The sequence below is a fragment of the Falco peregrinus genome, chromosome 5, assembly GCF_023634155.1.
Source record: "Falco peregrinus isolate bFalPer1 chromosome 5, bFalPer1.pri, whole genome shotgun sequence".
NCBI classification, from domain to species: domain Eukaryota; kingdom Metazoa; phylum Chordata; class Aves; order Falconiformes; family Falconidae; genus Falco; species Falco peregrinus.
In genome coordinates this window covers 4,720,145-4,792,233 of record NC_073725.1, presented here as the reverse complement: position 1 = coordinate 4,792,233, position 72,089 = coordinate 4,720,145, and positions in this window count along the sequence as shown.

Sequence of the window (72,089 nt, the reverse complement as noted above, 5' to 3'; positions counted from 1 at the left end):
ATTTGACAGAAGGTAAAAGGCTCTGAGATTATCAGCTTCCTACAAAGCTGGGGAAAATCAGCATCTGGATAGAGGAGATAAGGCCAAATGAGTGCCCCCACAGATGGAAAAGCAAACAGATTCATTCAGCCTGACAGCAGCCTACTGGCCACTGAGCAGGGGCTACCCATGTCACTGCCGTCTGCTTGGTGAGTGTCAGAGAGGGTGTGGGATGGAGATGGGGCAATCTTAAACAGTGAAGGAATACTTATCCGGTATGTAGAACATATTCATATATTTCGGATCAGGGAAGCTTTTGCAGAGAAGGAAGCACTGGTATCCGTGAGTTTTTAGGAATACTAAACAAAACTGCAGTTCTTTTGAGCTACAGCTCAAAAGCAAGCACTGATGTTCTGTGGTGGACCACGCTATTCTAAAGTTGACCCTGTTCATGAAGCTCAGATTAGTGTAGGTGAGATGAGGAATCCTAGGACAAAGCGAGGATACAGAGGTGAAGTCTAGTATTTCGAAGTACTTGTAAATGGTTATCTGAACCTATACATTAGCTTCATTTCTCATGGCCTCATTTCTCTGGTTCTGAATATCTGAAGCCCTCGTCATCTTAAAATAGATACTGTATTAGGGAAGTAAACCAGGGTGAAACACAAAGAGACAAACAGTTCAGCTCCTACCACTGCTGTGGCCTTAATTTTGCCACTGCCACCTGTTATTTTGTTAGGACCATGGGACCCACCAAAACTCCTCAGGTTCCTTCCCCCTTCCTTTTGCTGCTCCATGTACCCACCATGGACAGGCTGTAATTAACTGGGACATCGTTATCAGGGTACCACGGCACTTCAGGCTCTTGAATAGACAGTGTTGCAGTGGTGTTAAGAATTATATGAGCTTTTAGGCAGACATTCCCTATCCAGAAGAGCTGGCTGGGGAGCAGTGTAAAGCCACACTCATCTTGACTTCTTTTCAGCAGGTTCAGGTCTGCCATTAGAAGGAGAGAGAAACTCTTTTTCTTTAAGGAGTATTTTGGACTGAGGTTATGTACAGGACCCCACCTTAGGTCTCACAACTCGTATAAAGTTTGAACAAAAAAAAGTAAATTGCTATAAAAGCTGTAAGCTCCTATTATCCACAGAAATAAGAAAGCTGAGTGTTTTTGGCAGAGGACCTGCTAAAAGCATTCCAGAATGATCTGAAAATGAAATGCACTGCACACAAGGCCATTTTTTAACCTAGAAGTGGGCATGTTTAAAGTGTACTTAAAACCAGGAAAGTATTGAAACAGCAACTTTGTTGTTTACCTCAGGGACACTGGCAAAGGAAAAAGATTTGAACCAGTATCAATTTAGTATTAAAAGGACATATAAGATAGTTTTTTTGAGGTCGCCTGCTATAGAAGACTGTCACAGGACTTCTAAGATCCTGACCTGCAAAGGCATTTAAACACCATTTTTATGTTTACTGACTGGCAGTTAGGAACCTGTGCAGGACGTACACCTTTGAGGATCTAGGCCTATGTTTTTATACAATGTGGGTTGGTAAGACAGCTGGAGTCATGGATATATGGTGTCCTTCTACTTTCATGTGTCTCTGTTCACATCCAATCTCATTTCTCATTCACTCTCAAAGCAGAAGGAGGCTTCATCCAAGAGAATCTCTCCATATTTTCAAACTCTGAGATGGACTCTGGGCCCTCAGGGCAGTGAGCAACCTCTTCCATTCTACTAAGAGCAGAAATTCAGATGTACAGCTCGGTAAAGGTCTCCTCTGCTGCTGCTGCTGCACCCCGTGTATGGCTTTGCCTGTTGGTTTTATGTAGCACTGTTCCCGTTGGCCCATGCCACTCTGTTTCACTCTTCTCTGCCATGCTGGTGCAAACAGTCACAAGAAGACTGGGATCTTTGATGTTTCCATAGCTTCTGTGATGCCTTCTGGTGTCCACAAAAATGGTATAATCACAGAAATCGTGTTTGCTGCTTTTCAGCCCTAACAGTGAGTCTACTTTTTGTCAGTGTCTGCTCCAAGTTAGTTAAAAATGTGCATGTTGAAAAACATTGGAGGCTACCTTAACAGATCTGATCTGGAGATCTTCTCACAAAGGATTTACTAGTGCTTCCGACTGCACCAGCACCACCTTCTTGATATGAACATCAGAAAAGCAAACATCATGGGTTTTTTTATATGAACATCATGGCATTTGTCTTACTTGCTGCGAAGAAAAGGGCACAGAGAAGAGGGAAGCCTGAGTGATCATTGCCCCTCTCCCTTTGCATGCTTCTGATGTTAAAATCTGGCAGCTCTGGTTTCCATGGGTTTTTGTGTGTGTGTGCTTGGAGACTGTCTTAATTTGCATGGTTCACTGCCAGGTGAGAAAGAATAATGCCTGAATGTACAGAGCAAACATAGCTGGAGTATCAGACTACAGCTTGCTGGAGGGGCTTGAAATGGTAGCTGCTCAAGACTTGCAGACCTTTGGCAGGGCTGTAAAAATACAAATAATAATAAAAGAAGGGAGACATTCTGACCCTAGCAGCAGCAGGATACCTTTGCATGCAAGTCCATCCAGGATCTGACTAACTGTCTTGTAAGGTCCATGTGGAATGTGTGAAGATTTGCAATAATCCCTTACTGAAACAAGGCAGAGGACTTAACAGCCAGAAATTGCTCATGCAGCAGGGCCTTGGCAGGGGAACAAGCCCGTGCACAATTCCATATGGAGCTGAGCTATTATCCTTTTGTGTAGCTTGGCCTTAATGCTAGTGCCTGTACTAATGCCTGCCTACAATCAACTGACCAAACAACTGACCGACCAGCCAGCCAAGAAAAGGAATAGAAAAAAGCTGTGACCGTTCAGCAGAGTGGGGCAGTCCTGCAGCCATTCCTCAAGACCAGATTTTGCCTGCGATGCCTCAGCCCTGCCCTGGGTGTGGTGTGAGACCCAGAGGCGCCATTCGAGGGCTCTCTCTCATTTCACGCTTTCTTTTTGATGGCACTGATGCTCCCTTGTCAGCAGGCTGGTCTCCCAGCACAGGAGCAGGAGTCAGCCTGCTAAGCTGACCCCTGCAAGTGTGAGGACAGCAGCTGTGAGCATCACACAGAGGGGATGAGTCTCCAGCATCCTGTTTGTGCCAGCACTGCCAGGCAGGACCAGTCCACATCGATTTGCAGGCAGGGATTAGTCACGCAAAATGATTTTAGGTCCCTGGGGTTTTCATCTGAGTGCACACAGTGTGCTGTAAAGTCACAAATTAATTTAGCTTACAGTCAACTGTATGTTATTTCTATTGCTCTTACAGATAAGGACTTGGAGGACCAGAAAGAGTAAAGTTTCCCAGTATTGGTCCTGCCCCACCAGAGCCTACTGGTCCTTGATGGTCTGTGACAGCACAGGGGGGGACAGCCCAAGCAGTGTGTCCTTGACTGCAACATGTCCAGCCCTGCTTATCGACAGATTTCACACTTGCAGCCGGTAGCTTGTTTGTGTTTCGTGCTTAACTTCTCTCCCACTGTCATCAGGATTAATAATTTATTTTTGCAGCACTTTGGCTAGTGAAGGATGCAGCCTCAGCTACTGCACTGGCAATGTAAATATGGCAGCCAGAACCTGGCTTCTATATGTATGCATCTGTGTGTGTGCAGGCACATATATGTGAGTGTAGGAATAACAATCCTATGAAAGCTTTAGTGTTATAGCAAGAGCAGAGAGATTCAAGTGAGACAGGCTTTCAGGGCTAAGGAAAGAGAGAGAGAGAGAGAGAGAGAGGATTATAATTGCTATTTCACTTGGAGTATTTCTTAAAATAAAACCCAGTTTACAATAAGAAATAGCCAAGGGGCTGCGTAACTTTGGCCTGATATATTCCAAGTGGAGCAGGACTGGTTTGAAGCCACACAGTCCTTACCCTTTGGCACGGAGTTAGTTCTGCAAACCCTGCTGTGGAACTGAGACCGTGTTTCCTTTTATAAAGAAATTTTGGTTTAGGGGGCAAAAGGAAAATATGAATAGCGCTCTGGAGCGGTGCTCCTGGACCCCGTTTCCTATAATAGTCCCAGAAAAGCAGGGCAGATGATGTCATGGCAGCTGCTGATTGCCTGACAGACAGTTTCCGCAGCGCAACATGAGGCCCTTTGGTCTCCCTGTCAGGGAGACTGGCAGCTGAATGGCACCAATGAGCGCCGGACTGTATTCCCTCTGGGAATGCTGCCCTCACTGATGGACAGAAAGCAAAGGGAAAGATTGTCTTTGAACCTGAAAAGAATCCCCTTTTTTCTCCCTAAAGCTCCTGCCCCAGCTCTCCGCAGCTCTTTTTTCATCCCCTTTTTTTAAAGGTGTTTTGTTCTACAGCAGTTACTGAGCTTAATGGAACTGAATGACTTTTCCCCTTCGCAATCTGTCAGTCAAAAGCTCAACTCCAGGGCTGTTAAATGAAGTCCTTTCAGAGTCAGACAGAGGAGGAATGTGTCAGTCATCCAACAGACCCTGTTGTGTTTTAATCTGTCAGAGGGATGATAGGGAGAGCAGCCGGGCTTGGCTGGGGCACATTCCCAGCAGCAGCGAAGAGGCCCTGACAAATCCAGGTGCTGGAGCCAAAAAGTCAACCAGTCACAAACACGGGTGAAGCACAGCACCCCGAGCTCCCAGATGCTCTGCTTTGCAATCGGCTGTGAGAAGTTTGGGCAAACTTTCAGTAAAGGTTTCACAGTAAGCATTTCTAGCAGAAAGCCAGCCTTTAAGCACAGGATGGATCTGTGTAAGGCAGGGCGTTCAAATTAATATAACTCTTAAATAAAACACTGGAGACAGTAATCCTCTGGGTGAAATGCATTTAGGTGGACTATGATTCCAAGCCTTTTCTGCCGAATTACCTTAATTTTTTGAGTTTCCCGCATTATATGACATTCCATTAATCTTACCTATTAGGTTAAGACTGATGTGCAATTTGTTCAGGGGCTGAACAGTTGGTCCTATTCACTCAAGCGCCAGTGTTTCACTACACATTATGAGTAGTGCTCACTGTTGCTCTAATGAGAATAATGATCCTCTACTTGCATTTCAAGGGTTTGCTATTTCATTTTTTTTTTTTATTTCCTGCAAGGGAGTAGATTTAAACAAACAGCTCCTGTTCTTATCAGATCTCATCGAGAATGCCTCTTGCCTGTTTTTACAGAGATGGTGAGCTGCAGTTCTGCACACAATGTAGTTCTGTGTTACTGTGGCAGCTGGACTCCTGATGCACTTGAATATGCTGGCTTTCCATCTGTAATAAAGTGGGTGTATATCCCCCACAGCACTGCTGTGGTTCCCCTCTAGTTTTGTGTACCCGTGGTCTGATGCCAGGCCCAGCAGAGCTGGCGAAGGCAGCCCCTTCCCTGGGAAGGATGCTGCATGGCGGTAGCATCTTGTTTCCCATCCTGCCTGTCTGCCTGTCTGCAAAGTCATGGAAAGCCAGTGGTCTCTCACAGTTTGTCATTCCCTAGTTTAGGCAGAGGCTATCATGTCAGCATTTCTTAAATGGTGCAGCAAAATGCATTCCCTCCATCTTCTCCCCTATGCCCCAACAGATTTCCCTTGTATTTGCTCAGAGCAAGGGAGCTCTGTCTGTCTGTGGGACTGTGACCTGCCCTGAGCAAGGACTCTTTTGGAGTTTCAGCTGATTCTAGAAAGGTGTCTTTCGTGGATGCTGACAACTATGGCTATATAAAATGTTATTGACATAGAAAACTACCTGTTCTAGTTATCTAATGGGTTAAACTCTGAAATACAGGGCTTGCTTGGACAAAGTCTGAAGAACAGCACCTGAGTGATATGCTGACAGGAGAGATTCACAGTGTTGGCAGCTTTTACAATAAATTTTCAAGTCAGTGGGTATGTTCTAGGATAAATAGAGTGGTTTCCTTTCACTGAACTAGAACAACACCAGAACTAACAGTCAGCAGGGTACAGAGCCCTGGCAGGAATCTAAAGGTGTGTAAAAAGTCACCTCTACCTGGTCTTGACTTGTTCCCTTTCACAGTCGAAGGAAAAGATCAGAGAAAGATAAAGTTTTAGAAAACTGCCTAGATGCCCCTGTGTAATTTAGTTGAGAATTACTGTAAGTGGAAAATAACCTGAGCTCATCCTGCTAAGACACACAGGACAGTCCTGAAAAGGATGGTGAGTTGAAGTCCTTTGCATTTGGCCCCAGAAAGCTGTCTGCATTTGTTTAGAAGAACCGGAGTTAAGTTCTCTGGGAACCAAGCTGCTTCACAGAGTAACTGAATTAGTAGGGTACCTGCTTTGCCCCAAAAGGAAGATGTTGCAGGGGGGCTGAGGTGGCCAACACAAGTCCATAAGAGGGGAGCCCGTTCCATGTTCCAAGCACAGGCTCTTGCTCCATCCGTCACTCAAGGCTAAGCTGCGGGTGGAGGGAGGTGTGGGAGGGCATGAGTGAATGGAGCCTGTTGTCATGTAGATTATTTATCCTCTATGTGGAGGAGTAATTAGGCCCAGAGGGCAGTCCATCACTGTCCTCAGGCTGGATCAGTGGAGACAGACTGGCTCCTCTTCCAGCGATGCTTAGAAAAAAGAGCTGTGCCGCACACTGGGCCCCGTGTGGAGCACATGGCGATGGTGCATCTTGATGTGGTCAGAAAGGTCATCGTCCCCACTGAAAGGCAAGAGAAGCCTGAGGAGCACTGGCTGACAAAGGCAGTGGCCTCTTGTCTGCGCACGGACAGGAATGTAATTGCTGAACATAAGCTGTCCTTGTTTCACAGAGAAGGATCAGACAGCCCCGTTGGGGTTCAGCTGATCTGAGGGAAGGCTTGGCCCTTTATGCGTATTGAAAACCTTTCTGTAAAGAAAGGTTCCTTTAACAGTGCCTTAGCTGATAGCTGAAACAAAACCCAGCCACACTGCCCGGGTTAGCCTGCATCATGGGCTGCAAAATGTGGGAAACGGTATTTCTGCACTCTCAGAATGCACCGAGATCTTCCCAGGCTGGTTAGTATCCTTGGTCCTTTTATTGGTTTTGTTTTTTTTTTTTTTTTTTTTTTTCCCAGTTCCATAACGTACAATGAACTAAACAGAATTTCCTTTGCATGTAGGTCTGCTATTCTATGTTTTTAAGTATTTATGATACGATCCCCTGCACATGCAGGCAAGAAAAATATCATTCTATTGATAGGAATGAATGATGTATCAGTTTGGATGTCTATCTATCCTGTCTGCATGCTCAGTCATGGAAAATCATTGGACTGTAGCAGCTTGTCACTCACTCAGCTAAATAAGTTTCAAGCCATATCAACATCTGCTTAAAAGTGGCTGGACTGCCACTGAATTGCAAAGGCTCAATTCAACCCATATAAATGGAAATTTTTACTGTTGGCATAAAAGCATTTACAAGCTGAGACATATATTATAATGGGAATGAAAATAAACCCTTAAAAAATCTGCACCCCATTTGTTCAGGCTGTGCCTGAATGTTCCCATGCTGAGAAGCACTTCTTGCCATTTATTAACTGTGACTTTAACTAGAAAGTGAAGCTGTTCATTCAAATAAAGTGCATTCCTGGGGCTCCTACTGGAATAGCTGTCATTTTGCTGAAGGGCTGTGTCTCAGTGACACATGTGCCAGCAGTAACAGCTGTCCAACGGTGCCGGATCCTTACACATCCAATATTCCCCACTCCTTGTTACCAACACTGAATGCAAGCCCTAAAATTTCCCTGTGAGTGTCCTTCCTGTTTCAAGAGACACTACAAAATATTTTTTAACAAGGTATTGCTGCCTGGTTTTAAATGTTTGTGCACTGATGTTTGCTTGACAAAGATCTGTGAACCGGGACAAGCGAATAGTCATAGTCACACGCACGCACTCTTAAACACAGTTGGCCTTGTCTTCACCCAGCACGATCTACTGCTGCGCAACTGATGAGTGATGTATGTGTGGGTGGATACATTTTAGGGAGAAGTTATTCAAAATTTGTACTTTTATGCCCAGAAGGGCTTGTATGTGTGTGTGCCCCTGCTAACCACAGAGGGGAAAAAGAGCAGGTGTTCCTGTTTGCAAAATAATGCCTAGAAAATGAGAGACCAGGACAAGAACCCAATGAACGGGAGATCCTTCTTTCATTCATTTCCTTAAGTTAAGCCCTAACGTGCTACAAACTTTTTCTGGTTATTGTTAAAGGGGAATGGAAAGTTTCAAAAGCCCTTTCTTGTAAAGAATCTTATATTACCCCTAAAAGGGATGGCGGGTGGGGGAGGAAAGACCCTCATCTGCAGTATGGCAATTTCAAGCAGTAAACTTGGAGGTCCTGCTTTTAATCCAGGCATTTAATTTCAAACAGGTGTTGCTGCTTGTCCTCCTGGGGACCTGTGAGGTGAATCCCTGCTGGTGGATGTGGGATCTTGCTTGCTCCAGGGAAGGGATGTGTAGCTTTTCCTGCTGCTTGCAGGTGACAGCTTCAGATCCCCTGTGGGCAAGGGAAGAGGCTGAACCTTGGAGCAATGGTGGGAAGGGGCAGGAGGCTGGGGGCCCAGGGGCCAGGGCTGGGTTTCAGTTTCAGGTAACGTGGGTTGCAAGCCCGGCTGCTGTTGGTAGATGCTTCTAGCTTTTGCTTTTTGCATCTTTTTTGACATTTCCCAATTGGAGGTCTTGCAGACCATGAGGTGGCATCTTCTTCTCCTGAGTGATTTACACTCCCCCCCAGCTGATGTCCTTCCTGGGGCCTCTTGCTGCGCCTGGACCCACATAGCAATCAATATTCTTTCAAGATGTTCAAGCTTTTTTCATTAAGTTTGCCCCAGTTCTTCTGATGCTGCTCTTGACCCTTGCTGTTGAGCATTACAGCAGTATACTAAACTGGCACCTTCTGTCACACGTTAAGAAAACAGCCATGAAAATGGAGAGCTTGGAGGGCACACCTTCTGCAGCCTCAAAGGGCATCCTTTGAACACCAGATCCCCCTCCACCTGCTTGAGCAGAGTTGGATGTGGTGGCCGGACCCTACCGCACCAGCCCCACTGCCTTCCCGCAGGCTGGCAGGCTTCCTTTTGCCTTCGGAATAAGTGGCAGCTGTACCTCTGGGGCATCAGACTTGAGAGGAAAATGGGAATTACGGGGTATCCTAATGCTCTCGGGCTGCCTCTGCAGGTGCCTGGGAGCTGGCCTGGCCCACCAAGGGCTCTTTGTCTGTTCCCACTCTTTTTCAGGCACAAATAATTATAGGTACAATTTAAGTGACCTCAGTGTCTAACTACTTGATTTGAAGGCACAATTAAGTACCTAGACATATAAATAGCCTTAATTGGACCTTTCACTTAATGGTTAGAACAGCAATAGGGGCCAGTGTAGGAAACTCTGACCTTGTACCTGAAAATTAGCTATACTGTACATTTAAACTCCTTAACTGGAGTGACTCCTAACCTTGCACACCTGGCTTCTAGTCAAACCTCTAGATGTCAACTTTTCTGACTAAGAGTACATGTTTTTTTGGGGACTGTTTATTGTGCAACAAAATGCCTTTCTAGAAGAGTTAGTATCAGCACAGTTTTTTACCCGTTCAGTCAAATGTAGCAAAGTGTGGAAGAAACACTCCTTTCCCCTGAGCTTGGTGCTGTGGCATCACTTTGGAGGTGCGAGGCACCCACCCCACCTTGCTGGGTGCACCATCAGTTCCAGTGGTGCACCCCAAAGAAACTTCTTGGAGATGTGGATGAGCCAGTTCTTGCTGAGGGGGTCCTGTTAATATCTGAAGGATAATTTGTGCTAAGTAACTGTGAGCAAGGTGAACAGCTACACCAGAGCGTATCATTGCCTGAATCTGGCGGGAATGGAAAGTCCTCCACTGCTATGGTACATCAGACTTTTCCCATGAAAAACCTTTCTGCAGAGAAAAAAAAAATAAATTTGAGTTGTTTAATAGCATTTAGAGCATATGAAGAAAGATAACAGTCCTGGATTTTGTGGGATCAAAAAGGGCCCTTCATCTGTGCCTGTGAAACAAGCAATTTCTTCTACTGGCACAATCTAAAATGCATTGTGAACCTTTGAACTCAGTAATAATCCACAACAATGTTTCCTGGGAACTGCTATTATTATGAGTTGATGTAGCCATCTGGATACATCTAGCTATTGTTAAACATGATGTTTATATGATGTCATACGTACCTATGCCTCCATAAAGAAAGAAATGCAGTTTTCTGCACCAATGATCTTGTGTTTTGAAAGCTAGCGCAGTAATTTTCCACCCTTTTATGATTCATGTATCCTTCCTTAGCCGTTCTCCAGCAAAATTGTGAACTCTTTAAAAAACATTACATCTGTAGACCGCTATCTAATATTTATGAACTTATTTTCTTTCATTCTCTTCCCCGGACCTGGAATCTCCCAGGGGTCCTCAGATCACAGACTGAAAACCATTGGGTAGGATATACCTTTTGTACCAGCTGGGACAAACAATGGTGTGAGGCTGTTAATATTCCTTTTGAAGGGGCTGTTGGGCTACACCCCACTCCTTTGCTAGGAGCTGGTGGAGCGCAAGAGTAGGGGCAGCATCTGCTCTGTGTTCCCACTGCAGAGCCCTTTCCTTACGATGAAGGACTGGGCATGATGTGGCTCTGTTTTAGACTTGATCTGCCCAGCTCCACTAAGAAACCAAAGCTCAGTAACCATTTTGCAACCAGATGTGACATGGGTTGTGCTTCCTGCTATTTCCATCAGCCCTGAGGGTACCTAGGTGCCAGCTGGGAATCACCTCTGTCGCTGGGCCTAAGCCTACAGTAGGTGACTGCTTTTGTTACGGCACACACACAATACTCCAGGTGCATGGGCCCTTGACTTGGGCATGCAGGTTGCTGGTTGGCAAGATGCAATGCCCAGGCAGGTCTTGACGTCTGCCAGGACTCGGTCGGTGTCCTGGCTTTTCAGAAGAAGGACAGCTTGGGAGTGATCATAGGCTGGGCAGCACAGCAAGGCAGCTTGCACCATCAGCGTGACTTCAAGTCGACTCCCAACATGCAGGAGCAGATTCAGCGGCCTCCTCTGTTCCTTGCAGCTCAGTCCATGAAGTCACTCTTCCTTTGCAAAGACCCATTCTTGCCTCAATAAATAGAGCTTTCCACTGCCGTTGTTTACTTTACTGGGGGGGGGTGTCTCTTTGTGTCACCTTTCCCTTTTTTAATTTTGGCCTCTTATGGACTACATGCTGGTTTGCAAAACCTGCCAATCCGAATGAGTAGCCCAGGGAATACAAGTTCCTATGGGGTAAATGCTCTAACTTATGACTCATGGAGTAGAATAGTAAAAACTGAAGCATAAAGAGCCCTGGGCACTAGCATACCACTGATGTTTTAAATTTATCTTCTGCAAATGAGAAAGATGTTTTTCTTCAAGACATACAAAAATATACCAGCTCAGTGCAATCTAAATGAAGTTACATGGGAACACTGCTCTGCACTGTATTGCCAATCTCCTGTGTTTATGTATAATTTTCCATGGGGCATTCCTGTCTGTAAAACTACTCAGAGTGCTTTCCTGTGGACTCCTTTTGACTGGCAGGAAAACGAGCAGCCCTAAGTGTCGTGTTGTTCATTTGCGCACGGCGGTTTTACAACTGTCAATAGCATCCGTGAGAGCTGAGCCTCGGCTCTGTGGCGTGCGTTGGGCAGGGGTCTCGGGTGAGCAGAGGGAAGGAAGGAGGTCTTGGGGACCAGGGCTGGGGTCTGTGGGAAGAGGCACCCTAGCTGGCAGCGGTGGTCCGAGGGGGAAAGCTGGTGCTGTGGTCAGCCACCTTGCTCTGCTCCATCTGCACGGTGGTTTTGGCCCCAGGGAAGATGTCAAAGTTGGCCTCATAAGTTCCTCCAGGACAAATAAAGTGGAAGGGAGCAGTGGGCCGTAAGATGCCTAATTCTGCCTTGCCAAGAATTGTTTAGAGAGGTGACTTGCTCCCCGAGGAGAGGGTAGGTGACTTCTCAGAGCACAGCGGAGCAAGGACTGCTGCTGTCGGTCACACATGGGTATCTGGTCTCCTCCTGCGTGGCAGGGGCCTCTCCTGCCCATCACTGGTGATGCCTGGGAGGTGAGTCTCACCTGGATCTGCAGACCCGCGCGTCACTTTGCATGGATTTATTTCTAAGGCTTGGGTATTGCCTTCCACACAAGGAGATCTGCCAGGGAGGCAGCACTTTTCAAAGCCATCCCACTGATTTCTGTGCCCCAGCTCAAATACTCGGCTCTTATTCCCTGAGACACACGGCACAACTGAAGGTCCTAGCTGTCCTTTGAGGAAAAGGCTTCCTTGGCGCTAGGCCAGATCCAGCCTGTGTTTCCTGGCAGTGAGGCGCTGCAGGGAAGGAGCAAACCTGGGTTTGGCCGTCAAACACGGAGCTGATCGAAGTGTGAGCATGCAGCCTGCCTGTGGGGCCAAAACCCCTGGAAGATGTGGTGGTGGAGTGCAGCAGGGGTGAGCCAAAGCAGGGAGGACGTGAAGGTGGGATGCAGCCTGCCTCGGCAGCTGCCAGCGGCAGAGATCCCCTGGGCTGGTCACCCTTTAGTGATGAAACTGAGTTAAAATCCGTGACTTTCAATAATGAAGAAAGAGACTGCAGTCTTTTTATTTCCTTTCTGTTCTCTATGTTCTTTATGCTGGAGAAAAAAAGGAAGGGAAAGGGGATATTTACATCTAGTCACGAGGGAGAGAGGGGATCTAGTTCTTGATGTTTAATGTGTGTTTTAAAGTGAAATGAGGGAAAAGCAGAAAAGTGCAACACTGTGTTATGCTAGGCCTCAGTGTTCCTGTAGAAAGGGTGACAAAAAGCACCTTTTTTCCAGAGTTATTTGCATCTAATCCTTGGTCAAAATTGCTCTGCATGACTCACCCATTCCTGTTTTCCTTGTTATACTGCGTCCCATGTCACATGGGCTTCTGAGAATAAACCTTCTATAGATTTTGGGCAATATATAGAAAGGCCAAAGAGGTGAAAAAGAATAAAATGACTTTATTAAAAAAAAAAATAGATTACAGAAAATGTTTTAAAATACTCTAGAACCTCTGGATCATAAAGAATAGTCTACAAATTTCCTAAAGGCCAATGTCTGCTTTCTAAACCAGTCTTTCTTGTGAGAAAAGAAAACTCACGAAAGAGTGGTTTAGAAAGCACTTTTCTCGTTTTGAGCTGCACCAAAAATAATATGACAGCCCAGTTTTACAGAATTGGTATCTGTGACAGATGCAGAGCTGAATGTTGAAAGTGAAAACTTCTTAGATTTGAAGTTCCCATTTTTGTGATCTGTATATATAAGATTAACTGAAGTGTTTTGGTTTTGCAATCAAATTCACTAGAAAAATACTGGACACTTTTCATGTTTAAGACCACAGCTGATGTGGATCCCATATTGATCTTGAAACTGCAGCGAAAAGCTGACAAAGAGAAAAAGGAAATGATGAAATATTCTTATCTTTTCAATTATTTATTCACTGTTTTTCCCCCTTCATTTTCACTCCAGGGATAATAATGAGTTTTACGAATGTAAGGTGTCAGCTATAGGCTTTTCTGTTGAAACCTCTAAATTTATGGCTCCTCTGGGCATTACAGGCACGGATAATGCATAATTTACAAACAGACTTGAAACTTTCATCTTCCTTTTCCCACTCCTTTTCAGAGCTTTTTGTTCAAGGAGTGATTTGTTTTGCTGTAGTGGAAGCCATATGCTCTTCTAAATCTCAGCGGAGTGTAGAAATTCTGCAACATTGCCAGATGTTGTCAAAGAAACTTCACCTGACATAGAATTACACAAACTTCTTAAGTCAAAACTGTCTTTCTAAGGGGATGTTTTTTCCTGCTATCGGGTGGTGGGTGAGAGGAGACCAAATCACAGCCAGCTGGTGTAGGCATAGTCTCGACATCAGACTCCCAAGGTCTGTGCTCTGTTTCTGGTGGGGCAAGAGCTGGAAGCTTTAGTGAGCTACCTCACAAGAACTCGGGTCAATAGCTCTTAAATAGGAATCCTGCTCATGGCATTGACTCTACTTTGTCATTAAGGACTTACTATACCGGATAACACCAGTCTAGTTCAGAGCCGGTGTGACCATGACCACACGCTTGTGTGTCACCAGGTGCTGCAGAGAAGGGTAGAAGAAATGTCACATCTGAATAGATAAAAGAAGACTTACTCTGTTATTTGGCAGTTAGTGTATGACTTCAACTAAAAGCCTTGATGTTCTCCCTAAAAATCTGTGACGGATGATAAAGCCTAAGAAGCTCTTTTTATTCTAAGAATCCCCTCATTCTTATGTGCGTCTCTGTGACTTTTTTCCTTGTGGCAGCAAATCAGAGGGTTTAGGTGCTTTGGGTGCGAGGGCATGGGATGAGCTCTTTCCTTCACTGGAAGTGCCGAGTAGTGAGGACAGCCTCCAAGCCCAGAGATGCTGAAGGGAGGCTGGCAGAGCAGAACTGCGCAAAGACCTGTGGATTCTTATACAACCCACGCACTCCCAAAGAGTGGGGCTTGTGTTTCCTAGGTACCTTTTGCGAACTCCTTAGCGGTGGGCTGTGGGTCCCTAGGAGTCTGCTAAAACCCAGCAGTCTGCTAAATACTTCAGCGACGGCCATTTAGGCTACACCTAAAGTGAGGTGTCAGTAATCTGAGAATCGTGTTAACAACATGGTTTTGCCTCCGGTCCCCAGTGTGATTAAAACGTTATTTCATCCCAGAGTTTAGCTGGGAGCTGTGTCTCGAACATTCACATGACCGTGGGGAGTCATGAATGTCCCAGCTGTGTTACTGATGGAGTCATGCCTGCCTACACCATCTCCAAGACAGCTGGAGGCTGAATCCTGGACATGGATCTTGTCATGGGGTAAAGGATGTCCCCCGTGCCTCCCACAGGTGGCTCATGGCCAGGTTGTGAGACTGTCCATCTGGTGAACCTTCAAGCTGCTTTAAACCCGACCCTGAGGCTGTACTTGCTCCATTTTAGTGCCTTTTCCTGCATTGCTGGGACACTGGCGCTGTGGCTCTTACTTCTACCAGAGCACCTGAAGCAGCTATGAGCAGGTCCCTCTGGTTTACACCACGCCTATAACATAATCATTCCCAGCCCATGTGGTGATACTGCCCACAGTTAGCTTCCTCAGGGCAGACAGGGAAAACGAGTGCAGATTTTGTTCACTACTCAAATATGTCATGGATCTTTCTCAGGATATTTGAGAGAAACAGAGCAGGAAACTTCCTGAAGGCAGTGCCTAGCCTCATTCTTCCTCTGGGGCACTGCCGGTTTCCTTGTGCATCGTTTCCCTTCATTTCCCAGGTGCTGACGGGGAACTCCCTTCCAGATAAACTGCTGAAAATGACTAAAGACTTTGTTTTGCCCCAGCCCTTCAAGAAGTCCAGGCAGACTCACACTGGTGTCTTTGTTCACCTTTCCTTATGCTTCTCCTGCTCCACATGCTCCTCACACCTCCTTGAAAACAAAATGCTTCTCCTGGGTTTCAGGCAGCCCATTGACCCAAGCAGCACCCACTTCAGCACTTCCCACTGAGATTTATGACAGCTGCACTTGTTCTGCAGATGTGGGTCTTGGTGGCCGAGCCTCATGCTTTCACAGCAACAGCTCTCAGCTCCATGTTGACCAGCATCGACTGTCAAAACTGACAAAATTTTCATTTTCTATGTATTTCATTTATACATATCTATCTGTTGAACCCCATCTGCTATGCTGGATGACCCCTTACTGTGTATGATGGTGTGATGGACTCAGAGTTGGGCCACTCTGTTGTTTGATTTGTTCTGCTGTATTGTGTTACACGTCGTTCAAAGCCCAGGCATAAGTGAAATGCAGCGTTCAAGCAATATGCTGTGAGGTTCAATGGTATGGTTGAAGTGCATACAATCACACATTATAAATCGATCCATCAACATTATAGAAAAATGTCATTAATATCGAAGCTGTGTCTTTTTTTACTGTTATACCTAGTTCATGTAAGGAATCTTTCTGACACGTAGGTTTCTTAGTTATTTTTTTAACTTAAAAACAGGATAAAGTTTGATAGCTTTATTCAGCAGGGCACTGTGGAAATACAGCAAATCAGCACAAATACACAGCCTGTCACAGTCGTTCTTGTATAAAATATGACCCACAGTTTTGAAACATATGGTTACACAAGTTTTAATTTAAGTGGCATCTTCTTTAGTCAGCAAAATGAGGTCTGGCTTGCCTGCGGGAAGTGGAGTCAGCACCTCCACCTGCTGAAGTGAAAAGGCTCCCCCAGTGACCAGTGTTGGTTTCCACTGTTGGTGTATGGCTGAACAAAAACGTGAACCTTTTGCACTTGATGCACGCAGGGAAAACCCAAGAGCCTTCCCATACATTATCTGCAAACTGCTAGAAATGCAGCTTAGCGTATACCTTGCAGTCACACACCCTGTGGTCCCACTGCCTGAACCCCCCACGTGGATAAGCACCAGACGCACCCCCCTGCTAGAAGCACTAAACTTTCCCACCGACACTTGTTTTCGATTTTGCCTCTCAACCACAATAGGGAGACTCCCATACTGGTCCATCTTGCCAAATAGATATGTATATATGTATATCTTGTCACAGCTTATTTTACTGATGCGTTTGGATAGATTTAAAAGCCTCCCTTGGTCCTAGAAAGGAAATAATAATTAGCACCTACTCTCACAATAGGGAACTATCGTCTCTTCTGGAGGAGGGGAACAGGGCTTGTCCTCCCCCTCCTGACAGCTGCTGCTGGGAGACATTTCTGGGCTGTCAGAGCCTCTTTATGAGCAGATTCTTTTGTGAGTCTTCATTGCCCACACCAAGAGGTCTACCCTTGACATCTGTTTTTCCCCATGATTTTTTTCATCTTTCTCAATGGTTTCTCTATCTAATTCATTCTCTACTGCCTCTCTCTTCTGATCATTCTTTTTTTTTCTACTTTTACTTGGTCTTTATTTGACAATGAAGAAGATTTCAGGGCAAATGAAAAGTAAATCCAGTCTAGATTTTGTATTGGGCTTTCCTGGAGCTTTGGCAAAGGGTTAGTTTGCTTTGAACTGCGTAGCGAGAGTTAACCAAAGGAAGAAAATTGGACGTCCATGGAAAAGACAGATATTTCACTGTAGAGATCTCATTGCAGAGCACTGCTTGTAAATGTGAGGAGAAACGCATCTATAAAGAGTTGATCCAGGCTTTCCCAGCACACTTGAAATGGAGTCATCTGACTTTGTTTAAATTTTTTTGATCCAAAGAGCAGGAGAACATTTCACTCATAAAGAGTATCTACAACTGTGTTTGAACCTTTGACACGGGAAACTGAGGAAATTAAACCAGCTGCTACCAGTTTCTCCGGAGCCAGAAAGATGTAAAGCATGCAGAAAAACAAAATGTTTTTTTTCCCCTCATATTGTAATTTTCTAAAAAGAAAAAAAGAAGAAGCTATTTTTGGAAGGGGGAAAATATCTGTGTTTGCATTTCTGTCTGTAATACAATGTGTGGCTGATAAGAGGCTTATGTTTTAAATTGTTATCATAGGGAACCTGATGACTTCTGAAGTTGGAGCAGGGCTGGAATGAGGCTGGCTCCTTCTGCTGCCTTTGTCCTGTCCTGCGCTGTGCCCTGCCAGTGAATTGTGCAGTATCTTAAAATGACCTTTTATCCAGGCTCTATAGAGGCACTTTTAGTCAACTGGTAGGAGCAAGTGACCCCCGACCTCCTCATATTCACTGAGGGCATGGAGGCATTTTCTGCTGCTGATGGGTGGTCCCAGTAGACGGTGGCAGCAGATGTCTGCTCCTGATAAATCCAGGGTTCAGCTAATGAGAAGAGACCTGTCACTGGTTTCACTGGAGAGTGAAATACGTAAGCTATAGGCAAGTGTTTTTGCTGGCTTTTAAGCTCCATCACTGGCTGTGAAGACTGAAAACCTTTGATGGTGTCATGTACTGCTTTGGGGTAGGTTTCAGTGCCCCCCCTAAGTCCTTCCACAGCTGTTCTGCTCCTGTGCTGGGCACCCATCTGTACCGCATGCAGACACCTCTGAGCTCCCTTTGCTCTCATAGCTGGGAAATGGGGCCATTTGCTGGGCTCGTGATTTTTCTTTTGGTTCTGGAAGTTACTTTGTGCATCTGGTGGAAAGCAAACTTGACAGTGTCCACCTCATACTGAGTTAGCCTGGTTAATTTGTGTTTAGGACTTTCTTGCACTGGAAACTTTCAGCTGAGAACCCATTCCCAGAGCAATTTCTGCTTCTTTGGTTGTAGCAGCTTTTCAGAGTGGTTAGCCAAACCCACTATCATTGCTGGCTGGAACAGCTTACTCAACTTCACCCATCCCTCTTGCCCATCCCCTTCTTGCTCACCTCCTTTCTTCTGGTGCCAGTAATTTCTATAAATTATCATATGCTGCTCAGTGGCAATAAATATTAATAAAGGTATATCACTTTACTGCTGTAATAGTGGGAGAAGAGGTAAGCAACGTATATTTTACTTCTTCAGAGGCTTGGCTCCCTTTGGCATGCCTTTTCCTCCCAGAAGAATTGCCAAATTATACTCTAGTTTCCCTTCCCAGATGAACTACATCCTCACATCTGTTTGGCTCTGCTCCAAGCCACCCCAAGTCAGTAGGAGCTTGGAGAAAAGTTTAACATGCAAATTGAAAATGTCAAATTTTGGCTTTGTTTATTGCTAGTTTTGTGGAAAGGAGGAAGTAGAAAGACTTTCCATCAGAACAGCTCACTGTTATTGTTTTGCTTTGAGTAAATGAACCTCTGAATTGCAGTAAAGGGAGTGTCTGGGAGGCTGAGGGACCAAAAGGGCAATGCTATAGGAGCAGTCTTAGTCGTGCTGGAAAAATGCAGTGCTGGGAGAAGTGTGGTGTTGGGAGTGCACCTTTAGACAGCTGAACTTTTTGGACACTGGAAACCAGCAGAGACAACTGCAGAATGGGTGTGTTGTTAACACTGAGGCAGGTGTGGTAAATCTAAGCTCAGTGCGGAGTCCTTTCCATATGAGTGCCAATACTGCATTGACTCAGTGTTTCGCTCTTTAATTATGTAATTTCTGTTTGAAAGACATAATTCTATGATCATACAGTCCATTAAAACTGAGAACATTTGTTTATGTAAATTTAATGCATCCTTTGAGAAACACAATTTCCATAGAGGGTTTTTGGGGTACCTGAGGTGCTCTGCTGAGAATACAACGCATTTTAATGATGTGGACTAAGAGCGTTTTATATGGGTGATGTTTTGATCTGGGACAAACCAGAAGAAGACCAGAAATGCTTGGTTGAAGTTAGGTAACAAATACTAGTAATTCTGTATCAGACAGTAATGTACCAGGAAGAGAAACTGACCCAGCAAAGTGTGTGAGCAGCTCATGGTAGGACCAATGCTGTCACCAGTATCTGTGCCTCCTTGGTGCAGAAAGGGATTGATAAAAAGGCTCCCAGCAATGGGAAAGTTGTTCATGTGTGAGCACTGGTATGCAAAGATGTCCAAAGAACACGCCAGACAGACATTAGCTTAATTTGAGAAATGGAGGAGGTAATGAAAAGATCCAGAGTTGAGGTACAGTACTGGTAATTATGAAGATAATTTAAGCAGAGCTTCTTCCACTGCGCGTATTCATTGTTTTCTTCTGGATGTGTTGTAAACCTGGAGATGAGCAACTTCTTTGACACAGTAAAGTAAGAAAACACAGTAGTAAAGACACAGCAGTAAAGAAAAAAATGCCACCTGCCACCTAAAATTGAGTGTTAATATACAGACAGAGAATAAGGCCATGGGCTTAGCTTGGTGGTGTAAAGAAGTTCATATCCTTATTTATGGAAGCTGAAATGTTATCCGAAATGGACCATAAATCACTTGCTAGCATTGCCGAATTGGGTCTGCCCAGCACTCTGCCTGGAACACACTATTTTTAACTGCAGAGATGTGATTTGTATATCTAATGCAAACCCAATGAAGAGGTGTTAATAGCAGGCACATTCCGGAGCATTTAATGAAAGTCCCCCAGTATGTGTCACTTAAAAAATACCTTATAGTTTTAATTGAAATATGGATTATAATATCTGTGGTGATTCCATGATGAAAACCTGTATGAAGTCATTACCACAAGAACATTCTCTTAGCTTACCTCACCCATTCAGAGAAGCAGCTCCTTGTAATAGAAGGGATTTTCTCTAAGACAGCAGCAAAGTGATTCATAAGGAGTTGCAGAAAATTTGTTGAAAATGATAGATGGAGGTTACTTAGGAATGGAACAAGAGACAGGCTAGAGATTCCCAGTGAATAATGATACTGGGAAAGTTGTCTAGGCTTGTTGCATATGTCAAAAATACAGACCACACTGAGTGGAATAGTATCATACTGTTGTTCCAGGGAAAAATAAGCACTTTGCTATTTGTAGCTACTTACTAGACTTGTGAAAATGGTTTGAAAAGGTCATAAAATAAAAGCAGTTTTGCAAAATTGCTTTTTGATTGAAACTTTAAAAAGACTTTCTTTTTAGACACTTTTAGTGTCTTTCATATTTTGCTCAGCTTTTCTTTTTTCTTTTTGTCCTTTCATTAAAGCAGAGCCTGCTTTTAAAGATTGCTTATGAACATACAACTGTAAAATAAGTTCAAACAACTTCAATTGATACAGGTGGGACTAGGACAGATTGCACTGTGGTTGTTGATACTGTTCTTTTAGTTGAGTAGATCCCCCTAGTTACAGAGTGGATCCTGGAAAGCCTCTGCGGGGCAAGGTCTATTGAGTTAATCACTGCAGTTAACTAAATCTGGATTTGAAATAACTGGGGAAGAGTATAATTCTATATTTCTATGATTCTGAAGCCTTTACTCATGCAAGTAGTGTGGGTTAAATCAATGAGACTATTCACATGGATAAGCATTAATCATATGAGTAATGAGTAATGAGAAAGGGTTGAAGGGTCATTCTTAAAGTTGCTAAGAAACTTTGCAGCTGCTTCATATGGCCCAACTATCATTATTCCCTGGTTATTGCTTCTAATGCAGTAGTGATTAATTAAACTAGGGTGATATTGACCCCATGCCGGTTTGTTCCAGGTTTAAGCCCCCTCTAAATGGTGTCTTGAGGACTGCAGTGGGTGTAAGAGGTGTGCAGGCCAAAGCCCACAGCAGTCCCTCTGCGTGAGGTGCGTTCGACCCTCCGCTGGTTTCAGATTTCCTTTCTCAAGAAAATTGTCTTGGTGCCTGAAATGGAGTTTCCAGTCCCCATCCCCCTCTTGACATCCCTTTCTGAGTGTATCAGTTATCATCTCATGCTATGGCACACAGAGCATAGGAGAAGTATTTATAGCTAGCCATGCCTATCGGGAGAGATGTGCAGTGCTATCTTCAGTCGTTCCACATACGCTTGTTTTAATTACTTCCTTTCTCTGCAAAAGTAAGTCCACATCTTCCAAAATAGCAGCAGCCTTGAGGCCAAATATTTTCCCAGGTGTTTCATTCCCTCAGCATCTACAGCCAGCAGGATGTCATTTCAGCTGCCTCTGACTGCCCAGGGACTGTCCCTACTTATCCGTGATGCCATTACAGAAATGTCCATTGGCCTTGGCGCTGAATGAACCGGCAACCCTTCGCTTCCCTTCTGAAATTGCCTTCTGAAAGGACAGTCATGGCCATATCAAAACCATCTGCTTTTCTTGTACTGAGGAGCAGAGCATACTGTATGGTTTGCATTAATGGCGTTTTTTTCAACAGCACAGAAAAATATTTCTAAGCCTCCATTTTTTTTAATTACTGTCATCCTTGCTTCTTACACGGCTGCAGTGCCTAAGAAGGACCTTATTTTATTTCTTCAGCCTTTCAAGAAGAAACAGACTGTTGGTTGTTTTTCTTGACTGCTTCCCTGCTCTGAGATATGTTTATTTTTAATACATTATTGCCTTTGGTCACACTTTAAGAAGAGCCATAATACATATGAGACACTTTGGGTTTGGAGTTTCATACTTTTTTGGAAGCCTGTGGTCATTTCTGGAGACCCGCTACATAGTGGTGTCCTGCATCAAGGTGTCTTGAGTTCTTACATATATTCACCCATCCACTTCACAGGCAGATTTTTGCTCCAAATGATGTGTCCAGTTAATAGAGTTCTGTGAGCTTCAAATGGGCTACCTGAAGAAGGAAGTTATTAAGCAAAAGACAAGATGGTATGATGTAGAAGAAGTAGTTCTCTAGTTCAGCTAAGCTAAAAGAGGTTATAAGTATGAACATTGATGAGAAACTAAAAAAAAAAACAGAAAAAGCAGTCATCAGAGAAGACATGTCTGAATCTAGAAGTAAAAAACGGGTGACAGCTTTCCTCATCTGTCCTCTTGGCAGTGATCCATTGCATGACAGAGCACTTCTGCATAATATCAGCATTGTTTGAAAGCAAACCCCAGGCTACCGAGAGCAGGTTCAGAGATCGTTGGTTTTATAGTGAAAGGTGGGAAAATGTCAGCTCTGTGCTCTTCACATACAAAACCATTTTCCTACACTTCTGGCTAGATTCCTTCAGCTAAATCAATTGTCAAAATGTGCACTAGTTAATTCCACTGTAATAAATATAACACATCAGCAAACATAAGCTTATTCCAAGCCTTGCATGTTTCGTGGAGCCAGATGGACTCTGGACCGTTCACCACTTCTGAGTTCATCACCAAAGGTGTTGCCCACTGCCCCATGCGTGGAGGAGGATAACATCCATTACTTGCCTTTCTTCTACACTCCGCTTCAGGAAAGCACTTCACAAAACGTTTAGCTTTTCTGGGGTACTCTCGTTGTATTCATTTAAGCACGTGCTGATACGTTTTTGGAATTATGAATGCTTTCCTGAAACAAGGTCTGGGAGCACGTAAGTCCTGCCTTGGACCAGAAATGCCAGGCTGAACAGAGCAGGCTAAAATTGTCATAGTTTGCCATTTTGGAAAAAAAAAAAACCAACAGAAAAGCTGTATTTTTTTCCCCACTGTGATTTAACTCAGTGAGGAAAGGTGAAATAGATTTCAGCCCATTGTAGTAAACTTCGGAGACCTGCGCTCAAGTACTCGGTTTGGTGTGTCTGTGTGGTTTTGGACAGGTCAGGCTCCCCAAGCGTGCATGTTATAGCTCTCTAAGCGAATTATCACTGAGCTAATCTGGTACACCAGTGAAGTTAGCAAAACCTAAGAAGCTGGGCAAATTAGTCAGGTTAATCTTCTACGGAGTGATGGTGCTCACCTGGACATTTGTTATCTTGTCTTTTTACAAGCAAGTTTTGTGTCTGGGTTGGAAGAGGGAGTTAGTGATTCTGGTATGTAGTGTTTCCAGTTACACAGGGCACTTGATTTTTCTCTCCCATCTACTTCATAGTGGTTTTTTTGTGCATTTTTGTGGTGTTGGGGTTTTTGGCTTGGTTGTTGGTGGTTTTTTTTTCCTCCCCAACATATTTCCTTGTTATTAATGCAGGGTGACTTGGCAACAAAGCCAGTCAAGAATGTGTTACTAAAGAAACCAGCTGTTCAATGCACAAAAGTGTATGGAAAGACTCTTCCTGAAGTCATGTGGGACTGGTGATTGGGTCATTTGGACATTCTTATCACAGGCAGCTGATGTATGCTGTCCTGTACAACTTGCTATCCTTTTACCAATGAAAATACTCATGTCGTAAGAAAAGGAAAAGAAAACTCAAACCCAAGAAATAGCGTGGAAAATTCCCACACTTGACTGTTGTTCGGTACCTCTGAAAAAGATAGACCTCTGCCATCATGCCCAGAGAAAACATTATTTCCAACTCCAGATGAGTTCTTTCTTACACAAATCTGCACTTAGACATTCTTTCCTGCTCCTTGACAAGCTTTTCTTTTGCATTTTTTATGAACAACTGTCTATCAAACCAATATGGCACTCAACAAGTTAGTCGTTTCCAACAAAAAAAGAAGGAAACAAGAAAACTTCACTTCCTGGGAAAAAGCTTTTTAAAGAAAGACCCATCCCGTTGGCATAAATCAACAAAAAGCAAGTGTATTCATTTAGCTATCCAGAAAGTCCTAATATGTCATCATGTCATGTACAGCATTCGGCTGCTTTAATAGTGTTATCCTTTTCTCTTTTTAGAAAGGAGTTCATTTCAGTGAGCTTGTAAAGTACAATATACTGTATTAGAGGTTTCATTATTCACAGGGACCAAAAGAAAAAAGAAAGATCTTTCCACACATGATTAATACTTCAGCTGAATACCACGTGCTGGATGTGGGCCATCCATCAGCAATTTAACATCTGTAATCTGGCCATGGTGAGTCACTGCTAACATCATGAACAAATCATGGATACTCTGTGGTCTTAACATGGTTTATGGGCCTTGTATGAATTGAATGTGTGTTCAGCCTGGAGATGAAACAGGGATGGTCTAAATTAAAGGCAAGGGAAGTTACGAAAAGGAGCCTTGCCATTTATTTATTTATTAAGTAGATGTATCGGAGGACTGCTTGTGGAAGTCTGGCTTTCAGCCCTTCCCTAACAGGGAAAGGTTAGAGGATGGGAACCAGTGGGATTTAACAGAAATTCAGCAATAAAGAATAATAAAACAAAGGGAGGTGATCAAATCCAATCCTCAGGCACATGCTTTAACCTGTAAAGGCATGCACAGTACTGGATGGTAAGTCTGGTTTTGTTTAGTCCCACCTAGCACTGTGAGCTGCGGGTACCTGCAAACCAGTGTGGTGGGCAGTGTGGGCTTACCCCCCACCGGTATCTCCCTCCCTGAAGTCGACCTTTTTGCACTGTGCTTGCTCAGTGCAGTGCCTCTGAAAGCTTTAACTTGAACAGAGACTTTATAAGTGACCAAGAGGCAGAAGAAGCTGCCCAAGGAATAACCTGACGATACTCGCCTCCTGTGTAGGCTGATGTTCACCTCTAGCTGCACTCATTAATTTGTCAACAGGGAAACTGCTCCCCTATCTAGACAAATTTCCCTGTGCCACGATCCCTTCATTCTGGGCATGCTGACAACAAGCAGCATGTCTCCATGCTGACTCAGGTCCTGCTGCTACCCTTGCCTTCTGCCCTGGCGCTGGATACCCACATTGATGCTCACGCTGGCAGTCTCCTGGTTTGTGCCTCTGGGGACCCCTGGGACGGTGTGTTCAGGGAGAGCCCGCGCGCCTGGGATGCTCTGCCTTCCTGGGTCTGACAGGAGCACAATTTGATGACCATTAAGATGCATTATAGAGTTCAGCTACTAATTCAGGCATTTTCTGAAGAGGAAGGTGAATTTGTATTGAGAGTCTTTTTTTTTTTTTTTCTTTGGCGGCTTGAGAAGTATTATTGTGGCTGCTGTCAGCTTAGATATATTCTGTAATACATACTTAAAGATACTGATTGCTCCTGTGACTTGATTATATGATAGTTGCTTTAGCAATGCAAATAAACAAATAAACGGGAACGTGTTTGGTGTTGTTTGGGGCTGCAGAACTATGTAATTCATAATTTTTAGTTTTTTCCATTCATGAAAAGCAAATCTGATCCAATCCAGACTTCTGCTATAGTTTTGTCTCTGCCTCCGTCGGGATAAACCAGTCAGGATAACTTTCTACAAGTTTAGTTGAATGGCAGGTTCTTGAAGGGAACATGAATAACTTTTGTAAATTGCCTTCAAAAGTAGCACAGGATCTTTCAGTCAATTTTAAAAGAACTGTTTACTGTTGCATATGGCAGTCATTATTTGGAATAATAAACCCACTGAGAATCTGAACATGCATGGGCCAACAGATGGGTCATCTTGCTTAGCAATTTAAGCAAGTAATTTATTTCAAGCACTAGGACAAAGCACATGATTACTAGTTCCCTTCCAAGATACATGCAACAAAGTGCCACAGCATTCCGAATCCTGTAGCCATTATGGAAATGTACACTTTCTCCTCAGGATTTGGGACAATTTTTACTTGCTTGCAGCAATTTATTTCACATTTCATACTAAAAAGCGCCATTTTCTGGTTCAAATCAAGAGAAGGTAAGAAATGGGTAACTATGAAGTTATACTACAATGTAAGGTCACCTGTATTTGGGCAGTGCTATACAAAAGCTGAGCATTAAGCAACAAAACCAGAGAAGCACTTATGTTATTTTTAGTAATAATTATGCATCCTATCTTTCTCTGAAGTGATTAGAGCTTTATCAACTGGGAACAATATGTAAACATATATTTCAGTTATCTCTGGCAACAACAAAACAGAATTTGCTGTCTTATGGTTTGCCAACTGCGTTAGCTGCTGAGGTCTCCTGTTCCTCCTCTTTGAAAACTGGTGTTTATCTCCCAATAGCCACTGAAGTGATGACTCAGAATTTAAAGTTTGCCATCATCGCAATGGATCAGGCAGTGCAGACAGCCCAAGGACCTTGGTACTATTGCACAAACCTGTTTCTGCTCTGATTCAAGGCTATCGTCATCAGGGTGATTCCAAGTCCATGGAGTGTGCCAGCGTGTCTGCTGTGACTGACGGGAGGGTGCAGCTCATCTTACCAGTGAGGATGGCTTATGTAACATTTGCTCGCCAGTCCGATACAAAATTTTGCTGTGACCTACCCTGGACCTCTAGTTGAGCAGTGCAGCATCACTGTTAGAGCACCAAGCATTACCCCAAGCTGTGGTCCCTCCAGGTGGGACAGCCCTATTTCAGTGGCCAGCAGGCACACATGAATTCTGCAAGAAAAGCAAAGCTGCTTTGGGCAGAAACTGGGTTTGAAAAAAAAAACCAACAAAAAAATCAACCAAAAAACACTTCATGGGGCTTCATGGTGTTAGTGTGCCTGATGATTTGTGGTTGTGAAACAATGCCACTGGAGGGGGTCGTGACCACACAGTGGTTTTAGCACCCAGTGGCAGAGCTGGTGCACACCTGTTCCACCAAACCTTCCTGCAGGTCTCTTCAGTGTGTGTGTTGCAGGGCACTTGGAGTTTAGTGATAGCAACATCATGTCATTGCACCGACATAGGTCACATTCAGCCTGGTGACCAAACAGGTAAGAAAAACTAATTGGTTTTTGAAGAGCCTAGTAGGCTGTGGTGGGAGCTGAGGTGTGCAGCAAGCATGGTGGGTTCCTACGCAGTGGCAGAGCTGCTGTACCTCTCTTCATGAGCCCTCTCAGCCTGTGGCAAATGCAGTCAGATATATCTATCTAAATTGCCGTTCATTTAAACCTCCTCTCAGCCAACAACGAGCTCATTGAACCTATATAACTTGATTGTGTGCTTGATTTTTAACAAATAGCAAGCTTTTGTAAATACACAGCATGTTTACCTAAACCTCTGCAGTTTGATCAATGTTGTCATATAAAATTTAGCTACTGATACTTCATTTTGAGCCATAAACATTGAAAGAATTATTAAAATGAATTCTAAAGTCGCAATATTTACTCATTGGCCAATGTTCTTTGTGAGCAGAAATAAAACTTGTCACTGGTACATTGTCCTAGGGATTAAAAAATTGTGAGGGAGTTGCAAAGAGAAGATCCTTCCTCTGTTGAGAAATCTGGCTGGTTTTGAGAAAAGCTTATGGAGCACTAAATGGTGTTATGAAGCAGTAAGTACCCCCCAAAGATGGAAAGGAAGAAAAGTTTTAGCCATGAGAAAAACAAAATAACGATGCATGCCCCAATGCATACTCAATGAGTGCTTCTTATGAGAATAACAAATTGCGGCCAAGTTTTTAAAAACCAAAATATTTTACTTTGACATTTTCAGAATGATTTTTTTTTTATGCATAATTTCACAGTAACTGTTTCATCGAGAAACAATTGAATTGAAAAAGCTTGGAGACCCAAACCAGAATTGATTTGTTTGGTTTTCTTTCACTGAGAATGATGAAACATATCTGGTTTTGGATCTGAAATTTGTTTTCTCTGAAATTCTGCTGCTTTTTTCCCCCCTCTCTGCTGGGTCCCCACGACACACCTGAGCTTTTCATCAGGTTTGTGACTTCTGTTCTCCACTTTGTGTCCCCAGCCTGACCATATTCTTTGAGCAAATATTGCCAGGCACGGGGAGCAGTGGGGACCGGCACTAGCCTGTGCAACCTGACCAAGTCCCATCAAAACCGAAATGGAAATTCCTGTTGGGAGCCTGCTGGGTCTGCATGCATTAGTGGTTTAGCACTGCTTTCCCTTTTATCTCTATTATTTCAGCAATGCCACTGTGGTTTCTAAACTCTTTGGTTACAGCACACACCACATCGCCCTGCCCATTGCTTCAGAGACTGCTAATGCCTTCAGTCCATTTGGAGGGTAGAGTCTTAATGAATTTAGAAAAGAAAAATTTCCAGATGTTTAGCAAACTATCAAAATACACTGGTTTTTCTTTTTGTAAGAAACTTTTCACAACCTGATAAAACCCCATTCTCTTAGCAAACAGATTATATCTCAGCCAGAGGTGTGAAACCTTAGTAGAAAAGAACCATATGCCAGTTCAGGAGATAAAAAACCCAAAAGTGTCACTATGTGCTTTCTAATTCTCTCTCAAAAAAAATCACTATCTAAGAAGAAAATTAAAATAAAGTATGTTAAAAAAAAGATAAAAGCAAAACTGATTTCCAAATGTTGTATCAAACATATGACACAGGCTTTTAGTTGGCTATTTTTTTTTCTACTTTAGACAGAAAAAACTGCAATTCTCAAACTACAGAGTTTTTTCAAACTTACGCTGAGTGAGTCTTTACAGGCAGTGGATGAACCGGGCTTCATTTACTGCAGTCGTGGGCGTAAATCCCACTAAGGGACCAAAATTCAGAGTTATGGTAGTACATTCCCTGCATCTTGTATTATAAATGTTGAAAGACTGGTAAATTGACTCAGAAGAAAAATTCGCTGCGTGAACATCTTGTTTTGTGTCATGACAGACAGAAAGCATTTCATAGGAATGATGCCTGATAAAGTACTTTTCATCAGCCAAGCCCAGAGTGCTCTACAGAGAAGATCCCAGGTACCTTGTTTTACAGGTGGGAGCAGGGATGCAGGAGCTTCCCAAAGCAGAGCTGCAATGGGCAGGAACCTCCTTAGGCACAAGCCTTTACTCTAGCTGCCATCCATTAGCAAGACGGAATACAGATACTGGAGAGGTGCCTCGAGTTATAGTGGTATAGCAGTAGGGAAATGTGTCACCTTTGTCTGACACAAGCTTGTATTTATTTCCCGACCACAGATTTTATTTCATTTCTTTCTCTCTCCTCCAACTCTTTCCCAGTTGCAAGCTTTGTGCTGCCGAGACAACACTTGCTTCTCTGCCTTTGCAGGGGTGTGAAAGGATTTGCAGTCTGGCAAAGCAGTCTCTCCATGCTGTGCCTGCTGCTGCGGGCTGGAGGTGGAGCGCACCCTTGGGAAGCTGAAGGCCAAAGGACATCGCCTCCAAAATTGCTGAGTGCCATATCACACGCACTGCCTGCCCGGTCTTGCATGGTCTGCAGGACGAGGGGCTGGTGGTTTTGCAGGGGGTGGGTGCAGTATCGTGCTTACCCGTTTGCAGCTGGTAGCGAGCTCAGCAAACACAGCCCCCCGCGCAAGGACTCCCGGCAGGAATTAGGGGGATAATGAGTAGACCCACTTGTGGACCACACATGCTGCTTTGATGAATAGTCTCCTGCTAATAGAAAGGCTCTTTGCCAGGGGCTAAATTCCTTGGTACATATTGTTCTGCTGTGTTACAGGGATTAAAGTCACCTGCTGTACGTGAAGCTCTCAGGATGAAAGACTTACTGACCTGTGTGGGATGATGGGCCCTCACAAAGGGCTGCTAGTTGCTGATCTCTTTTTGTTGAGTTAAATATCAGGTTTTGTACAATTTTTCTTAATGATTTTAAGCTGTGGGTTTACCTTTTAGAAGCTTGCTTGTTATGTATTTTTAGATCTATATTTCAATACGGTTTTGGCATGATCGTGGATTCCTGTGTTCTTCCATTGGGGTGAGCAGCAGTAGGCAGTTAAATGGGGGACTATACTACACTTGCAAATGTGTGTACTGAAAAACTGATGACTGCTGTCAGGCCCACTCACCACTGCCTAAATAACACACGGTGATGAGCTCTTCAACTTCAGAGTAGAACTGCAGCTCATCCTTTGGAAACTAAGCATCAGAGAAGGTTTTGGGGAGTTTTGCTGATGATGGCCACCTGCGCTACCTTGCTCTCCTCCTGTCTCTGCTTTTGCACATGGTGAAGTGCACTGCAGGTGTAGAGCCAGGAGGGATTTTTACTTTCTTCCCCCTGTCGAATCCTCCTTAAGGGCTGTTTGTTCCCTCAGGCCAGGGCAGTGAGGGGAAAAAGCTGAAGGAGCAGAGTCACAGCAGAGAGGCATCAGGCAGCAGAGCTGGTTCACAGTGGTGATGAGTTCTGAGCACCTTCAGCCTCCCCTCCATTCAAGCTTCTCTGCAAGCTTCAGAGATAAGTTATGTGTACAAACAAAAACCTCCCCCAGGCCTAAAATGAGGCCAGCGAGGAGCAGATGGTGCATGCACTCTGGAGATGATAAAGAATGAAGAATAGTGTGAGGCAGAAGATTTGAAGTAGAAAAGCATTAAGTAAGGCAGAGTGATCCAGAGTGCATGTTGGTCTGCATGAGCTGTGGCAAGAAGCACAAGGCAAAGCATGGGGGAAATAAGGAATCTGCATATGAAACCAAGTGACAGCAGGGTTACTGCCTTGAGTACAGTATCATAACAGAAAATGAATGGACCATCAAGTGCAAACAAAAGGTCTTCTTGTTTAGTTGGAGCTGGACACGGGAACATGATCTGGCTTGGTGCTAGTGATATAATCATTCCTTCGGTGCTCCTTTGTCAGTGAAGCCAACAGAAAGTAGAATATAAGACTTAGAGCAGTCATCTTTTCTATGTGGAGTGGCAGTATGTTGGCTGAATGTATTGATACAGCACAATCAGGAAGAAAAGACACCTGCACCATATTTAATTATGGCAAGATAAGATGCATCCATCAATCAGGTAAAAGCATACCTAATTTTTGATCTCAGCAAAAAGCACCCAGTCCCCTGGAGAAGCAGAGACCACATTTCCTGAGGAAAAGCTGAAGCCTGTCTTTTAAAGGTGACAGAAACTCAGAAAATGAGGAGCTGAGAGATGACAAACTTTCCACAGCTCAAGTCTGAAGACAAGTTCCTTTTGCACTTGGCTTTTGATCTCACAGCCACAAGCAAAACCCCCAGACACTGGCCAAGCTGCAAAAAAGGACGCATTCCCTTGCTTAAATATAAGCCCAATGGAAGAAATTTGATGCGCAGAAGGATCATATTCCATTACTTCTTAGTGGAGACCTGACTGAAACCAAATATTTTTTTACATGTGATGCCTCAGCAGGGTTCTGGCATTCTCCTTAGAAGAAACACAGAACATGTTTGTTCAGATTTAACACCTTATATGTGCAAAAGAAACTATTTCCCCTGCCTACTGGTCGGGTTGTGCTTGGCACCAGTGGCAGCTCACTGGGAAATGCAACACATTTGTGACTGTCTAGAGGTTACTAGAGTCTACCTAGGTGACACATGGCTTTAGGAGAAAAACACCATCATAGGATTCTAGCAGCTCTGGACTGAGCCACTTCTGCTAGACGAAGTTAAACAAACACCACCAGCATACCATGGAAATAGCACACGGAGAGAGCAGGGAACGGTCTGCAGTGACCTGAGAGATCACAGTAAGGCTGCAACCATCACAAACACAGCAAAACCATCACAAACAACAGAGAAAAAGATGTTACAGAGATTGCGAATCATGCAAGGCAATGCAGGTCTCAATCAATTACCTGAAGGAACAATCCAATATTAGGAAGGCAGGGGGTTGACAGAAAATTTGCAATAGCCCTGGCAGTAATGAAGAAGTTAGAGGGATCCTAGCTCTGAAGATTTCTGATAAGCACAAAATTATGGTATCCCCACTCACTTTCACATCAGGGGCACAAAAACCATAGGTGGTCTTTCTGAAGCCTAACCCCCCTGATGCTGCTGCCTCAGGGAAGATGCACGTGGGCACGTGGCAGTGCAGAGGTTCACCGAGCATCGCTAACCACCGCCAGTACTGCACACTGAGGGCCCAACTCTGCCTTTATTTTCTATCGAGTCTAGCGTGTACTAGTCTGAGTAGTCCTGCTGACTTCAAATTTTATCAATGTTTGTAAATACCTGAAGGGAGGGTATTGTACATAAATACCTGAATGGAGGCGAAGCTGTTAGTTCAGGGGTGCTGGCTTTCAAACTGCATTATCACGATAATTCACGGACTGGTATGCTGGGACAGCAGACTGGTTTCTGAGGGCTTAATCTTCTGTCTGCTTACTGCACCTCTCACAGGAGCCAAGAACTCTGTTCTGCTTGCTTTGCTTTTGTAGGTCCTGTGTGGGTGTGCTCACTTGCCTTCCAGCAGGTGCTGCCCTCTGACAGGCCCATTCTGTACTGATCGATGGTTTCCAGCAACTGAGGATCTTAGAGCAATCTGAAATACTGTGAAATAGCTGAAAAAAAAATATTAAGACTTAGCAGCACTTCCTGTTGCTGCTTTATCTAAGATAAATGGAACATCTCTTCAGAAAACACAGCAATATCTGCAGCAGACTGGAGAGAATCGTTCTTTGAGCTATCTGCAAGATGAACAAGTTGATGAAAGAGCCTTTTGCTCTCCATACACTAACTGCATGCAGGTACCTGAGTCTGCTAGTCATACACAAGAGGCTAGGGACATCCTAGGTATAAACCCCTACTGCTGCTCTTGCAAGCTCCTACAAGAAGAAAGCTTATGAAGAAAGCTTAGAATGATGTTGCACTTTGTGTGGATACAAACATCAGGTGTACTTCAGACGAGAGAGAAGGCAACACCACCGGGAAACTTCAGGAAGTAATAAGGAGATAAGACTTGATAGGGGAAGCTGGGCTTTTCGTTGGATGAATTAGGATGAAAGAACAGACAATAGAGAAGGGACAGCTGATTGATGTAGGGTCAGAAAATGGTTCTCCAAAGCTGGATCTGCTAGCCACCTTTTAACTCAATATGAGCATGGGTTTTGTTCTTACCTTGCACTGATGGATATCACATTAATGGCTGTTCCTTGCATTAACTCTCAGCCAAGAACTGTGACATGTCTTTGTGTAGTTAGTCTTTCTGGAGATTATCCTGTTCCATTCCTTTGACTCCTGTAGATACGTGTTTAAGTTGTGGTACATAATTTCCAAGATGGTGATACTTTTTTCTTCTTTTTCTTTTCATAGAACATCCCAGGAATGACCCAGGAATTTCTTTTAGGATACCTGATACATCCCTGTTTTTAATTTCAGCCATCAAACATTAGCTTTCAGTGTTTTTTCAAGATGTATTCTACAAAGCAGAGCATTGTCCTGTCGTTACCACCAACAAACAGACCAGCAAAGTGAGAAATAACTGTGATAAACACAATAAAAAGAAGAAAAAAAAAAAAGGATGCAGGACTGTAAAACCCAGTAAAGCTGTTTATATACTCAAGGTGATCATTAGCAACACTTGGTTAAAGTTTCATGACAAACTCATTCACAATGTTAAGTTTCTGGCAAAAATTCTTCACTCTGAGGAATATGCAAAGTCACTTTTCAGCCAGAAGCTGATATATAAGCCAGCAGACATAGGGCCTTTCATGGGTTTTAAAAACTAATCTTTTATATGACAATTTTGCGATTCTGGAAATGCCATTGCCAAATATCTTGATGTTTTCATCTGGAGCAGAACAAAAAGACAAATTCTATGGTTTTACACTGGAGAAGCTGAGGCTTTTCACAAGAAGGTCAGCTTCACAATTGCTAACAAATTTTCCAATAGCCAAAGCAGATGACATAGGTTATTGTACACAGTGAACCCTTGATACAGTTGTATCACAGCTGTACCCAAATTAACTTTCTTTTCTTAAAAGGAATCTGCAGTTTGAGCTGAACTGTGGGAAGGAATTCTATAATTTTTCTGACCACCAAAACCCACTTGATTTCTTGTTGTGTAATTCTAGTGAAAGGCAACATTTTGATATATATCATTTCCAATATTCCAGATGTTAAAAATACTTCTCTTCAATGTGGTTGTAATGGAGTCTGCCAGAATTCCATGATAGACTCCTTCCTAGAGAATTTGGGGTTGCTTTTCAAGTTTTGCTGGGGACCATGTTCTGGGAACTTGTGGAAAACAGAGTATGCGTCACTTCATAGGAGGCTTAACTGCCTTTTCATCCTCTTCATTTCAAGAGACTGTCTGCATTACCTGAAGGTAGACACACAACTGGTGACTCCTTTTGAAAATCCCCAGCAGGGCCCAGCTATGCCTTTAAAAAGTAAATGCTGTTTTATCTTTAGAAGTAGTTGAAAAAGGACCAAGGTTCACTGCTGGCGAAGGAAGCAGAATTTGAAACAGAAGCTTTTGATGGCTGGTGTTGCCAGCCTGTATGGATCTAGTTGGTCTTGAAAGGTTATAGGAGCCTTGCCATTGCATACTGATGAAAACGGAGTTACGCCCTTTTTATTTTTGTGATTATGTGCTTGGTAAAAATCTTTGTCCCTATTTTCAGAGCTGCTAAGATGACCAACAAGGGTGTGCAAGTTTTTTTATGAAATCCAGGTAGATTCAGAGCGGTGGACAGACATTTCTAAGGGGCTAATTCAAATCACGATCTTCTGCAATGGTGAAGAAACCAGTGTTTGCCAAGTTTAGGGACAAAAATCTTTATGGGCGGATCAATAAATCTCTCCTTGTCTTACCTTATTACAATAGTTTAGTAGGTAATAACCAGAATGTTATAGTTTTTCTTTCCAGGGTCTTAGGCAATTGCTTTCTTCCTTCATGCTCTGTAAGAATCTTTAAATAAGTCTCAGAGACTTATTTTTCCATAGATGTAAAATAATACAGCACTTACAAGACTATAGGTCATTATTAAAGACATTCTTGCAATTCTGCGGAATTTTCTATTTTTACTCAGGATTGTTTTTAGAAGCTGACAGAAATGATTCAATATTGTTTTAAGCTATTCTGTAAGACTTAAAGTATTTTCCACAACATCCTCCTGAGCACTTGAAGTCTTCCCTCTACTGCTTCTAGATCACTGGTGGACTGTGGCCCAGTTGGGCAGTAACGAGGTATGAATGGATTGCTATTTCCTGTCCTAGGCATTTTTAAATGAAGATTCAGCAGCTGATTGAATCAAGTAAAATGCATAGAAGGACTGCCATTTATTTTCAGCTATTAACTAAGGGTTACTTGTTTTGATATTTCTAAAAATAAGTTTTTTATGTTGGATTTATTAATTGCCCCTGTGTGAACAACATAAAAATTTCTCATGAAGATGCCCTTAAACTTCAAACAGAATTTCCTCTGGTTGCATTTATATTCTTTTGGTGTTCATATCCTACCAACCACATTTTACTCCCAGCATAACTGATGGCAAGTGAATTAAGTTCACATGCTCAACCATTTGCATCGGAAGTGATGGATTTTACAGGGGACGAGACATCAATAGATCAGGTTTCCTCAAGCCATTTAACAGTGCCCAGGCACAGAGGCAATTAAATAAAACATATACAGATCTGACTACATTCTTCTCAGCTAGGAATCAGGCACACAAGTGATTATGCAATGCTAGTCACACAGGTGCTGACAAAAATTACAATCAACAATGTAATAACGTATCGAGCACATTTTATATGGGATCAGACACTGTTTGTTAACAAGCACGGGAGTAGCAGGGTTATACACAGTAAGAGAAGGAACACATTTATACTCTGTTCCCAGCTAATAAATTTTATAGTAGCTTTAATATTTTTAGGTATGTTGCTGAAGGGTAGTGTTATGAGACCCGAAAAGGAAGATTTAAAATGCTTTAAAATGCTGTAATCCTGTTTATTCAAACTTTGCTTTAGTGGGTTGCTTTCTCTGAAATAGTCAGGCTCACAATTATGCCTCCTTGTAATGTGAATTAGACTCATCAATCTGATCATAGAGGAGAAGTGTTAAATTAGGACTAGGAATGATTAATCAATACAGCTCACATTCCAGAAATCATTTAGCAAAATATTTCTCTATTTGTCACAAAACGGACTTGAACCGAAAATGAAAACCCAAGCAAAGTCTATGAGCTGTGATGTTGAATTAAAACGCTGAGAAGCTGCCATCAAAAATACAGGTTAAATTAATTGGAAGCATTATTCCTCCTTAGGCACTGCTGCTTACCCAGCTCCAGGAACTGGCTGGGATTCCAGTGAAGTGGGGGTGCGGTGCCACAGGGCTTGGCTCCCCAGACCCTGCCCAACACCGGGACACTGAGCAGCATCTGCTTCACTGTCACAGTGGCCACCAAGGAAGCCCAGTTAGCTGGTCCCAACTGCCAACCCTTCAGGGTTTCACCTGGTTTCAGTGGCAGTCAGTTGCTTCCAGTGACAGTGGCCATCCACATACCCACAAATCACTCCTTCCCCTTGGCCTGGAAGCAAGTGACCTTGGGGTTCATCTAGGTTAGAAAATGTCTTTGGATCAAGACTTACCTGGCAAATATTAAGAACTGCACATTATTATTCCAGCTCCGTAGTTATTAAAAGGGTCCGAAGCCGTTAAGATTTACACATAAGCATTGTCTTTTAGGAGTATCTTTGCTGCATCTTAATGCCAAGCATATTGGTTTTCTGTGTTGTTAGCTCTGTTACAGTGACTTGACCAGTTGTTGCGCTTCCTATTTGTTGTGTGCTCTGCTGTTTGGGTTCAAAAAATGGTAATGAATTCTTGTAAATTCAAACAATATGGTTTTCAATTTAAGTTTAAAATGAACATCTGAAGTTCTTCTATTGATCTTTGCTTTCTGTAAGCCTATTTTTGAGCAAAATCTCAATTTGGGTCCTTTAAATTGTGCTTTGCAAGATAGCTGGTAAGAGCATATATTTTAAGTTAAGAAAATAACCATTGTTTTTTCTGGGGCTTGTTGAGTCCAGCCATATGTTTGATTTTTAAAGGTATTGCATCACTTGTCTTTCTGTGAATGGCTGGACCTACTGATCCATTGCCTTTATTTTAAAATTAATCCCATGCACCCCTCAGGCTTTGGAAATACAGAAGCGTGGGCTGCAGAACCAGGGATTTTTACATTCAACAGTTAGTTCTTGGAGCTGATGAGCTATAAAAGCCCTCTTCTGAGATCGGTATCATTGGGAGACTGATTACCTGTGGTCTGAGATGCACTCCTATAGTTGTGCCATGGTGCTCTTCAAAAATGTTACATCTTTGTATGGAAAAGAAATCATGCCATTTTATTTGTCCTTATCTTATTTTTTTAAATTCTGATCTTCCCAGAATGTCCGTGTGATCAGAGACACATAAGTGAATAGTTTAGATAGTTATGGCTGCTCTTTCTGCTTTAGTAGCATTTCAAATACGAAACTTATGTATGTGCATCTGTACATCATATGTGTACGTACCAATGGGCTACGTTGGCATGTGTTACACAGCATAGCTGTACTGAAAGAATATTAAAGTTGCAAATTCAATCACTTTAAAGTTGGGAAGCGCCTGAAAAAATTGCACTTTGCTAATGGCTTTCACAGGTATTTGCTGACAGCAGAGGAATGCAGAGGCGGAGGACTCCTTGGATCCATTTCAGCTCTGGCTGGAGCTGGCCCCATCCACCCATTCCCTCCAGACCCGATGCGCTGGTGTTCCTCTCTGGGTCTCTCTGCCCTACTACTCCTTGCTTTGTTTCATTCCTGCAGGTCTCTTGCTCCCTGCTTTTGAGGTGCCTGTGCCAGGCTCAGCGCCTGCCATGGCCCTGGCTCCCCCTCTGCCAGCCCCTACCACAGCTCAGTGCCACCCCCTCGGTGGGACCAGGCCACCTCTGCTCACCCTTCCCGGCTGGCTCTGGAGGGGGTATCCAGCTCCATGCTGAGCTGGATAGATGCAGCAGGCTTAGCAAGGACACACATATTTTGCAGTTTTTGCCACCGATCATTAGCTCTGTCCTAAGCAGACATGATTGGCAATCATTTAAAGTCTCACTGTGTACCAAATTTGCAGAAAATTTCACAGGACATTCAAAAGGTGCATCTCAAGAGGGGGAAGAGACTGACATGCTTGTCTCCTACTCCAAAGTTAAGTGAGCAATAGCTTCTCACAGAAAGGATTTTTGGAGGCTTTTAAATGTTCTGGTACAAGCTCTTTTTGATGGCTTTATTTGCAGGGTGGCCAAACTGTTGTGTATAAAACTCCTGCATAAACACAAACCTGAATGTGAACCTGACACAGAGGGTTTCAGCTTAACTGGTTATAGTTTACTGAGGATTTAAGCCATTGAAAATGGGGTCTTCTAGAAGGAATTTGTAGATGCTTTTAATAATAGGCTTCCTCTCCTACAACAAATACCAAAATAGATTTGTTCCATCTTGACAGATTCTTCAGTGGTTTACGTGTCCTCAATTGAGTGAAGATCACTGATAGACAATTACAAACAGAAGTGCCTTGGAATTAAAAATAGTCCAATATATTTTACATTCTTCTTGAGTGAATACTTGCAATCAAACTCGTGCTAGATACAGATTTTGAATTTGAGTAACAAAAAATCCCCAACCTTGAAACTTATCTGAGAGCTGGAAGTAAAACTTTTTCAGGGTTTTAGAGCTAAAATGAACCATCAGAAGGCAACACTTTAAACAACAACCTAGAAAAGAATGCATCATCTATATATTAAAACACCCAGCTACAGGGAAAAAATGTTTCACTGATAACAAAAAGGGTAAAAATATGTTACTGTTATTGATATGAAGAGGCTAAGTATAGTTTGCATAGATTATGATCTACTTTTCATATTTATTGATCTCTGGTTGTCTCAAGCCCAACGTTCCTGATGTTTCCATTCATAACATCGTAAGGTCTATCATTCCAGTGTGAGCTTTGGTAGCAGTATTTTTCTAAGCTTCATTTGGTTACGTGTATGAGTAGATTATCCTGTGGATTTGTCAAGATTTATGGAGGCAACATTTTATGTGTTTCTTTGACAGAGCCAATAGCATGGGCAGGCACCAGAAATAAACCAGTTTTTACATCTTAGTAGGCATGCATTAAGAATTTTGGTTCATCAGCCTGCACAGAGTTCACTCATATCTTACTGTTCACTGACTCTGACAGCTCGTATATTTACTAGGTGGCTCATAGTGCTGCAGTTCCCATGGCTTTTCAGGCGGTGGAGGTCTGCAGGTTTTATTTAGCTTTAAAAGTTATTACTTGCCAAATGCAGACTGGCCTCTTTTTGCCTGTTGTGAGCGGAAAACGTTGTGAGAAGTTGTTATCTCTTTCCGCAGGTGCTCCTCAACCTCTGAGCACACATCTGCCTCAGCAGATGCTGCTCTGCTATTGCAAAGGTCCTCGGTAGAGATGGGCTCAGAGGAAACACGGGGTGCTGGGGTTCAGCTAGTGGCTAATGGGAACAGAGGGGCTGCAGAGGAGCAGTATGAATTTCAGCTTTCCAAACATGTCAGGGAAGAAGCTGCTTTTTGATTCGTCCCCCTGTGATTTAATGGCATGTACCATGCAGGTTAAATCACCAAAAGGACAGCAACAATTTTCTGCTCCTTGGCAAACCCATAAATTTTAGTGTGTGGCCTCAATCCCTTTCCTGTTCCCTGAAATAAATATTCTGGTTGTGAAGGCAAAGCAAAATCTAGTCTGGAGGCTGTTCTAGAATAAACCCTGGCGGGTCTTCTGATGGAGTTTCCATCCCCCCCTGTCCATTATGTTCCCTGGTGAGCAAAGGGAATAGTGCATTTTACTGCCTCTGGGCAAAGCTACCGGGGAGCCAACCTCCCACAAGGCTTGCTGAGAAAACCTGGGGCAGACTTGGGTTTCCTAAGGTCCAAGCTCTTGGATTTCCTCTGTCGTGAATTGGCAGTGAAGACACTGATAGAGAGAGCTAAGATACAGACGGAGAGGATGAGGGTCCCAGTCCTTGTCAGTACTCTCGGATGTTTACTTAGGGCATTTATCAAGGTATGTCTTGTTTGTTTGCAGTGGTATGAAAAACAGTGCATGAAACCAGCATGAGTTCCTCTGATGATCGGTGCTGTATGAAGACCCAGGAAGCATTTGTCTGCTCCCCAAAATTCTTACAACCAAAGACACAGACTGTCTTCTCGTTAAGTAGCCGAAGCAAGCTGAGGAGAAGCTGAAGTGGAAGCTGGCAGCTGGAGAAGTAGCAGAGTGCTGAACGGGCAGCTGAAGGCAGCAGTATGCACATTCATCCTGCCATCAGCTGAACCTGGCTGCTGGCAGAGTAACTCTTTCAACACTGTATGTTGAAGCGAGAGGAGACAAAGCATGTAGGGAGGCCAAGAGAAGCCTGTCCGCCTCACCTTTGATATCAAATAGATCTCTGGCATCTCACAGTCATGCACACAGAGCAAAGGTGGAAGCATTGCAGCCAGGAGTCTTAACAAGCACAGTGTGACCTGTGTCCAGTTTATCATCTTCCCTTGCATTTACTAACAGAATGTTATGGTTTAGGAAACGTATGAGAAGGGGCACGTATAATCTCCAATCCTAGAACAAGATGCGTGCTGGTCAGTCAAGGACCCCTGCCAACCATCCACAGGCAGTGTTGCTCACTGGTGTTTTTGTATTTCTGTCATTGCTACAGCCACAGCTTCACATTTATTGGTGTAACTCTGGTGCCATTGAAAGAGACCCTTTCATATAATATCCTATTCCTGGACTAAACTGTTTACTGCTGAATTTGAATGACTGCAATTGTTTTCACCTCAGTTTGTGCTATTAAGTTTAGCAATAATTAACATCTCTGTTACTTAGGTTTCCTCCAGATGCCTGCTATTAAGTTAACCAGTCTCCCATCTGGAACAGCATATTCTAACTGGTGCAGTGGCCACTTACTCTTGTGCTAGGACACTGTGCCAGCGCTCCTTTCTTGCTTTCCTGTGTAGTGACAAAGCAGTTGCTGGTGAGATGGTAATATCAAATGCTGGGTAGTGACACAAATACAGAATCATAGAATCACAGAATCACTTTGGTTGGAAAACACCTTTAATATCATCAAGTCCAACTGTAAACCTTAGCACTGCAAATCTACCATTAAATCATGTCCCTAAGGGCCACATCTAAATATCTTTTAAATATCTCCAGGGAAGGTTACTCAAGCACTTCCCTGGGCAGCCTGTTCTAGTGCTTGAGAACCCTTTCGGGGAAGAAATTTTCCCTAATATCCAATCTGAACCTCCCCTGGTGCAACTTGAGGCTGTTTCATCACTTCCTATCACTTGTTACCTGGGAGAAGAGAGGGACACCCACCTCAACACAACCTCCTTTCAGTTGTAGAGAGTGATAAGGACCACCCTGAGCCTCCTTTTCTCTGGGCTAAACACCCCCAGTTCCCTCAGCTGCTCCTCATAAGACTTGTGCTCCAGCCCCGTCACCAGCTTTGCTGTCCTGCTCTGGACATGCTCCAGCACCTTGACGTCCCTCCTGCGGTGAGGGGCCCAAAGCTGAACCCAAGATTCGAGGTGCAGCATCACCAGTGCCCAGTACAGGGGGACAGTCACTGCCCTGGTCCTGCTGGCCACACTGGTTTAGATACAAGGCAGCAAGCACTTCTTTTCCTATTTCATTAATATTTGTTAGCAGTGATTAACCTGTAAATAGGTAAGGACTGTGAAGGCAGATCAAAGAGCTTTGTGGGAGGCAGCTCCTGGAAGATAGCTGACACTTTTCCACACCAGTTTTTTTCCACACAAAATTGCAACTCAGAAGAGGCGTTTGATGCAGAGAGCAAATCCTGCCCTGCAAAGTGTACCCCAAAGATGGATCTGCAGCGAGGGAGAGGAGGGGCAGGTCAGGACTTCTTGTAGTCTAAACCTTCCTCCCAGCCTACCTACTGGGAATCCCCTCACCTTCAGTTTTTGGGGAAATAATCTGTAAACAAACTAGGCAAAATCTGACTTCCCATTCTATATGCAAAATGCTCCTATGTTTTTGTTCATATTTTCCTTCTCCAAATAACTAGGAAGCTATAACTGCAAATAACCTATTAATAAACTCTTCTGCCTGCAAGAATGAATTGAAATAAAGGAAAAAATAACCCCATCCTCTCAAAAACTTTGTCAAAATTTTGTTTTAATTGCAGTTCTGCAGACAACTCTAGAGGTTAGTGATAGATGAAAAGCAAACAGTTCTGCTGAGGAAATTTAGGAAATCCCTTTATCATGCATCTCTGAGGAAGATATTATTATCAAAGATGCCTTGGCAAGGTCTTTCTTTCTATCTCTGCTTTTTCTTCTTTTCTTTTTCTTCTTTTTTTTTTTCCTGTGTGTGGTTTCGTTTGTCGTTTGTTTTTTTTTTTTTAAATAATATTATTTTCAGCTTTGAAACAAAACAAGACTTATGATTTGGAGAAATGGTCTGTTTTTTTCAACCACTCTGACTCTTCCAAAGCAACACTGGACAACTCAAGCAGTGAACTTTTAGGACAAGCATCCTGACTGTTAGAAGGGAACTGAAGATAATCCTCCTGATTTAACAATGCTAAAGTTGATGTTACCTAAAGTATTTACTTCTTAAAGACAAAACTCACTTAAACAAAACCTGTGGTTTTTATTTTGTCTTAAATGACCATTCTATTCTGGAGTCTTGTTACTTTCCCTGTCATACTGAAATGAATGTTCTTTCTGGCTGAAGCTTATCTTTTCCTGAAATTCTCAATCCTGTAATGAATCTGCCATATGACATGGCACAGAAACCCTCCCGTCAGCTTTAAGACAAGGCAGGTGGGACTCCCTACGGACAAGCAAAGGAGAGCCCACTCAGCCGCCTGTGCTCATTGAACCTGGCATCTCCAGCTCTGCAGAGTCTGGTTGCTGGGGGAAGAATTTTCTCAATGGTGGCTCCAAACTTTCTGAATTGATTCCCTGCAAAACGTGAGAAAGCACAAACTTGGCCACTTTTAGGAAGGGTTGTTGCAAAATGTCACTCTTTTTTACAACCTTTTCCAGCTAACTGATTTTATGTCCCAGGTAAGGGGCAGCAAGAAAGTGTAGCAAAGAGAAGAAATTTCTTACTGGAATGTTGAATGGGTCATCCTGAGGATAGCTCTGACACTGTGGAAATGGGCATCAGATTAATAAAACCAAGGACCTTACAGTGGGCTGAAAACAGAAGGGTAATTTAGCAAAGCGTATTATTAGAGTGGCCATTTTTGTAGCAGACACCTTTGGAGAAAGAAAACTGTCTTTACATTGCGCACAACCTTAAAGATAAGTGTCTCTTTTCAATTAGATGAAAATCCAAGACTTTTGTCAAAGTATGCCAGTAAAATGAGAGTAAAACAAATCCTATTGTAAAATATGAACCTGTTGCAAGTACAATGCTGGTGGTGATGAGTAGACAGGAATCAGCAGTCACGTCACACGATGTCAAGCTTGGGATGGGCATTGCAGGAAGGGGGATATTATAGATGGGGAAGAAAAAGTCTCCAGTGAAAAATTTTCAATTTCTTTAGGAGGATCATTATAAGGACTTATATCTTCTGTTTTACTGTCAATTATTTTGGGGAAAGATACTTTTTTTTTTTCTGTTTTAATCATACCTTTTTTTTTTCTTCCTTTCCAATAATACCTTGGTTGGAAACTAGACTGGTATGTAGGGAAGCCTTCTGTGAAGTACAGGCGGTATTCGTAGCTTGGAAGAGCAATCTCTCTGCTGCTACAGTCCTGTGCTGCTGCTACAAGATTATCGTATTGTGTCAGCTGGTATTACACACTGGTTACGGCTCTGGTGCATTAACCTTGACTCCAGGACATCTACGAAAACAAGTTTGGATTGTCAGATCCTACCAGAGGCACTACTACTATAAAGTGTATTGCAGCCGGTATTCAACATTTTATTAGAATGAAGAATTACATATTTTGATCACTCAAAAATGAATAATTTTTGCAATTCAATGTTTTAACCAATAAAACAATGTTTCTATAAAGAGAGATCTAGCTATCCAATCAATATCATGAAACACAGAGCTCTATGAACACTCAAATACTTCAGTTTTGGGCATAAAAGGTTTAACAGCAATAAAATTGAAATCTATGCTCCTTGCTTTTTTCCTCAAGGGATTTTAAAATTGTTTTTCCTTCCTGACTGCAAGTCAAATGTTGAGGATGAAAAAGAAAGGTAACCTTTGGTCTTTGCTAAGGACAAAAAGTGTGTGTGTGTGTGTGGATAGTCCTAGTTTTTTCACTTTTGAAGTAACTGTGCATTTAGAAGAAGCACATATAAAACCATCACTTTGTTACAGTATTAACTTAATAAAGTTTTACAAGACGTAATTTTACAAATTTTAATCTTAAGAACAATTTTTTAAGATTAACACTTGCACTTTCCATCACATGCTTTTAAAGACCCCAGTTCTATGGGGGCACTTAATGGCTTGATCTAAGAACAGTCATTGACGACAGCTTGCACTGTCCTGCAGTCACTGCAGTGCCATTTCTACGTAGACACAACAGTGCTGATGGCACGTATGGGGTGCCTTGGGCTGAAAGGTGCTATAGCTTTATGTCCTAACGTTCAGCAAAACAACCCAAAGTATGGGAACAGCTGTGCCCTCAGGGTAACCCTCAAGGAAATCATGTCAGCTTTTTAATAACTTATAACAATGGTGCTTAAACCAAGATGGCACTTCTGTAACTGTAGCTAGAGAAAAGATATTTCATAAGGAAGAGCCACATTTTACAGCGAGTAACATCATACAAAGTCCCGGATTTTGAGTGAGGCATTATTCTCTAACTGAAATGTTTTGCATCTGAAAGGCAGTCTTGCCAGGGTGCTGGTGCCAGTTAAGCAAATTTACTGGCTATGGTTTATGCTCACACAATTCCTTCTTCTTGATTTCATAGAAGAAGTCTAGCTTCAAAACCGTGTACTGTGTGGGGCCATTTAAGTTAGGTTTTAGTTTCCTAATCATTCTCATAATGAAAACTTACAAAAAAGTCATACAAACATGAAGAGCCTTTTTGGTTCCAAGGCTGCGTTAGGCTAGGAGCACACTGAATATTAATTCCCAGTCTGCAAACTTCCAAGTTGTCAAAATCAACTCTGAAATACTAAGAAATACCGAGAATGTATTTCTACACTGAAATCCATAGGAACTGTAGATGCTTCACAGTGTCACAGGATTTGGCTTGAAATTACACTACTAAAAGCAGAAGGGAAAAAGTGAGTCTTTTTCACAGCTACAGTTGCTGTAATCCTATGACGGAAAGAGCTAGAAGTACAGAGAAAAAGACTGCTGAAAGACCAGGTGTTTAAAGCCCTTTTTAAGTTCATGCCCCAATAGCGTTTATGAAAACTGTCCTGGAAAGCAGCAAAAGCTCACTATGGTGACCCCAAATAAGATGCAAGAAAAAAAGTCTGCTTGAAAGTACCATGAGGGAAACATAAAGAAAACTCTGACTCCCATTCAGGACCCTCACTTCCATTCACAGGAGAGGGAAGAAGTTAGAGCAATTTCAGAAATAAAAATGCTGCTGGGTGTTAGGGAGATGTGTGAGTGACAACGCATTCAAGAGGCCATCCAAAGTGGTGGTCAAGATCTTAAAAGTGAATGCACCACAAACTTCTGTGAAGGTCATACTCTTCTCACTGTACTGATTCACAGCTTCAAAGATAAGAGACTTAAACATCTGAATTCATCACGCCTGCTTGAAAATGACCTGCTTTTCAGAGGTCCTGGTGATACGGTTCAGCCAATGTACGAGGTGGTATTTTGCTGTGGTCATGTCTTCATCCCTGTATGCAGCATCTGTGCCACATTCACTTGTTTAGGTGTCTCAATACTCTCTCCTCTGACTACCCACAACTAGTCTTTTTAAATGCTCATACAATGGAATGTCCAAGACTTCTCTGGGGGTGGTTTTCCAAAGGTTTAACAGATTTCACAGTTTCATGGCGATTTGCATTGAAGCTACCACCAATTATCAGGGTAAAATAGAAAAAAAATACTGGGATGAAAATTAGACTTACGGTGCCTGAAAACTGATAGAGTGAACAAGGAAATAAGCAGATAGTGTTAAGTATACATGCCAAAGGTTATAGTGGCATATTATATGGCACTGAAGAGTTGGGATCTAAAACATCTCCACCCAGAGGATGAAACTTCAGTAAATCATAGCTGGCAACACCCAGTGAGACTAATAACTTGTGAATCTCACCCCCAGCAGCAGTGATAGCTTCATTATTTCATTCCTTAGGCTGTGTATTTCACCATGTTTAGCTGAACAGCTCAACACCTGAGACCACTTCTTTTCCATTTTAAGATTATTTTTTTCCCAGCAGAGAAAGCATTAACATCTGACCACTAGGATAAAAGATCCAAACTTCTAGCTACGCGTAACTAGGAGGAGTCTTGCTGCCTGGCTGTGAGTGGAAATGTGGAAGACAAGGTACCCATTGACATTGTGCTGCTCCCCGGGTCCTCACTGGGGGCGTTGGGGACAGTGCCCCACAGTACAGCACCACCCGCTTCCCTTGCCTGGGCTGTGCCCCTTCCTCTGTCTGATTTCCCCACACAGAAAAGCAAAAGGCCTTTTTACCTATTTTGCTATAAATGGCAGCTGAAGACTTCTGTGATTATTTTATTTAGCAGTACACATTTCTAATTATATACAGCATGCTGGAACCTTCCAGACACTGTGAGTAGGGTTTTTGTTGGTTTGTTATCCTACTCTCATTTTCTGTTGGTATATATCAATGCAAAATTACCCCTTCACAGATTTTTTTCCATCTTAATGTGTATCAAAATCAAATGCTCTCAGTGTAAAATTGCCCTTCGGACACAACAGGCCAAATTCACACTGGTTTCAGTGGAGGGAATTCCAGTGACTTCAATGGTCCTGTGTGTGCAGGGACTGGGGGGTACAAAATTAAGCTGGCCTATTAACATCACAGGCAATGTCTTTTTGAATTTCGGCAGAGCTGGTTTGCAGCCAGACGTTCTTTGCAGTAGTCCATGTATTTCCTATAGTCCAGATGTACCTGAGCATGGTGCTGTTGTTTTACTGTAAGATCTTGGGCAAACCCACACATTCTCCGCAGTCTTTGTTTCCCTGCTTTTTCTTTCTTCACTGCACAGGGCTGTGGAGAGAGCAATTGCTTTATAAATTGAGAGTCATTTGGTTGACTGAGGTCATGCAAATTCTTTATATGCGATAACTTATATAACTTACACACAGCAATGCATAATTTACATTTACTGTATATATTACTAACCTAGTCAGTACAGACGTATATAGAAACACAGCCAGTAGTATATCACAGTAAATCCCACAGCATTCCACCAAGCAATACTGCCATCCTTTCAGAGGAATAGAAACGTTATCAGTGTAAAGCAATTACATTAATCCTGTATATTTTATGTGCTTATTTCAAAGATTAAGCAGGAATGGAAGTGTGAGGTTAAATTGCTCTGAAGCTTCAGCTGACTTCAGACACAAAGTTGAAACCTAATTTAAACTTTGCAATTGCTCCTGTCTTAACAACTCGTCGAAAGGAAATGCCAGATACGTTTCACTTCTCCCCCACCCATACCCATACAACGCATGCATTGTGCAGCTTAGTACCGGACAGGCAACTTGCAAGCATTTTTTGCTCGTTTATTGTGAAGAAATCTTGTCCAATATAATGTTTTTTCCCTTTTGCATTTTGCTTTTGGAACTCCTTAGTGTTTACATTGTCATCCCGAGCATGATATTCCAGAAGAATGATATCATTATTTATACTTTGCCCTCAGAAATCTGTTTAATATAATTGTGACTTTTTCAGTTTAAGGTAAACATTAGCGTTTGATGAAAGCTCGGTCCTTTACCTTCTCCCTTGGTAGCTGTTTGTTAAGGTCTGCTATGGAGCAGCAGTCAAATTAAGAAAGTGGTGTTATTTCAACAAAGCCAGAGACCTTCTCTTGCTTGTAAATATTAGTACATCCTGCAAGCACTGGTGAGTGCTGCCAGCCATCCTGTCACTTAAACAGAGTCAAGACTGATGGAGGCCAAGTTTCTGTCAAGATTCAAAACTCAATGCATTAGCTCAGGAGCTCAGTGTAGACGTGCATACATTTTTATTTTCACATCTACTCTTTTTATGTCAACAGACTTTATGGGTGCTGGTTTCTGTCACAGTCCGAAATAATTAACCCTGAAAGAAACATTTTATTTAATGTTTTAAGAAGTCAGGATTTGGTGACAGAGTAAAAAAAGCCAGATCATGAGCTGACATCATGTAAAACAGCCAAGTGGCAGGACATTTAATAGATGGGTGGCCCAGAAAGCCACAGAAAACATATATGCGTAACACCTAAATTAGGGCTATCACGAAGATCAGATGTGTTACAGACACACTTTCCCTTCAGACAAAGCAGGTAGGATGAAATAATGAAAAAATATGGAGCAACAACAAGCAAGCGGCGATTTACAAATGAGTTACTGTGTATATACATGAAGCTGTTGTTAATGTAAGTGATGGTTCATAAATATGCTACCAAGAATTGGTGTATTTAATTAACTTTCTGTGATCAAAGTAAGCATGTTTCTTCTGTTGGAAATAGCAAGAAAAAAAAATTGTGTAACATAAACTAGGGCTAATTCCCTGTTCTTAGCACTCCACTGGCTTCAGGTATGTTTGGCTCACACAATACTTAATCTTGTCATGTTCTGTTCTCCTCTCAGTCCTCACTATCCCCTTGATTTTAATTCAAAAGATTTGTTTTTCTCCATCTACTGAACATTTTATTTCTTCTTTTTGAACTCTGACTCTGAGGCCTTTCTTATTGGTTGCTTCCCTTGTCTTTTTAATGGGGACCTTTCTTTGCTGTTTATGCCACGGTACAAATCTATGAGCTGGAAGAAAAAAATGTGCTAACATATAGGTCATTCAGGAATAACCCATAAAAACAGCTGGTGGCACATGGGTTCAAAATTGGTTTGAGTCCACAGTCTTAATTTTGCCTCTACATTTTTTAAACTGTGAAAAGAAAAAGAAAGGGCCTGGATTCATCTAGACTCTTCGTTTCCACCAAAAATATTTTTAAGCCCAGAAAAACCCCAACAGTTTATGTTTTTTATTACCAAGCTCCTCACAGTAAGTCTGCAATAAAAAAACCCCTGTTTTTGAACACACAGTATCCCTTCATCCCAGAAGACAGTAGGCTGAATACCTGGCCTGGCTTGAATATCAGCCTGAATTAAGTGGAGAGAGACACCCTAATGCAAAGTGGGGATATGTTTAGAAGAAAAGTGTTTTAATATCATCAGTTTTAGACCGAGTTCTGAGGTTAGCATCAAAGCAGTCCTGTTTATCTAGTGGTATGCACAGCAAAGGCCCAGTGTTTCGAAACTACCCAGAAGGATTACCCTTATTTTTTATGTTTGCCATATCATGGAGAAATCATCTCTGTGAGAAATATATTTGGAAAATCTGGAGAAGCAACTAGGAGCTGGGAAGTGATTTTTGGTACCTCCAGCCCAGTCCTGTCAAAGATGCATGCAGATCATGAGGTTGGGAATGACTCATGAAAGTCAGAGGGACCAGTGACAACCTGTTAAAGTTGAGCCCTGCAGAAGCGTTTGCAAGAACAAGGTCTTGATAGCAAAGTCTAATAAAAAATAATGCTTTCCCATATATTAGAGAATTCTCCTGGGAACTGTGACTCCCAGCTATCCCTTTCAAATTGCATAATTAACAGTGTGCTTCTAATTACCAACTAATCAAATCAAGCCTTACTGCGTGTAAACAGGAGTCTGGGACTTTTAATAAGGTCTTCCCTGCACAATTGCTCTTAGAATAGCAATTAGTTTGGTTTCTGCTCCTATTGATAAAAGTGACAGTAATATGGAATGAAACTGTTTGCATACCCTCCAATTCATAAATGAAGTGCAGTTACTGGGGGGTGACCTTTGATGAGGCAAGGGGGAAGGACCTGAAGGCCTCCACAAAATAGACAGGAGCGCTTGCTTTTACTTTCACGTCATTCTTTGACCTAATGTCTAATGTTCTACCTGTCTAATTAGACATGTCTAACATGTCTAAAGGCAAACCTAGCTGGGGTACCTTCGGCTTTTATCAAGCCAAAGGAAGTATTTGCTGCACTGATGTTATCAATGAGGCAAGAAACCGGTGCCAGGTGCCACTCATTGAGTGGCTAGAATAGATGTCAAAAGTTACAAAAAATACCCAAATGCTGAGCTTTTTTCCAAGCACAAAGAAACTATAATCTGAGAATATAACTACCACCAGATAGACTTTGGGTATTTTCCTCTATAACTCATGTTTTATGTGACAGTCCAGTTTCTTTATATCTGCAAGGAAAATTATGTTTTGTTTTCTCATCATGTGCAGCTGATCTCCCTTGATTGTGAAAAAAAAAATTTGAACAAGGCTTTCTTTAGCAAATCATTTTTACAAAAACCCCTCAGACCAACACTCCCTCCTCCCTCCCTTCTTAGAAAAAAAATCAGCCACCACTAACCTACCCTGTATTCTCCATTTCACAAATGTTTCCTTGTTTTTTCTTTTCTTGTCTTCCTATGACAAATATTCCACAGTAGGCAGATTCCTGACCTACAATACAGAATGTTGCTAAAAGAAACATTGCTGTCAGATGCCCTCATCAAATCCAATAAGCCATATCCAGCTTCATGTTGACAGTTGCATTTTTTTCCTAATGCATATTTTAGCCTTGCTTGACCATCAACCATATGGCAGGTTTGTCCTGTGGGTAAGTTTATTATTAACAGCTTGCAGCTGGAGATACAATAACTACGTGTAACTGTGACATTGCACTAATTGATCAAGACATCTCCAAAACAAGATGCAGAAAGTGGCCACAGCAAACAGGTTCAGATTAACGTTTGGGGATCTCCTTCGTGCACAAAGTATCTTAAAAACTGAGTGTTCTACTTGGGGCTTCAGTGAAAGGAATTAATTTCAAACAGACCTCTTTTGATGGGAAAAAGACATTATTTAAGCTAAAGTTAAGCCTGCGCACCAGAAGCTCAGACAATTAAATCACTGAATATGCTGGGTACCTTCAGTCCATGCTTTCCCTTCTAATCCTGCTGTCATAGCAGAGGGTGACTGAGGTTTAAGAACAGCATGTGTAACATTAATCCATCACTTCGTATTAAGGTCAGAGTGCTGGATTTTTGATGGGAGGGAGAAAAAACAACCTTATTAGGGATTAGGTAGAAGTTAGCTGGCTACTGTTCAGGGCTAACTAGTAAATAAGCTGCAGAATGTGAATTGCTTGACTTGCATGTGTCTCCTGGTAAATTTATTTTTCAGATGCTTTTGCCAAGCTTGGTAAAATGATCTTGAACTGAATGGAACAAACCAAGTGAGTTCAGTGGTTTAGTGCTGTATCTTTGGAAGCTGAAGCTGTCAAACTTAAAAAGGTGCTGTCAAGTGTAGAGCACTTGTCAAACAACCTGCAGACTTCAAGGTTTAAAACAGAAAGCTCGCCAAACTCCCAGATTTATGAAGAGGTTAGTTAAAGCTTATGCAGGAATGAAAAGTGTGTGTGAGGAAGAAAATATGATGACTCCATGCAAAGTATCAGATAACTAGCACCGGGTTTGAACTGGAGCCAAAATTAAAAGTGCTTTGTTGGCATGTCAAGACTGAAAAGTGTATTTTGCAGATTCTGTGTCAGTTGAGCAGATTGGGTAAAGCATGAGAAAAACAGTCCCCGGTGCTCTCTTGGTTTAATGCTTGGAGCGAGGTGATCTGTAATCACAGCATGGTGAGTCTTTCATGAAGAACATTTTATCTGCTATATTTAGGTCTTGCTTCACACATGCTGACAAAACAGACTTAAGTTTGCACTTGGCGGTCCACTCTTTGCAGGTCCTTGGCAAACATCTTGTGCAAGGAGGGCTTACAGCTTGAGCACACACTGATCCCAGTCTTGGTATTTCCCTTTGCAGTAGGATGGGTGCATTTTAGTCACATGGTATCTTTTCCTTTCCCTGGATGATAGATGATATAATTCTTGAAAACAGCTGGAGGGCCAGACTGACCTCGTGGGCTTCAGTTCTCCTGTAGAGATATAAAGACCCTGAAGAGTTTTGGTATGGTCTTAATCTTTCGCAAAATGAAATTTCCATAAGGGAGATCTCAGTTTGGAAGGCTCATCCCTGAGCTTAACGGAGAGGTACAGCATAAGAATGCCTGTGTTTGGAAGAAGTTTCCAAGGCGGTTTAGGATTTTTTAAAAAAATATTTCTAAAGCTTGTCTGCACAGGTATCTTCTAAAGAAAGATTAAGTATGGGCATGCCTGGATTGCACACTGGATGTTATAGGTGTTATACTATTAGAAGAAGCCATGCCAACCATTTTTATTTATTTATAATAACAATCATTATTTTTCCCTATCAAAAAGTACCTGGGTGATCCAAAACACTCTAAGAGCTGTGGATCCTTATTGATTCTGGCCTACGGGTACTTCGCACCCCTGGGTACCCCGCTGGGGTCTTGTGTATGTCTATGCGTTAGTAAACATCAAAGTCCAGTAGTAGACATCTGAGATTTTGTGTGGAGTAATTTTGTCAACATCCTTGCACACAATTTTTTATCTCTCATAAACTTTCACTAGGTCTTTCACAAGTTCAGCTGCTGAAAAAGTGCTTCTTTATTATTTAAAAACAAAGAAAACACTTGGCAGAGTTTGATAAATCTGTAGCCCATATGATACCAACCAACAGCCTTGGAAAGAACAGGGGGAGAAAAGCTCTAGTGTGTTTTTCTCCATGAGAGGAATAAAGTACAATAGAAAGCTTTTTTATTATTATTTTATTTCAATATTTTCATGTTGGAAAGTTATATTGCTCAAGTTGTGTCATCACCTACTAAAATACATGATTGAATTTGGATTTTCTGGTGGAAGATTTGCAATGCAAAACATCATGAAAGCTGAGGTTTTGCAGGGCAAAAGTTTAAATTCAGCACTGTACTTGCAGGAGACTGAAATTCACGTGTGACATGAGGCCTGTCCTAAATGTTACAATTTAGGGGCTGCAGTTCCTTCAGCTGGAAGACTGGTAGGGTCTAGAGGGCTATGTAAGGACTGTACTGCAAGTATGCATCGTCAAGAAATAGCACAGTGCAGGAATATTTCTACAAAGTAGTATCACCAACGTATACAGGTGTGTCTATGAGATACAAGACGTGCTTTTTAGTAAGAAAATAGAAAATGGAGGCAAGAGAGAAAGGGAGAACCCCAATGCACTATTGGTTTTGGTCAATGAGTGAAACATCAAGGGCAGGTGGATTTACAGACGTGTGTAGAGTAAATGTCTGTGTGACTTTTCCTCCATCTAACAGTCAGGATCAATGGCAGTTGAACATATTCTGGTCAATCATTCAAAAATGCTTCTGAGGGGGACCAAAACAAGGAATAAGAAGCTTGAACCACAGCTAATTGTTATAAAGGCATCCCAGGAAGCTCTGCATAGTCTGTCAAGGGGGGTTAAATTCTGCACCCACCTCTCTGCTTTCTGAACACACTGTGCTTGGGTCGCCTGAAGATGCCTGATCTCTGAAAGCAGAGGTGTGTGCTATGGAAGGACACTATTGTGTCTGGATAGATACAGTCCTGGTTACTGCAGCTGGGCAGAAACATGGGAGTAGACTTTTCTGTCACGGTGTTATTTAATACAGCCCACAGTGGATCTCTGGGCACTGCGAGGGGAGCAGGATCAGACCCCAGCACTCACTAGCCTTTCTAGCTGTCTCTGAATGATCCAACTAATGTTTTTGGTGGATTATCTGATTTAAGGGGGAATATGGGATGTTGTAGGCTTCTGTTGCGCATTTCCACAGAGCACAAAAGCTCCAAGGCCAAGCACAAGTCACAGAACTGCAAGATGACCCACACACAAGACACTCATTCCCAACACCCAAGACGTTCATTTCCCCACAGGGGACAGGGAGGTGAGAGAAGCTTCTGCCATCCCCTTCCAGCAGTGCTTCCCCACACACAGCCCCTGGTGCGGGTGGGGAGCTGGTAAACAAGACCCAGTCTGCAAATTACCTGCAGGAGCACCAGGCAGAGCCCTGCCTCCTTACACATGGCCTCGGGGTCTGCTCACAGCTCCATACCTGCATATGAGAGCAAAGATCCAAATGCATGTGAAGTCCCATCTTATGGTCAGGGGAAGGTGTTGCTAATAACCCTTGTAAACCCTGGCACCATAGAGGTTTTGGTGGGAATATCAGATGCTGTACAATTGTTGCACCACTCTCCAAACTAGCTGGCTGCAACATGGCCCTTTACCATCTCATACCAGCATACAGTCCCTCTGCTGCTTTCTCCTCACCTCATCCAGGGCCCACTCCTCTCTTCCTTCTCCCTCTGCTGCTTTCTCAACTGCTCCCTCTTCATCGGCTCTCAACCACTTAACTTAACCAGCCACACCTGCACCTTATCTACATCAGCCAACCCACCGCCCCTGAAGCCAGCCCACAGCTGTATATTATCAATGCTAATTAACCCAGCTTCATTCCTCTACACTGTACCTTTTGCAGGGGTTGGCCCCCAGGTAGCTGATGCGTGAGTGTACCCGGGCTGGTAGCCCGCCCTGTAAAATGATCTTCAGTCAGGCGATTGTCAGGTGACACAGTTTCCAGTAGGTTCAGCAGAAGCTCGTGTTTGGCTCAGTCTATCTGGTTGCAGCTGTTTTGGGTTATATTTGATAAGTAGCCATCCAAGTGTCCAGTTTTTGGGGGTGGGGGAGGTGGGGGTGGAATGTCTGTCATCCACAGATGTTTTCCGAGAAAGCTGTTCACTCACTGTTCATATACTTAGTGCCCCTGCTGCCTGCAGTTGTATATACTAGCGGATGTATTTTCCAAACTGCTTTTAAAATAAAAATACCATTCTTAACTTTTGTCCCTGAAACAAAAAGGGGTAATTTCACCCAGATCAAACAGCCTAGCTGAACAGATGATGGTGTGGGAAAATGTTCTTGTGTGGTTGAAAAGATTTCTGCGAATCTTTGGATTTACTCTCACCTAACTCTTACAGAATGACGATGAACATCTGCATCTTGAAGATGTTCCATAGCTGTTAAGGAAGACGTGGTTTAGCTACAGGCATCTCCTGTATGGTTCCCAGTCTCGACCATGCCTGCTGGCGCTCACTGCTAAAGCATGACCGGACAGACATATATATTTTTACCGTAATTGTTATTTTACTTTTACTGGTCCTTAATATTAGTAGTCCTTTCATGCTGATGCCTTTTCCTTATTGATATGAAAGAAGAGAGCATTTACCTAAAGTCTTTCTTTTTTGGGATAATGAGAAACGATTTATCATGCTGATCATCTCCAGCAGCCCTCTGACAGAAACATGCTCACATCTCTGTAGCTGCCAGTGTCAATAGCGTATTTGTCACAGCTCTGCTTCAAAAGCCTTCAGTGAGATCCAGATGTTCTAGGAAAAAACATCATTCCTGCAGAGTATCTGTGGGCTTGAGAGCAGAGCTGGATAGGGGAACATGGTAGTGTAACATCATGATACGGCTCCCACGATTTCGTTTGTCTTCCCTGCACTCTGTGTCAGGCTAGGGGAGAAGTATGGTGCCAGATGACACCCTGGAGACAAACCTGGGACATATTCCACTTTTCCCTCCATTTCTCACTTTTCCAGGAGTGTTGCTCTTTTGTCAGCAGCACTGCAGTAGCATCTTCTACAGTTTAAATTCCTGTTGCATCTGTAAATCTGTGAAAAGTCCACTAGGAAACTGTATTGACACAGAAACCACTGTCTACCTCTTTACTGAAAAATAGTCTGACATTGAGCAGAGGATGAGTAGGATCTGTAAACTAGTGTGGAGCAGTCCACGGTGGGACTTTGTTAAACTCTATAGGATAGCTTTGAAAATGCTTAGAAAAGGTTCTCATAGATTTTCTATAAAAATGGAATTATTTAGCATGAGTGAGTACCATGAGGGGTTACACAGAGACCTCTGAACCTTCAGAGGTTAATAAATCCAATATAGTAGCCGATGCGGTTTTGATTGCTCAGAACCAATTGCCTCTTGTGCGTTACCCCTGCGCTTACAGAACAGACACCGGGGCAAACGGAGGCTCGACAGGTACTGTTCTCTAGCACCCTATCATCGAATAATGGCATCTTCAGAAAACTGGGGATCTGCTTTCAACTGCCTTTGAGGATTTCTGAGGTGAGAGGGAGCTAGTGGTTCCTTGAAGCTGCACAAACCCACTGTGTATCAGCACAAATGCATGCAGCATCTTATTGAACATACATACCTTGTTTCCAGTTTGCTCTTCCTAAGCATCCAGTGAGGTCTAGTTTTATGAAGAAAACTACATAAAATATAAATCACACCCCTCCCCCCCAACTTCAGTTTTTTCCTTTATACATTATATTACTCTTTTGCCCTTTTTTCTTCAAGTAAAAATTTCACTAATTAAGTGTGAATGGATTTTGTTTTTAAATAGACCCTCAAAATATAGCTAAAGAACCTTAATAAAAAGATTTTGTCAGCTTCTTTCCACTAAAAACAGCTTTTGCTTTGGCCTTTAAACACCAGAGCTGAGTTTTAGGGCTTTAGGAAATTGTGCATAAACAGTCTGGCACGATGCTGTGTAACACAAAGAGAGGACTTCTCTGGTTCACTGCAAAAATCACAGATAACAATCACACTCCCTATCACTGGCGCATTATGACCATATGAAATATACACAGATGCATAGAAAATTAACTTCTGCACTTCCATCTACACACATATACACATACATGCAGCAGGTAGACTATCAACAGTTTAATCCTTCCTAGTTGAGCAATATGTATTTGGCTATGTTGGAAATATCATTTAAGGGGTGGAACTGCTGCCAGGAGTTATGTGTAAATGCTTTCAAACCCTTTGCAGAGCAGAAAATAGCAACCAAAATAACCGATGCTCATTACAGAGAAGAGGCTGTGAGGCAATGTCCTGTCTGCTTGTGGTTAAATCTGCCGTTGTTATATAATAACTGCTTTATTACTACTATTATTTTTCAGATAGGCTAAGCATGACTAAAACCTGAGTGTCACAAAGTCAAAATGCACAAGGGCCAGCTATGCAATGATCTTTTCAGCCAGAAAAAAACAAGTAAACCACCTCCAAGTTTTTGGAAGCTTGAGGTTGTGGGTCTTTTTTTGGTGGGTTTTTTTTTTGTTTTTTTTTTTTTTTTTTTGTTGTTTTTTTTTTTTGCGAGTGAAATTTTTAAAGCAAAGGAAATATCCTTCTCATTATTTGATTTACCTTGAGGCATTTGACTTTCAATTATATGATAGGGTCACAGGCTTTTCCTCAAAAAAAAAGAAATAAATTAGGAGTTGAGGGAAAAATGACTTTGTGTACAGCCCATTAATTACTGTGGGTGCTGAGCACACACCCATTCTCCTTACACAAACAGAAGAACTTCTATGCCGTATCAGAGCAGGCCAGCCTAGAACTTGCAACAACAGTGAGTCTTTCAACCACTTGTGTGACTTCACGTAAAATTGCCTCTTAAAACAAATACACTACCCCCCTCCTGTTTCCTTCTCAGAATTTGAACCATTCTGCCCCCTTTTACATTTCACCACTGTGCTGTTACGCATCCCACCTCCCACCAGCAAACCCACCCCTTCCATGCAAGTCACTAATGAAAATCCCAGACTCCTTCCTTAGCGGTTATCAGATTCATATTTCTTTGGGTTCGACTATTATTCTAAACTTAAAATTCAGTGTCAGGCTTTGCTTCTGGGTTTTTTGCTGGCAGTTTTATAGCTTGACCAAACTTCATGTTGGATAGTGTTTTGGTTGGCTGCCATATTTATCCTGGCTGTTAATCAGGATTTTTGCTGTTTTGGAGTAGGGGCAAGGTGGAAGGAGCGGTTATGGTTTCGCTCTGTTAACAGAAGTGGCCATGCTTACTGTCAGGAGCAAGTGTCTGTACTTTGTAACTACAAATTCCTTAATGACCTGTTACATTTCAAAGCAGAGTTGGACTAGTGGAGGGAGGAAACCTAAACTGATAAACAAGAACAGCCACCCTCTGCCCAGACCTCTAGTCTCCCACAAGCTATTTTTAATGATTCTGTTATTTATTCCCAAATAATGTTTCTTTCTACTTTTAATAATAAAGCAGAAAAAAATATTTTAATTTATTTTCTGTATGTGTTGGTTTGCCGGATGAATTTCGGACTAGTTGTAGACCGGAGCAATTCCAGGTGTAAGTTTATTAGTCAATGAAGAAAGCAATGGCACTGATTGAAAGAGAAGCCCTCCTACTGACCATAAATACCTGCTTTGGAGGGGAATGGGGAAAGCCTTTCCTAAATTTCCTATTTTGCAGTAGCCTGCTTTCCTGTGGCTTCTGTGAAGTAGCACCGCACACCTCTTCTTCTCCAGGTATTAATTGAATCAAGATATATTTGATTAATCACAGTGCCTTTTCCTTTTGACCCCAAGGAAGGCCACCCTGGCTCCGTCCTGCATTTCCCAGATGTTTCTCCACAGCTTCTGTGGTTTCTCAGCGTGGGTCTCTGCGTCTCTGCTGAGCCAGGGGCTGCCAGTAATGGGGGGAGAGACAGAGGAGCCCAAATGCCCCGATGTGCAGATACCTTGTCCCCAGGGTGTCTCCTCGGTGCACGCCGTGGTGCAGGGACCTGGATGCATCGGGGAATGGGGTGCACTGGCTTTTTTTTTCATCTGCCTCACTGCCCTTTCACAGGGCTTCTGCATGCATCTCCCACAGCACTTGCTCAGGTCTTCCCAGCACTGCAGGCAGCCGTGGGTTCTGCCATCCCGGGGATGAGGCGTTGGGAGGAGTCAGGGAAGCAGCGGGGCTGGAATGGAGGTCCAGGGGTGGGACAGCCAGGCTGAGTGATCAGTAGACTTATAGGGGGGTTAATTTCCATTTCTGGCAAGTAAATGGTTTCCTTCTCCTGTGCGCCTGGCAGTAACCACTTAGCCATCCCACCCTGTCCCTCTCTGCTCTTCCAGCAGCTGGCACAAGCCAATCATGCAGGGAAACCATGGCTATTTTATTGGGTATCTCCTGTTTCGGCTGCATCTACAGCCAGCCCTGGCCCCTGCCAGGTGTCTGCATGATTTAGAGCATGTGATTGCCTCACTTTGCTGCACGTGCAAGGCCTTTCTTCTGGATGATCCTCTGAACATTTTACCATGCCAGGTCCAAAGTTGGATCGGGTACTATCTCAATCCAGTTTTGAATTACATATTGAGGCTAGTCTGAGAAGAGCAACCAGCTGGCAACCACCAGCTGCATGACCAAGGTCCCAGGACTGCAAGGGGGAGGGACAGTGCTGGCCCTCCAGGGTCCCACATGGCTGGCCACTGTCTCCACAGGTGCCCCCAGGTTGGTGGGACTTCCCTGCCCACCCTGAGCCATGTCTCTCCCTGCAACTGGGAGGACAAGGTGATGGTGGCATGGGGCGGTGGAGGGGCAGAGGGCTCGGGAAGGAGATGCTCCAGGGTAGCCCGCGGGGGTTTGCTACACAGTTGAGCAGGACCAGTATTTTACTTCTGCCCTCATGTGTGGTTTGCTTTTGCATCAGATGGTGAAACGCAGACTCTTGCCTGGCCTGATCATTTGTAAGGGCCTGATAACTGGCACACACCACCCTTCCCCCCCCCCCCCAGACTGCAGTCTAGCAGCGTCCCTTTTTACAGATTAATTTAGTGCCTGTGAATCAACCCTAAGCCTGACCCAAGCTGACCACCCACTCTGAAGGTGTTTATATTTTCAACCCCAGGCATCTTAGTAATAGCTTTCCAGCAGGCTGTGGCTTGCTTCAGGGGGGGCTGCTCTTCACGTAGCATCGAGCAAATGACTGACCACCATTTCAGTGATGTCCATCTTCATTCCAGTGATTTACTCACAAGTGACTGAGCTTCCATCTGTTCAAGCTAGATAATGGTAGAAGCCCGAGACATAAACTCCCTTCCCTCTCCTTCTTCCCAGAATTATTCCAATAACTGACTCAATGTTTTAGGAAAGGAAACATTTCTCTTGATTAGTAGTCATTTTTTGTTTAATATGAATTCACAAAAAAGCTAGGAAGGCTCACTAATGTAGGGTAAAATGTATCTTTCATTTGTATTATCTGTAGCAATTACTAAGGCACTAAAATATCAATTGAAGAAAAAAAGAAGAAATGTTTGATTTCATAGTTAAGTGCAGAGAAATATTTATAAAAAAACTGTGAAACATCCATTATATCATACTGAAAATAGTATTGCTTGGACAGCTTGCAAATTCCGAGGTTTCATCCCTTCATTGTAATAAACTACCCCAGATTTTAGTCGTGTATTCCAATAGTATTTTTTATTGGTGTTTGGCTAAAGTAGAATTAAAAGATCTCATTTATCCACTGTTATACTTGAAGCCGATTGTTAGATTAGGAATCAGCTCCCCAATATGGAAGTACTTTCTCTTAACTGGCATTTAGAAAAGGGCAGATATCCAGCAATGCAATATTATCCTCCTGAACTCATCCTGCTAACTTTATAGGGAATTTTGCCTTTGATTCTTTGGGACTCAAAAGGGCCTTTCACTCAGGAGAGTCAAGGACTAAAGTGAGATCAGACAGTGAGATAAGGAGCCAAACCCTCCTGTCATCTTCCCCCGTGTAAATTCGGTGTAACTCCAAGAAGCCTTACCAGGCTGCTGCTAACATTCACATTCTGACTCCTAATAAACCCCTGACCCTCTATTTTAATTATTCTTGATTCCTTAAACATAAAATCCCTTTTCCAAATGTTCACTTAAGTGGCTACTATTAAGTCTTTATCAGTTCTGAGCATTTCAGCCTCTTCTAGGCAGAAATTTCTCGATCTGACAGAATAAGAAATGCATTTACATGGCCTAAGCTCTTAAATTGTCCCTTTCAATTAATGCCCCATCATGGAGCAATCTGGAAACCATTACTCAGTAACTCTTCATTGTAATTGCTTGCAGCTGAATATCCAGGCCTTGGTAATATAAGAATAAAAGAAAACTCAGTTAGTAACAAGTGCAATTGATTCCATTCAGAATTCCCCTGGTGCTTTGCCATGTTTGGCCTGCATGAGAGGAAACAAGAGGATTTTTTTTTCTCTTTTTTTTTTCCTTTTTTTTTTTTTTTTTCTTTCAGGGCCAGGAAATGAATTGGCAGACATAAGATGGTCTGTGTGCTGCTTGCCTTCATTTTTCAGCTGGTCCTTGTTAAAAATGAGACGGTGGGGCTCCTACTTTTTTTTTTTTTTAAAAAAAAAAGAAAAAGTAGAGGGCTTTTCTGGTAACAGATAAAACTACAATACCTCAATTTGCTGCATGCTAACAGCAACCAGAAACGGTCGCCTCCTGTGCTTTTCATAACCAGACTTGAAACTTTCTTCAGTTAATTCCAGGATTCCTTGCTAAAGGAATATTTTTCTTCTTGATCCCAACTTTATGAATACTTAAGCAACTCTGAAAGTGAACTTCTCCCGTCTTCTTGTCCCCCAACCATCCACCAACACCCAAACAGAAACATGGGCGTGTAGCTGTGCCCACATATACGTCTGCCATGTCCACCTCACAGAGGTGAGTCCAAGGGCCATGAATCAGGAATGATGGAAACTTTACGCTAAGTAGCATCAGCTTTGGAAGAATTCAGAGAACACCTTGGCTTTCAGGGATGCGGTACTGACATTTTACCACGCGCTTGCTCCCAGGGCAGGTTGTTTCCCATCAGCTTATCGGAGTGTGTCCAGGCTCCCACGAGCATCCAGACCCTGCACTTCCTCAGGTGAATTCATATTAAACAAAATATCATGGTTACTCCAGAGATATCAAACCCTAGCAGACACGGCACATGCCAGGTACCATGAAGGCAGGGTAGCTTTCTAAATATGTGAAACAGTAAAGAGGATTAGTAACAATCTGTGTGCCTCCAGGCCATAGTAAAGGGGTTTAACAGCTCTGCAGCATGGTACAGTAAAAAGTTTAGCTCTGGTGCTTCACTTCTGTATGCCAGTGATGCTACAGGTCCAGTCAGGACTAGAATTTTCCAGCACCTCCTCCACAAACGTGTTTTCCCTGCAAGGCCAACAATGACAAGGTTGCTGGTAGGTGATCCCACCTACTGCTCCAGGCAGAAAGAGCTCCTGGCACCCAGAGCACCCCATCCTTGTGCCTGTTCTTCGGTGTTGGGAGCTACTTCTTCCACGATCATCTCACATTGCTGTGATGCAAATAACATGTACCATTATTAAAGTGTTAGGCTGGTTCTGGTCTATCCGGGAGGTCTGGATATCCCAAATGGTCCCCTCGGAGGTGGCCCCCAACAAGTAATGGTGGTGTGCCTGGAGCAGATGCTACATGTGCACATGGGCTGGCCGGGCTGGTGGGTGATGTGCAGCAACGTGGCAGTATCCCCTGTAAAGCACAGAGACAGGCTGCATGGCAAAAGATGATGCTACAATACCACCCCGCAGCAAACAGTGCTGACAGACAGTTGTCTCCCCTGCACTGGCAGCTGCCAGAATGGCTTTAGTGATGGGGGCAGCATCAACAGTAAAGTAAGGCAGCCAAATGTTCTCCATCTGACTCCTTGAGTAGCCACAGAAGAGATGTGTGTAGCTACAAATTCTCACCTCCAGTAAACCAGATGGAAAAAATATTTTTTACAGTTTTTCATTAAAAAAAAAGATCTAAACAATAATTTCAACTTTTGTCTTGAAAAGGCTTGTGGAAAACCAAAGGGATATTTTTCACAGCAGGGAAACTGCCATTTCATTCTGGAGAGCTGTTTTTGCTAAGAAGTTGGCAAAATTTCTTTGTAAAATACAGATTGTCTTTCTTTTTTTTTCTTTTTTTTTTTTTTTTTTTTCCCTTGCTCTGAACAGATGCGTGGAAATTAATGATTTTCCTTGAAAGGTAAAAGTGATATTTTTTTTTTCCTTTATGGGATTTACTGTTGCTGTAGTCCTCACTGCAGCTCAATATTATGATTTCACACAGGTTTTTTGGATGCTTCTTCAAAAGTGTTGACAGTTAGATAGATGGGCTAATCTGGGAATGGACTTCCCTGGAAATCCTTTGGACTCTGCAAGGCCTGAAGCTCACCTCAGAAGCTTCCCATCTACACAGCAGGTTCTAAATCTAATTATTCCTTACAGCTATATTGTGCTTCTCAGGACTTCACTGAGGTGGGGTATGTAGGCCTGTACCTGGCAAAAACCCCAGGACCAGCTTATCGGAGTGTGTCCAGGCTCAAACCATGGGGTCCAGCACTATGCAGAATATGCTCCATTCTGTGCTCTCTGTCACCCCCGTTTCGGTGGTGTGGCTGTGGTTGATCTGTCTCACTCGCCGTATTTCCAAGGCCCGTTGTGACGGTTGTGTGAGTTACTCAAGGGTGGAAAAAATGTATCACTCTTTCCATTTTTAAGGAGAGGCTGTAAGGTCAACACCACCCTGATGTGTAAGAGCTGTAACACAGAGGAACCAACCTGTTCCTGGAGGGAGTTTTCTAAGCAAAAGGTTTTGATGCCAAAGAATGCACAAACACCAGAGGTGCGAGGCGAGTCTGACACGGGCTACCCAGTCGTACGCACAAGCTCAAAACCATCTCATTTCCTTTGTGAATTTCACCAGGAAACAAAGAACTATGCACCTGAACAACGTTTGTAGGACTGGTCTGTAATGAAGTGTAAATCAAACCCATGTCACCCTCTGTACTATAAAAGATGTAGCCTGATAATTTTTGTTTCCATAAAAGCTACACAAAATAAGATTATTCTAGCAATAGTCTCTATAAACAAAAGCAATGTTAGGGTTAACCATAAACTTCAAATCACTCCCAAGACACCACTGACTGTAATCTTTGGTGCCTTCATACATCATCTTGAGCCGTGCTGGAATAAAATGTTCTCCCTCAGAGCCAGTTTATTATCTGCTTCAGGTGTAGGTTGCACAGGCTCTGCCCTTCATGTACTTGCTGCTTTGCACCAAACCTCCATCTTGTAATCACATTGCTACTGGGGCTGAGTAAGGTATTGTCTGCCACTGCCATCACCTCTGCAACGGCGGCTGAGCTTCCTGAGGGCAAAGAGCAGCATTTCCCAGGCAAAACCCTTCACTGCATACTGTTGCTTTAGAGGGTGCTCACAGACACACTGGTGATATCTCTGATCGTGTAATGCCACCTTACACACCCTCTCCTAGCTCCTCTGTTAGTTCACTCCATGCAACTACTGCGTGCCTGAGTTTTCTGTACTGCCCACCGTCCGGAGCAGGAGGCTTGCCTAGGTGATCTCAGCCCTTAATTTTGCTTGTCTTTTTTCTCAGCACTGCACTTATCTATTTATCAGTCACTGTCTTGGGAGCACTGAAAGAAGGAAATGAAAATACGTTCAGCTGGGGGTAAGTCTGAAGTTACATTCTTAAGTATCATACTCCAAGATACAGGAAAGGCTTTGAGGCTTTCCTGTTATTTTTCTCACCACTTTATCCATGCTGTGCTCTCATTGCCTCCTAGGTCTTCAATTTTTGTGACTCAGCACAGGTCTCCTGAAGGGAATTTGAAGCTCCATTGAATACCACCAGCTGAACACTGGCCAGAATATCTAAAACCTCTAAATTACTAACAGGTCTTTTGTGAGAGTGGTGGAACTATCAACATTACTACTCCGTAATGAGGAAAACATTTAGAGGCTTTTGAAGGAGATCGGTCCTGTTGTTTTTCCGTTATATTCCTCAGCACTTTAGTCTGGAGATCTGTGACAGCAAATTCCCAAAAGTCCTCAAGTAGAACAGTTAAAATTTGGGGAAGGATAAAATGTCTTCTTTGAAACTCTTGGGGAAGGGGTTAAACTCTTGTTTGAAAATGTTAATATTTTTTTTAAATGAACAGTTCCTTTCCAATGAGGTGGGGGAAAAAATTAGTACTTTTTAGATCCCTCTCCCAATTTTATTATTAACAAAACCTGAATATGAAATATCACTAAAATTCCAGCTCATCCATTTATTTGGCAAATAAATGCTCAAAATTTGTATACTCAAAAGCTCAAATTTGTATACTAATTTGGAGCAACCTGACTCACATCTCTTGAGATGGGAAAACTGGATCAGATGCCTTGGAGAGGTCAGAACCCTCATGCATGCACATAGATGTCCATATTACTATTTCTTAGGTCAAGAAAAATAAAAATACCTTTCCTCTTGGTTTTTTGGTTTGGTGTTGGTTTTTTTTTTTTTTTTTTTTTTTTTTTTTGTGTGCAGCTCTATTGATCTTGGTTAGAAGTAGCCAGTGCAGAAATATCCCTTTATTAGATCGGCCCATTGGTTTTGATGGTGTCTCCTCCCAGTGACAAGCCCTAACCACAGCAATGATGCCATGAAAGAGCTCCATTAACTCAGGTCATCAAGGCTTGAACTTTTCGCCTACAGCTTGTCCCAGCCTTCTCTTGCTGCACTATCTGTGAGAGTTTGGACACTGCTAGTTTGTTACACAAGGAAGATAAATGGTTTGTTTGGAAAGCTTCAGCACAGGCTCTGAGCAGAAGTTCAGAGGTATCTTGTCTTTCCACTCCTCCATCTGTCCCCAGGTAGTTGGGTCTTATGGTATGAGAGGTCATGGCTCAAACCCTTCCTCTTGTATTTGTATAAATTATCCTGAAAAGCAATACAGTTTTTACAGATGTGGTTGAGAGACCCTGTAGCTCAGCACTTCCCCTTCTTTCCTAGGTCCCAAACAGGCAGACATGGGCCTGAACAGTGCACTGCTGTATTTTGCCTGAGAGCCTCATCCACGGTTATTTGCATAGTTATTGCATGCAAATGGACTACCTCCTATTTTCTGCCCAGTTCTGCAAACGTCACTGAAATCCCTTTGTAAAGGTAGCTCCTCCTTTCCAAATTCCCTTTGCTTTTACTAAAAAAAGCCTGGGAAATACATTTTTTGATTAGTTGAGAAAGGAAATATTTTCTGTTCTAGATCTAGAAGAAACAAATTCTCTCTTTCCAGTTCAGCCACCAAATTAAGAACAGTTGATGATTTGCACAGCTCATGTGAAAACCGTGGTCTCTGCAGCAGCTCATGACAATTTCCATGACAATACTGTACATTAATATGCTTTATGGGTACAGCCTCACACTGCAATGTAGGACACTTTTACAATGATCCCCGACTACATCACATGTGGCTGTAGCAAACAATGAATCTAATGCTGCACTTGTAAAAGATTTATGATTCAGAGAGCAGAAGATAAATGATTCCAGTCCCTGGATGCTTTAAGAGCAAGTTCCTTTAGCTCATATGGTTAAAATTGATCTTTCCATTGTCTCTTGTATGGAATGACCAAAACTAATGATGTTAGGTAATCAATATGAAAAGCCGTGCATAAAGAATTAAACCAAGAAATAATGGATTGCTGTGTCAAAGGCCTCCAGACATTAAGAAATCGGTGCTGACTGGACACGTCAAAGAGACATCCAGACCTTCAGGTATTTCACTTCAGCCTGTACCCACACCTAGAACAAAGGAGTCCCTTCCTATTCAGAAACGAAAACATGAAGGAGAGCAAGCCAAAAATAACACCGCATTATCAGACACATGGCCTCCCTATAACTTGCAACCTTTGAGAATTTTCAGTACTCAGATAACCTGCAAAAGAGCAGAGGGAGGACTTGAAGGCCAAGGAAGGGAATGGAAAAGGAGCTAGAATAAAAATCCTCTGTATATTATCTGCAGTCCTGGAGTCTGCTTGGTGCCTCAGTCTCTCTAGGATGTTGTCATTTGCTTTGTAGAGTCCCTTTCACACGCGTGAAAATAAACTACTAAAACTAAATAGTTAAGATCCATGAAATCTGGTTTCCAGTGGCTCTGTAGTTTGTGTTTGGAGTCTTTGCCACCCAATGAGCTATGAGGCTTTTCTCTAGCTATGGTGGGGAATTCATACTAATGTTCTCCGTGTGGATTTGCTCATGTCTAGTACCTGTGACTTTGTGTGGCCAAGCTCACTCAGCAGCCTTTCTGCCAGCAATGGGAACCACTGGGATCTGTCTCCTCTACATGGCTGGCTATTTAATGAAATTTGCAGAATTTCGCATCTTTGACACCCCTACTGCTCTGTCAAATTTAGTTACAATCAGTTGCTAAGTTCATGGAGGGAAGGGAGAGAGAAGGTAGTGACACACAGACACTCTTGTATTGCGCATCATTGCACAGATGTCATTTTTTTGCAAAATCAGAGGACAGTTGCTAAGTAGCAAGCCCTTCCTTGGGGATTTTAAAATAGCTGTAGTGGTGTTCCTTGGACAAGGCTTGAAGAGCACGTTGGTTGGAGCCTGCCTGTGCAGCACACAGTATTAACCTGCACAGTAGCCACAGCAGGCGATGGGAGAGCTCACAGACAGGCGGCCCAGCCTCTGCTCTCCCTCTCATCTGAAATGATGCCCACTGCAAAGAAATGGCTCTTTCCTGCTCTAAAATAAGCAGGAACATGGTATTGTCCGGTACGCTGCTACATAGCATGGGTGCTGCTACATAGCTCTTATGGTTTACTCTCGCTAACTTTTTCACATGTCATGTTACTTTCAGGACTTTTCAGCTGTCTCTTGCCTTTTTTCTCTTCCTTTATTTTCCACAGCCCTTTCCACACTCCTTAAATAGGGCTTTTCTGTTGCATCTGGTCAAAGTCATCTAATCTAATGAGGCTCGATCTTGAAGCAGAGTGGAACTGAAGTTACTGAGCAGTTCCCCACTTCTCACTGTCTGGCTGGAGAGACAAAGATGGGGAAAAAAGAGGGAAATCTGGGATGTAGAATAATTTCTGAAAATTCTTCTTTGCTCCTTTGGGTATTAGAGTGTATATAAAATGTTTTACTTTCCATTTGGATCTTCCAGGCAGGATTTGTATTGATGTCTCCCATAAGCCTCATCATTTCCTAACATCCAGACATACCGGGTATAAGCAGAGGCTTGCAGATGAGCTGGCACAATCTCCTTTCCACCAGAAGGAGTATGCATTTCTATGGATGACAATTTGGCTCTATCCATGCTAAAGAATATACCATTCTTTTCCTGAACTGTTGTACTGAGGAGATAGGCTGAGCCCAGAGCCTGGCTCCTGGGGTTTGGATCCCACATGCCGCTGGAAGCGCTGTGTATCCCTGAAACTCAAATACTCACAACTTAGGAGAGTTCAGCTTTGCTTCCAGATTGGGAAGTCCCGGAATAGGAATCACTCAAGGCTATTCCAGAAGATGGAGTAATGAACCTTTAAAGGATTTCAGCTCTGAAGAACTTCATCTAGGGACCCTGACAGCGGCAAGCTCAGCACCTCATGCCCACTGCTGATTTTAGTAGTTGACACGCAGCTAACCTCCACACACGACTTAAAAACTTGGAGGCAGGGAGAGAACACGTTGCAGAAGATGCACTTGTGTGAGGACTAGCTCGCTCTTGGGATGCGTATGTACATTATAAAGGAGCTTGCCCCTGGGGTCTGGTAGCCCCAGGCTACCTCAACAGCTGGTGGAGATGAAAAGGGGGAACTTGGGGAGCCCCCCTTCTGTGTCATCCCTCAGCACATCTTTTCTTTGCGGTGGATGACCAAGGGACATCCACCAGTGCCAGAGGGAACAGTTCCACCCCAGTGGTGGGCTGTAGGAGAGCAGGAGAAATGCCTCTGGGGTCTCAGCACAAGGTAAAGGCTGAAAACCAAGGTGCTGGGGCCCTTGAGCCTGGGAGCTATGGGCTGTACTGGTCCCTGAGGTCCTGGGGTTTGCTGCCTGCAAGTCATGGCACTGCTCCCCGTTGCCCAAACGCGCCCCTCACCCACTCATGAGGGAGGACTTCTGATCTTTATCTTATACCTCAATGCTCTTTTTTCCCCCTCTCCATATCCCATTATATTGATTTTAGCCCCAGTCTTGCTCCATTTAACCCAGTGTTAGAGGTGGAGACCTTAAATATTTATTCACTTAATGTAGCCAAATGCAGCCAACAGTAATTAAAGGCCTGACCTCTAACACCCCTCTGAAGCACCCGGCCAAAGTTAGAGGCTCATCATCACATGAGAAATCGGAGGTAATTAGACCTCCTTCAGCCCCTGCTTCCCACCCCCTGGCCCCTGCCCCAAATACTCTGTAAAGTAATACCATGGCACTAAATTAGACCTCATTACCTACTGAGTCACTCGATCCAGACCTCCCTTACATAGTAATGAGTACTGATTTATTGTGATCATTATTTGGGCATTACAGGTCACTAAATAACATGCTCTGCCCACACATGTCTTCTGAGCTAATAAATATCCTTATAGGAAATATTTTTGAGTGAACTAACCTTCAGGTTGGTTCAGTAACTTAAGTCACATTAATTTTCTTAATGCATGTAGTGCTTTGATAGGAAAGCCGCAGGGATGGAGGCAGAAAAGCAGGCACAGAAAAATCCCCAAACACAGCTTTTCTCAAGCTGGGATTTCTGGATGGAAACTGGGGAAGTGCTGCAGAGAGAGGTCAGTGGGGAAGATCAGGAAAAAAAACTTAAAAAATGTATATTTAAAACCAACCAGCCCCCCTAGGGCTTGATCTGAAGCTCAGTGAAGTAATGGAAGGATTCCCATTGAGCTTAATGGGCCTTGGACCTCATCCAGGTGTGCTTGCAAGTATTTGTGCATCACTTGTGCACATACATACGCTACTATATATTTCTTAAAAACTTCAAGGCAAATTAAAGTAACTCAAAAATTTGCTCCGAGAACCAAGAGACGCTGGAGTTTCTGGAAATTTACACTGTCTCCCTTGCTAGCGTAGCTATTGTACAAAACTGGGGAAGATTCAAATTTGGCAGAGCTGAAATGATACTGTTTGCTGTATTTATCTATGTAAAACCTTCAAAGGACTCATCAATTTCAGTTAAAAGGTGCACAAAGCAAGTCCATGGATATTTCTGAAATATGTGGGTATATATTTCCAAAAGAGACAATGGAAGATTAAAAAAGGAGGGGAAAAAAGAAAAAAAGAAGATTCACGATTCAAGAAAGATAAAGAAGAAAGGGATTTAAACCCCACTCTGCTAGCCATCACACAAAATGTTTTATTGGCTTACTCTTAACAAATCCTATAATACGTTTTCATTATTTATAGAAATAATTCTAGATTAGTTTGCCATAAAAAATTGGGCTGGACTGTTTTAAAAATTACAGAAATTAGATGAAATCAGGCTCTTTGAATTATCCATGAGCATTGGGTTAATATAATCAATACTTCAGCCATTACAGGTTGACGTTACATCTCAAGACAATTTTCTAACTTAATAAGATTAGAAATAATAAACTGGTATTATTTCTTTGCGAATTGGGGCCTCTGACCTAGTAATTTAATGGCTTCATTATTACAGCCGTGGAATGTAGAAAGACCCAGCATGCTCCCTATTATCACAACTGTGCTTTGTCCAAATTATGTGACTTTTAAAAAAGCAAAATAAAAATTTAACAAACAATTTCAAAGGGCTGTGGCGGACGTTTTTCACTAGACATGGTATGATATGCCAGAACATGCTTGTGAGTTTATTTTTGGTCCATTGCACTGTAATAGTATAGCTTGTATGCTTTCACATTTAAAAAAGAATGAATAAAAAGCTCCCTTTACATATTTTCGGAAAGACAATACTGGCAAAGCTTTCAGTGCTTTGTGCTCCTGCTGTTTTTTGGTGGCTGCTACTCAGATACTTTGCAATAGGGAAGGGAAAATAGTCTCTTGGTCATAGAAATAAGGGTCCAAGTCTGGCTATTCTATGGACTTCTTCACCTCTGAAGTTGAATGTGAGCCCTGTGGAGGTCAGGATGGACAACTCTTCTGGTGCCAGGACATCCAGGATTTCAATCTTCCATCAATTTCTAATCTACAGAGTGGGAACTTGGGTGGTAATTTCCTTTCTCCTGCTACGCTGCTGTTTTGTCTATTTATGTATGAGGTCCAGAATGGAGATATCCATTCGCCACATGCATCTCTGAGCACCAGAGACTACTGGCACCAGCTGATGCTTTGCCAGGATGCAAATAATAGCTGCGCAAGCCTCATGCAGTGAGGCGTGGAGCAAACGCACCCAGAGTGTCTTTTGCTTCCTGCCATGGTGAAGCTTAGGTGAAAACACCGATAATTCAGCAGTCTGGTAGGAAATGTATAGGGGACACACACACACACATTGGTGTGCACAGGGGAAATGCCACCTCAAAAGGCACAAAGGCTTCACAGAGTAACTCAAGCCAGGACTGGCATCCTCACAGGGGCTGAAGCTGGTTTTCAGGATGCAGGACATACACCAGGGTATAGTTCTTCCTCAGCAGCAACATTCAGAAGATGAAAGCCTTATCTTTCCTTCCCTTTTCTCCTTGTGCAAGACACACTTCAGTCCTACCTGCTAGAAATTAGCCCTGCGTTAGTGTACATCTGCAGGGCAGAGATGCAGGCAAACAGCATTTATTTTGCTCCTTATCTTCTCTCCGCACCATTTCTAACTCATAGCATTTCAGAAAAATAGAAGGGCTTATTCAGCAGGATGCTAATTCAGTTATCTCTACCTGTAAGAGAGCCTCGTGTGGTCATTTCCAAATCTCTGGGCTAAGCTCATTCACATACACACATCTGTTATAGCAAATGCTTTCTGTAAGCTTTAAAGAAAACATAACCCAGGATGATAAAACATCAAGGAAAACAGAAGACTCAGCCAAACTATCACCCCTCTGAACTTGTGCTCGAGAGATGTTTGCGGTTAGATGCACTTGTATTTCTGTGCCTCTGCGTCCATCTTTAATTGGCAGGTCTGCCAGGAGCAAGGGAGGGAGAATGAGGTCGCACTGAGTCCTGTGCTTTCATCACTGTTTAGGAATGAGGGAGACACCTCTCAACTCCTCTTTGGAAGTGAATGGGAAGAAAGTTATGACAAAGTTACCTGCCTTTCAGAATTAAGCCTGTAGCTTTTTAATATTTTGTACCGAAAAAAATCTAATTTGGCTTAATTTTAAGCCTAGCAACACTAGTCACAGACCGGCACG